At 40.0% G+C, this 72,089-nt stretch overlaps 1 protein-coding gene across 1 annotated transcript; it reads right to left on the bottom strand.

Annotated features, from left to right (window-relative positions):
• Nucleotides 1–36,874: 36,874 nt before the first annotated feature.
• On the bottom strand, nucleotides 36,875–62,844 carry LOC149470468 (very long chain fatty acid elongase 6-like). Its single transcript, XM_089663644.1, has 4 exons — nucleotides 62,686–62,844; nucleotides 52,391–52,522; nucleotides 42,957–43,108; nucleotides 36,875–40,194 (listed from the first exon to the last, which is right to left on the bottom strand). Exons 1-4 carry the CDS (start codon nucleotides 62,781–62,783, stop codon nucleotides 39,773–39,775), a joined length of 804 nt encoding a protein of 267 aa, XP_089519770.1. The 5' UTR covers nucleotides 62,784–62,844; the 3' UTR covers nucleotides 36,875–39,772.
• Between the last annotated feature and the right edge of the window lie 9,245 nt (nucleotides 62,845–72,089).

Genomic DNA, 72,089 nt, shown 5'->3' with positions numbered 1-72,089 from the left:
GTTTTCATGTTAGCATTAGACAGCCAGAACAACACTGTACTTTTCCGCTTGGTGCCTACAATGGGGAATTTAAATAATTAGCTTCTTTCAACACCAGCTATACACGTCAAATCTGTAAGGTAATAATATCTACATATGGGACAGCTACTCTTGTGTTCTATCTATCTTTTGGATGAATATTGATGATGAACACTTTCCATTGTCACAAACACACAGCAGTAACTGTTGGACCAGTAAAATAATAGTTTAGACCCCAGTAGCTATCTCCATATGTGATGTAAAACCTTTCTACAGATAGTGGTCTAAAAAAGGTTTGTCAATGGAGGTTTAGTATATCAATGCAAATTTTCATTACTTAGCTTTTGACTGTGGATTCCACCATCACAGCTGTTAAATAGCTTTTCAAAGCTATATTTTGTTGACTTGTTGGCCATCTCATTGCAAAACCATTCTATGGGAATTAATATGGAGCCCCTATTGTGATTATAATACCCCCCCCCCCCACAAACACACACACACTCTTCTGAGAACAATCCAATACCAATGTTGGCTCACAATCAGCTTTTCATTTAGTTCCAAAAGTGTTTATTAGGCTGAAGCTCCAGGCTTTGTGCAGAATACCTGAGTTCCTCCACACCAAACTCATCAAACCACGTCTTCATGTACCTGGCTTTGTACATAGTGGTAAAGTGATGCTGAAATGGATAGGGACTCTTTACAAACTGTTGCTACAAGGTTGGAAACCTACAATTGTCTAGAATGTCCTTGTACTATATTGTATGATATTAGCAGTATCATTCACTGGAAGCACCTGAATTCAAATTATTGTAAGGGGTTCCACATAGCATTGGCCTTATACTGTGGATGCAATGGCAAGGTGTCAACAAACATTTGCCCATAGAATGTAGATGACATTGACTTATCTACCTATGTCTACATTTTATTTTTTGAATTTAGAACTTATAATAAAATCAATCTTCCAAACATTTTGGGTCAGTGACATGACCTGTTTCAGCAAATGTACCCTGTCTATGCTAAAACAGCAATTCTACATATTGTGGTGCAGAAAAACGCAAAATGCTTTCATTCAGAATGTATGCATGCAGAATGCACATAAATACAATATAAGAGAAAGTAAACTAATGTGATGACATAAGAAATGGGTAAAATATTACATTTGTGAAGGTACATAAAAACACACTGGGGGGAATTCAATAAAGGTGCTGCACCAGCATTAATCCTTCTTGTTAAATCCTTCCCGCTGCCACCTCCCGGCCCTTTAAGAGGATCAAAGTCAGGAGGCCTAGGCCATTCTAATCATGTGACTGCTGTGATTGGCTGTAACAGTGGTCACATGCTCGACCATGAATAGGGAGCTTTCAGTGACAGTTTAGTTACTATGCTGAGAGCAAGCAGTGAGTGAGCGCTCAGTACAGTAGACTGTTTACCTATAGCATCATATGTGGGGCAGCTCTGTGTTAAAGCCCAGCCACCAAGAGGCTGCATATATGTGTGTGGCTTGAGGGAAGTGATTAATGTATTGCACCAAGGAAGCATGTGACACTTTTGATTCTGACAGTGACTTGTGCGCCAAATTCACAATTTTAAAATGCTCCACTTTTTCATTGTGGAGCGTTGCCTGCGCCGAATTCAAAATAAAATACCAATAGTTCATATCTCATGAAAGTGCAGCTAATTAACACTAAATCATTTTTGGCAAACAGAGAGACCCTGGCAGAGACAGATATTGCAAAATTGTCTTGTGTGCATTCTAAAAATTCAAGTGCAAATTCTAGGCAGGTACATGAATTTGGCACACACTGAAACACTAGAATGCATACAAAACACTGCAAAATCTGTCTGCGCCAGTCTTTATGAATTCCAAGAACTGAAACATGCATAAAAAGGCATTGAAACAATGCATCTTCTCATTAATTTTTATAGAAGTTATGGTGTAAATTAACCCAAAATGGTAAAATAGGTAGACTTTTGTATAATTTTTATTCACAATATTTGTGTACATTTCAACCTTATCTAATATCGAGTTCCATTCCTGTTAGTTAACACTGATCTTTCAGATATTAGAACTCTGCTTTATTGCTCATATACATACTAGATAAATATTATATACCATCTTAGATTAGGTACTCCAAACTTTCCGCCTAAAGATATCAGACTCACTTGGGTAACCTGTTGTATCTGCTATATTTTTGTTAGAGGTCTTTAAGTGTATCACATTGTTGGCTTAATTAAGAATGTTGTTGTACATCCAGCCACCTTTGTATGTCAGAGGTTGCATGTCGGTATTGAATACTGTTTTAATGTGTTCATTAAACAATTTTCTCCTGGCATTTTGTTCTCTCAAGAGGATCCTCTAATGAAAGAAGTGAAAATTTCTGCAAAACAGTAAAATCCTCCGCCTGACATGCTAATGGAACTGCAAACCTGATCCTACCTTCCAAGTAATTGTGTTTAGTGTAACTGAAGTTTATTTGTACAGATTAAGCAGGCAGACCAAAAAGCAAAATTGCCTTGAATGAATTTGTCACTATGGGTGGTCCTCTTAAACCTCCCTCCTCCCCATCCTGTCAGTAAGGGTGAGGCAAGGATTAGGGTGCAATTACTTGCAACGCACACACTCTGCCTCAGGGAGAAGTCAGAGCATCACGAACCTACATCAAACACATTTCCAGGAAGCAAACAGAAAGAGTTCCGTTCTATCATTGGCGAGATGTGCCATATAACTAAACTGTGGATTTCTGTTCCTTTCAATGGTACCCAAGGCTAGCTCAGCCACAGACAGACCTGGCATACATTTAATTAAAAGGGATAACATTTGTCTGTCCTGATGTGTATTGTTGCGCACCTGAACTCAACTATCTACATTCCCTGACTTATACCATTTTTATTAAGTTCTTTGGGCAGTGAAAGACATGTTCTTGTGGGAAAATAACAACAGAGCACATTTGGTTAATGGGATCTCTTTGACAGCGATCATAGCTAATTCCTTGCTGTCCCTGTTTAGTTAGAACTATTACATGCCATTGACTCTCTTATTTCATTACCTATCTGGATTAAAAAAAAAAAAAAATCCATTGTGAGTTTAAATTGGCAATTACAGTACACACTGAGATCCTGTTTGTCACGTAATAGTCCTCAGTAGGCTATGGCGGGGAAAAAAAGCTTTCCATCATACACTGATAAGAAGAGCAAAAGATGAGAGACTGGACATTCTTTATGGTGTAGTAAATAAGAAATATTGTTGGATATATGATGGTTTGATAGAGATAGAAAAACACTTACATTGGGTAAGGTTGGGAGTTCAAGGTAGATGCAAACTTTCAGTTGAGTTTGTGAAGAATACCCCTGTCTCCACACAGGAAGTGGATGGTTACCCTTGCTGCCTCGGGGAGCCCAGCCCTAGGTCCTCCAGGGGAATGTTAAGTTAGTAGAACTTTTTATTAGAAAGAGAAAAACCCATCAAAAGGCTTGTGTGGCAGAGGCACCCTTTATGGTTTAGAGTACATATTATGGGGAGGTCAAAGTCATCATTAATAAAAAGCAAGTGTAGCACCTACCCGCGAAGGAGCTGTTGTAGGTATTGTCCAGGTCTCCCCTAACTTTGCCCTGCAGCTAGGCACAAGGTAGTTTCACAGCCAGGTACACACACTGTCACTCATTGTCTCCAATCAGAGTTTGAGATCTGGACAACATGGAGGAAATCAAAGATCTCTGTGGGGGAAGGTGCGTTGTTGCCCTTTAAAAAAAAAATCCCCCAATAGAAACACATAGTAGGTCACAGCAGAGTCTTCTGCCCCGCTTCAAACCACTCCCCCCAACAGCAGTGTCATCTGCCCCCCTCCACTGTAGTGCCCTCTGCCCCCCAATAGTATTGTCCTCTGCAACCCCCATCGCCACATTAGTGTCCTCTTCAACACAATGCATTGCACTGTCCTCTGCATCCCCCCTCCCCCACAGTAGTGTCCTCTGCTCCCCACGCATAGCAGTGTCCTCTCCATCCCTCTCCCCCCACAGTAGTGTCCTCTACTCCCCCTCTGTAGTGCCCTCTGCTCCCCCCATTGCAGTGTCCTCTGCCACCCCCAGTAGTGTCCTCTGCCCCCCATAGCAGTGTGCTCCACATTCCCCCGATAGCAGTGTCCTCTGCTACCCCCTCCCCCACAGTAGTGTCCTCTACCTCCCCTTTCATAGCACTGTCCTCTGCCCGCCTGGATAGCACTGTCCTCTGCATCCCCCTCCCCTCACAGTAGTGTTCTCTGCCCCCCTGCATAACACTGTCCTCTGCATTCCCCCCTCCCCCACAGTAGTGTCCTCTGCCCCCCTGAATAGCACTGTCCTCTACGTCCCCTCCTGTGTAGTGCCATCTCCCCCCCCCCACACAGCAGTGTCCTCAGGCCCTCATTGCAGTATCCTTTGCCAACCCCCCCCCCCCCACAGTAGTGTCCTCTGCCACCCCCCCCTTACAGTAGGTTCCTCTGCCCCCCCATAGCAGTGTCCTCTGCCCCTCTATAGCTGTTTCCTCTGCCCCTCCAAAAGAAGAGAGGTGTACACAATGCACAGCAGTGTGAAGGTACCTCTCTCCTACAGTGGCTGTACATCAGAGTGGAGTGAGAGGGAGCACAGTGCTGGATGAAGGGTGGGGGCTGCCAGAGTTAACTTTTCATGTTAACAAGCTGTTCCAATCACCTGCTGTTTGACATGCAAAGTTAACTAAAACAGCTGCCATGCTCCCGCCCTCCATCCTGCATGTTTTGTCTCTCACTCTGCTCGAAAAGGACAGCGGCAGAAGCTGGGAGGGAAGCATCGGCACTGCCTTGATCGTGCTCTACCTGTTGGCTTCCCACAGGTAGATCACGATCAATGGGTTGCCCACCCTGGGTTGTTGTTTTTGTTGCTTTATTATTGGAGAACTTGGATAAGGATAGGGAATTTAGTAGGATACTCCAGGAATAGAAAGTCCCAACGTCATGAAGGGATTAAATGGACATTGCTCTTCAGGACACCAGCCAGCATCCCCTTTCAGATCCACGCTAACTATCAAAGCACCAGAGAGGTAGCAAAGCATGCAGAGGCCCCAATATCCTACAGTGTCTGTACTCACAAGGCCCAAGGACAGAATGGTAGACTCCTTCCAATCTTCCAAGCGATGCCCTCCAGTGATACCAGAGAGATCTGTGGCAGACAGCTCCCCTTAATAAGCTTACTGAAGAACTAGGGTCACTCGTTCTCATACTTAAGGCCCTCAGGACGCTCACCTGAGTCCACATGGAAGCAGGTGCCTGGGGAGGCAGTGTGCCTTCCCCCCAGGCAGGTGCAATCCTCTCCAGGAAAGACCCAGGGCTCAGTATGCACAAAGAATAAATATCTTCTCCCAGCGTTCCTCAGGGCTGCATTCCCTGGGATTGGCATTATTATTCATACTGTGTTCTGCATGAGTTCCACCTATACATCCACAACTTTCCTAGGCTACATGGATACAGAGGAAGACAGGGGCTAAACTAGCAGCACTTGAACACACTGAGCAAGCACTATTATTAATTGCAGCTCTCTGTTAAGTAGAAAGCCTAATTAGATTTTTCTAGCAGTTCTCTTGTTAGGCAGAGGAACCAACTATAATCTACTTATCCTAACACATCTTTGGTGTATGATATAAATAATAAATGTTTTTTTTTTTTCTTATGATGACATTGACCCCCCCTATGATTGTAACTCCAAACCATCCAGGGCGCCTCTACCAAACAAACTATTTGAAGTGTTTTTCTCTCTCCAGCAATGAGATCCTGGTTCACCTTCTTCTGGATCAATACCAACAGAATGTCCATTTTTTTTAGGCCAAGCTAGATGAGCATTCGTATGTAAATATGTACTACAGGCAAGTAGTTAGAATACATATACTGTATGTACATATCTCACAGTGTCTTTGTCCCCACATAGACTACGTTATTAATATACAACGCAGACAGACAGTTTCTAAATTTATAACCCTTTTATAGGACAGTCAGTGTTCAAATCTAGTTCACAGATGACGGAGATGAAGAACTGTGAACACAGTACAGACAGGGTTAATTATGTTAAACATGGCTCCACAGCCCCTTCCTAAACATCACAAAGCAGGCGGAACATGTAAGGATTTTAAAGCAAGTCAAAAGCATTTCAAACTCTAACCAGAAAGTTTTAAATAATACTTATGCCATGTTATGTTAATGAGAACATGTACCAAATATAAAGAAGGTGTTTGTAGTCCTGTCTTAGGGTGACAACACTGCCTCTCCATAGGTACAGTTTGGTGAGTGAGAATTGTCACACTAGGTCAGGGTTACTGGAGGGATCATCACATGCAAGAATAGAAAAAAAGCTAAAAAAAAGGAAAGTAATACAGCCACTCTGTATGAGGACTGATAAGTTTCAATATATTACATTTTGGGTTTAGATATGCTTTAAGAACACCTATACTTCTTGGATTACATTGCTTAATTCAGGCACATGGCTGGTGTAAAACAAATGATGTACATAAATGATCATATTGTACTGTATATCATAAGTCTAGATTGTTAGATCTGCAATGAAATTCAAATGTGATTTTCTTCAGTAGATGAAGATCTTGTTGTAAATGTATTGTCCAGTTGGGTCAGTAAACCCTTATTACTCTACATTGTTGTCACCGATGAATGTTGACCCTCAACAAATGCTGGAGTTGAGTTTATGCTCTCAACCATTTTTATCCTGCCCATGACATTATAATGATTTTTAGTATGCAATCAAATGCCATAAAATAAATGAAGTACAAAACTGTGTGCCCACTATTTGCATATATAAATATATACAGGGTACAAAGTTACACCTAAAATGGCACAGAAAAACAGAACAAATTATGAAGAAATTACAATAAAAAGAAGCTATTTATCCATTGAAAGCTAGGACACAACATTTTTATCAATTGAGCAGTTAATCATGTAGGTACCCTCTTGTATAAAAGGAATGGGGAATTTACAATCCCAAGATTAGCTTCAGTATTTACAATGTAGTGTATTAGCGCCTCCTAGTGAAACATTTCAATTATGACAATGTACTACTTGCAGGATTTTTGAGCACTGCTTGGACCAGAAGAAGGTGGCAGATCTCCAAATCGTGTCCTGAAAAATGAACTGTAAATGCATTACAAAAATTATCACTTACAGTGCTCATCTGTGTTGGTAAAAGTACAGTTCAATCAAATGCTAATTATTACTCATGAGCTAATATGGTGAATTTCTATAAATAGGTGAAACACAAAAAAGTATATATAAATAAAAAACAAAAAATGAATACATGTGTCTTGAATCAAAAATAATAAAAATTAAATCACCTTATTATAAATGCACAAATAGGTTCACAAACACATCACACCAACTCATAAATAGTGTCAGAATCTATATAAAAACAAATAACTGTGCTGCGCTCCTATATTGATGTAAATAAACTATAAAAACAGTGTAAATCCTTACAATATATTATCCAAACAGTACACAAAATTACTTGAATGATCCCTTTAGGATATAGAGAAATATTAGTGTAATAACATTATTATGTGTCCAATATCAATAATAAAGTGAAATCCTCCTTTTCTGAGAGATGGGTACAAATAGGTGAATTCACTCCAACATATAGATGATTGCGGTATATATGAAGCTCAATTATGCGCTCACCTCCATTTTTAGCCCAAAAATACAGGCTAAACAAGCTGTTTATCCTAAAAGGATAAAATGTGCACTGATGTTCACCACCTTCTTTGAATGTGTTCACAGCGTGATTTCCTGATTATCCACCTGGTGTCTCTCCTCTCATTACTATCCTATGCAGATCTGTGGATGTATGGATGGATGGATATTTCCTCCTTCTCACCTACAAGGGGAATAATTGATTCAATTCCCCCTGATGAAGCCACGTGACCGGTGGAGTAACGCATAGGGGAGGGGCTCTGATGTCACCACGCCCAGTCGGCTTCTATACGGCGAGTACAGCTAGTGTGCGGTGCACGCAAGGAGATATGCATTAAGGCTTGTTTTAATTATTAAAATGTGAGTGCAATACAATGGCTATGCAATAAAGTGTTTTATAAGGGTAAAGCACTATCTTTTGTTCTTTTTTTGGCATTATATGTGTGGCAGGCACAGCACCCTTTGGTGCCTAGTGCACTGTGGCATTAGAAAAATTATGCAGTTGCTGTTTCTTTGCTTGATTAGACTGACTTTACTCTGTAATTCCTCCAATGCCGCTCTATGGATGCAGTAGGTTTAAAGAGCACACCGAATACTTTAGTTAACTTCTTTAATAACTTCAATCTTCTTCATATAACACTGCTTACAATGGCTTGTTTCATTTATCATACAGTAGCTTATTTCTTTCATATTACAGTGGTTTGATTCGATAGCTTATCTCGATAGGTTCAATAGATTCAATAAATTCGTTCTGTATATTTCGATAGATTGATAAATTCACTTGGATTTATAAATTCGTTAGATTACTCTACAGTGACTTGATTCATAAGTTCGATAAGTTCGGTGGAACTACAAGTAAACACATACAACAGATTTAACATACAGATCTACCTGCACTGGAAACAACAGAGGCACACACAAGTGCATTAAATACCTATTTAGCCTTCTCTGTTTCCATAAAGCTTCTCTGACTGGAACTGTCTGTTTCCTCTTCTGTCTGGTGAGCATGTGTCTCTAGAAAATCCTAGCAGGGAGTTTTACACAGGCATAAATGTGAAACTGGCTGGGATTGGTTAAGGCTCTGTACAGTGTGAGGCTGTCTGTGATTGGCTCACCTTATACTAACTCTTAAAGGCATATTTTCATTTTCTGCTTCTGCTAACACAATGAATATATAAATGTCATATAACATTCAAAGACATAAATTACAGCAATGATTCTGCTTTTGGCTTTAACATATGCACATATATACTGTACTGAGGTTATTGGCAGGTTTGGTATACACATATATGTGAACCATATTAACAACCTAGGACTGGTCTTAGCTGGCCAGCTACACTCCCACCAAAATTACCTATAATTCTATGCTCTCTATAATAGGATTTGAACATGAATTTGAGGAATTTTCCATCAGTTTCTCAACTCTCAAGTGTCTTTGTTACTCTCAAGCAGAACAACCAACTTTTGTATTGGACGTTCCAACTTGAGTGGAGTTGTGAGACGTTTTCCCTTTTTGTCCAGTTTTGAGTCTCCCATTTGTAACAAAACTCTTCTTACTAGTCCTTCTTCATCCTTTCGAGCTTCTAGGACTTTGGTCAATTTCCATTGACTTCTAGGTAAGTCGTCTTCCTTTACTAACACTATGTCATCAACATGAACATTTCTTCTAGGCGTTTGCCATTTACTTCTTAGTATGAGATGAGCTAAGTACTCCTTACTCCATCTATTCCAAAACTGCTCTGATAGATATTGAACTCTTCGCCATCTTTTCCTTGCGTATAAATCCTCTTTGGTGAAGTTGCCAGGTGGTGGCTGTATGTAATCAGACTTAAGGTGAAGTAGATGGTTGGGAGTTAGAGGTTCCAAACTTGTTGGGTCGTTGATGTTGTTGACTGTAAGTGGACGACTGTTAACAATAGACATTACTTCATAGAATAGTGTCCTAAGTGAAGCATCATCTAATCTTCCAGCGTTCTTTTTCAACACTGAACTTAGTACGTTTCTTACAGTTCTGATTTGCCTCTCCCAGGCTCCACCTGTATGGCTTGCATGTGGAGCATTCATGTGAAAATCACACTGTTTCTCTAACAAGTACTCAGTTACTTTTTCTTTATCAATCTCTTTTAGAGCCTTGTTCAATTCGTTCTTTGCTCCAACAAAATTAGATCCTTGGTCAGATCTAAGTTCTCTGACAGTACCTCTAATGGCTATGAAACATCTTAAGGCGTTGATAAAGGCGTCGGTTGACATATCTTCCAACATTTCCAGGTGAATTGCTCTGGAGCATAGACACGTAAATATCAGTCCATATCTCTTGTACTCCTTGCGGTTTTGTTTGGTGATAAATGGGCCGAAGCAATCCATTCCGCTATAAAGAAATGGTGGTGATGGGTTTACACGATCAGCTGGTAGATCGGCCATTCTTTGTTCTTCTGTAGGTCTACGTGTCTTTCTACAGATTACACATTTACTTATGTACTTCGCTATAACTTTGCTTCCTTTCACTATCCAGTAACCACCTTCTCTCAAACAGCTTTGAGTAAAGCTTCTTCCTTGATGCAAGGATTTGTTGTGGTAGTGATTGATAATCAATCTTGTGAAGGTAGAATTTTTGGGTAGAATTGCTGGATGCTTAACTCTGTTAGGTAGCGACGCATTTTCCAGCCTCCCTCCCACCTTCAGTATACCATCCTGCAGAATAAGATTAAACTTGTACAATGGGTGGTTTTTTGGAAGTCTCTTAGGTTCTTGACTAAGTCTCTTCAATTCTTCACTGTAGAATCTTTGATGAATGAGTCTTACAACCGTTTCTTCAGCTTTCACTCTTTCCTCTACATTCAACGATTCTTTCTCTCTGATTCCTTTTGCTAAGCGTTGAATTCGAGCTACTATGTTTATGACTGTATTCCACTTTGAACATCTGGCTAGTCGTTCAAGTATGTCATCTTGACACTTGGCGGCAGTGCTCAATGTTTGAACTACCTTTACTTCTGGATCACCCATAGACAGTTCTGTATAACCTTCACTGGGTATGATCTCCTTTTCCCAAAGGAACTCTGGACCAGTGAACCAGTTTGAATTCTTCAATTCTGTTACATTTAGGCCTCTTGAAGCATGATCTGCTTTTTATATTGAAACCTCCTGCGCTTCAGATGAAAAAACACACACACTAAGCTGCCAACACCCTCCTTTTAACCAAAAAGTGCATATATAGAAATAAGAAAAATTGGTGTAGCGCTAAGACAAATGTCACTAAACATACATATACATATATAATCATGCATATATAAACCTATTGCATATCCCCTAATGGGGGAACGTGACTATATGCTTGTGATGGTTGCACACAACACCATGCAAAGGAATAATATATTTCAACAAGTGACAAAGGTGAATATATTACAGTCCACTTCACACAAAAACTGTGATCCTTTTAACAAGCGTGAGAGTGCCACTGGTGCCACTGGTGCCACAATCCAAAAATGGTTTGAGTGCCTCCTCACCTCCCCGCACTGACCACAAGGGCCAATACGCCTTTGCACCTTATAAGGTATATTCCTCGAATATCAGCCGGTACAGGTCCACACTGGATGCTACCTCAGGCGCTGTTATCCAAAAAGCCACCTCCAGCTGATGTCCACAAACAGTATACAGCCTTATGTAAATCCTCCTGTATCCTAGTGCTGTGGGTGTACCCGGAGTCCCAATATGGCGCGTACGTCGGAAGTGACGTCACCGCGTACCGGAAGTGTCGTCAGGGCGTACCTTACGACACTTCCGGTACGTGGTGATGTCACTTCCGACGTACGCGCCATATTGGGACTCCGGGTACACCCACAGCACTAGGATACAGGAGGATTTACATAAGGCTGTATACTGTTTGTGGACATCAGCTGGAGGTGGCTTTTTGGATAACAGCGCCTGAGGTAGCATCCAGTGTGGACCTGTACCGGCTGATATTCGAGGAATATACCTTATAAGGTGCAAAGGCGTATTGGCCCTTGTGGTCAGTGCGGGGAGGTGAGGAGGCACTCAAACCATTTTTGGATTGTGGCACCAGTGGCACCAGTGGCACTCTCACGCTTGTTAAAAGGATCACAGTTTTTGTGTGAAGTGGACTGTAATATATCCACCTTTGTCACTTGTTGAAATATATTATTCCTTTGCATGGTGTTGTGTGCAACCATCACAAGCATATAGTCACGTTCCCCCATTAGGGGATATGCAATAGGTTTATATATGCATGATTATATATGTATATGTATGTTTAGTGACATTTGTCTTAGCGTTACACCAATTTTTCTTATGATCTGCTTTTTGCTTTGTGTCAACATAGTGCCAATGTTCTGGATTCGTTGTTTTCTGAATTTTTTGAACTCTGTTAGCGACAAAAGTGTGGAATCTTCGAGCTTCATTGTTTATATAACCTAGGACAACTTGTGAGTCTGTCCAAAAATGCTCTTCATCTATTTTGAATTCCAATTCTTCTTTCAGAAACTGACTTACTGATGCTGAAACGACGGCTGCCGTTAGTTCGAGTCTTGGTATTGTCTGAATATTGTTGGGTGCTACTCTGGCCTTTTCCATAACTAGGGCACAGTGTATCTTTCCTTTTCCTATTGCTCTGATGTAGGAGCACTGACCATAACCATGACTACTGGCATCTGAAAAGTGATGAAGTTCTATTTTCTTGTACTTTCCGAAATCAGGAGGTACAAAACATCTGGGTATCCAAATTTCTTTCAAATTTTGCAAGTCTCTTATCCAACTCTCCCACCTTGGCCTCAAGCCTGCAGGTATGGGTTCATCCCATCCCAACTTCTGTCTGCATAATTCTTGCAGTATTTCTTTTCCTCTGAGGATTACTGGTGCCAAGAATCCCAACGGATCATATATTGAGGCTACTGTGGAAAGAATGATACGTCTAGTTGGAACTTTCTCTTCCATGGATATTTCAAAGAAAAAATTGTCGTTTTCTACATTCCATCCCAATCCAAGCACATTCTGAACTGGAAGAGGATCATAGTTAAGATCCACATTCTTCATTGTTGATGCACGTTCGGAGTCACTGATGGATTCTAGTACCTCTCTGTTGTTTGAGATGAATTTGTGAAGACGCAGGTTTCCCTTTGCGCATAACTCTTGGCTCTCTCTCACCAATTGAATTGCCGATTCTGAGGATTCTAGGCTTATAAGACCATCATCTACATAAAAGTTTTTCTTCAAAAAATTTGCTGCTGATGGACAATCCTTTTCATTCTGATTGGCCAGATACTTCATACCATAATTAGCACAACCTGGGGATGATGCTGCTCCAAACAAGTGTACTTTCATCCTGTATTCTGCTGGCTCTGTATCTGTATCTCCGTCTTCCCACCATAGGAACCTCAGGAAGTCTCTATCTTCTTCCTTCACATGAAATTGGTGGAACATCTTTTCAATGTCACACATGACTGCTATGGGATACTTTCTGAATCTACAGAGTACTCCAGGTACAGTGTTTGTAAGATCTGGTCCCTTAAGTAGATGATTGTTCAATGCAACATCATTGTACCTTGCTGAGCAATCAAAAACTACTCTGATCTTATTCGGTTTCTTTGGGTGATAGACACCTTGATGTGGGATGTACCACACTTCTCCATTTTTAGGCTGACCATCAACTTTCTCTGCATGCCCTTCTTTGAGGATTTCTTTCATGAATTTCAAATAATTGTCTTTCAGTTTGGGATGTCTTCCCATCCTTTTCTTTAAGCTTTTCAATCTTGCCAGGGCAAGATCTCTGTTATTTGGCAGATGAGGTCGTTCTCTAAAAGGTAGGGGCATTTCAAGATAACCGTGTTGATTTTGCTGAATATTATCTTCTAGAACTTGTACAAACTTTATGTCCTCTTGGGATACGCTCTTTTCATTAGAACTTACGTCTGCAAAGTCGGATTCTAGGATTTTGAGTACTTTCGCTGGACTTACAGTTGGTAACTCTTGGACAGATATTCTATGACACAATCCTGTCACCTGTCCTGAATCTGCAATCTGTCATTTTCCTCCAACAACACCCCATCCTAGATCAGTCTGGACTGCGTAGGGTTCACCCTTTCCTCCTGCGATTATCTTTCGTGGCACCAACGCCTCGGGACAGTCGTAGCCTATCAACAGTCCAACACCAAATTCCTTCAGCGGGGACATTTCGTGAGATATGATAGATAGGTGTTCCCATTTGTTGGCTGTTTCACAGGTAGGTATGCGATCTCGATCTAGAGGTATGTCGTCTTTTGTATAAGCTGGAGGTAGATCTAATATGCAGTTTGAGTGGAGTCCTCTAACTCTCAGTCCTTTGACTCTTTGACTGTTCACCAATGTGTCTCTTCCTGTCATTGTGGTGAGTTTGAGTTTCACTGGTTCTATGGCCACTTGTAATTTCTTGCAGATTTCTTGATCAATAAAGGTGACATCACTCTGGGCATCCAGTGGCGCATAGGCGTATACCTTCTTGTTCTTCCTTTTAGGATTTGAAATACACACTGGTACAACCATTGACGTGCCATTGATTTCTCTTTCTCTCACTCTGCAAGAGAATACTGTTGCTTTATTTTCTTCCTCAGTGTCCTTGGGCATTAAGGATTTCTCTTTCTTTGGACGTTCTTCATGTAGTGGGGTAGGATGACGTCCTTTACAAACGCTGCAAGTGGCCTTTTTCTTGCATTCTTTAGTAATATGGCCTTTTCTTAAACATCCAAAACACAGCTGATTATCAAACACAAACCTTTTCTTTTCATCTGGAGACCTTTCCTTCAATTGTTGGCACTTATGTATGGAGTGATTCTCTTCACAGAACATACACTTGAAGGTAGTCTGAAGACTTGTCGGTTCTGACTCTTTACTGATCCCAGTAGTGATGTTTAACTTGCTCTCCTGGGCATCTGGACCTTTAGTAGCTGTGTTGGTTGCAAAGCTAGTTGCTTTTGCACGTCTTATCTCTCTTGTAGGCCTTTCTTCTAAGGGTTTTAAGACATAAGATGCTGTTACTGGATTACACGCTATTCGTGCTTCCTCATTGACAAATTCAGAGAACTCTTTGAAACTTGGGAAGTTTTTGCCTTGATCTAACTGTTTAGTCACATAGCGATTCCATCCAGAAGCTACTTGTTCTGGTAGCTTGGCTAGCATCCTGTGGTTTTCTAGATAGTCGTTCAATACTTCTAGTCCTTGAACATGTGGGATAGCATTGCTGCATGCTTGCAGGAAGTCGCCATACTCTTGGAGCTTGAAGTGTTCTTTAGGACCTATTTTAGGCCAGTTTATCAACTTCTCTCTGAAAGCTCTTTGTACTAAGAAGGGATGACCATATCTTGCATTTAATTTTTCCCAAGCTTGCTTGTAGGCTTCTTCATCTTTCCTATAGAAGTTACCTTCAAGAACCTTTTTTGCTTCTCCGCCAGTATACCGCTGGAGGTAGAATAACTTGTCCACTGGACGGGAGCAATTATGTTCAATGATCATTTCAAAACTTGCCTTCCATTCTATAAACCTCAGTACGTCTCCGGAGAATATAGTAGGTTCCGGAACAGGAAGTCTAGTGAGAAATCTCTGAGGTTTCGCCGGGTCAACAGTTGTAACATCCTCGTGACCACTGCCATGACATATGAGAGTTGAATTATCTGGTTCTATTTTTCCACTTTGTTCTGAATCAGGTGAGTCTCTCTGAGCAGGGATGGAAGGACTATGACTTATTTCTTTACTACATGCTGGAGATTTCCTTCCATTTTCCTGGGCGTAAGGAAGAACGTAGGAGTCAGCTTCTCCACTTAGGACTGATTTGGATCTATGACTACCCTGATTCGTATCCTCTTCGTGCACTCTGAGTCTGGCTACTATAATCTTAACTTCCTTCTGCCTTTCCAGACTTTCCATTTTATGGCGCTGAGCTTCCATTTTATGGCGCTGAGCTTCCATTTCGGCTTCCATTTTATGGCGCTGAGCATCCATTTCCTGGCGCTGAGCTTCCATTTCCTGACGCTGAGCCTCAATGGCAGATTCCATCTCAACTTCTGCTCTTTTGGCAGCGAGTTGTTCAGCTAATTCCTTTCTTTTGGCTGACGTACTTGAGAACTCTGCTATGTGGCTGGCGCTTCTGCTAGTGATGGAAGTCAGACTTGAGATTGTGGTTCCTCCTAAGGACCTAGCATAGTCTTTCATGAAGAGCTCATTCATTCTCTTTCGTGCCTTGACTTCATCATAATTTGCTGCAGATGATAGTTCTCTCATAAGCATCACTAAATCCCTAGTGACTGCGGTACATGTATCCATGTTTCTTACAATATCCTGGGAGGGTGTCAAGGACGACCGCAAGTTGACATATGCTGTCATAAGCTCTGACTCAGAATCTTGTACCGTCTCTATTATTTCACTCAAATTCTCCTTTATGCTTTCTTGTTTTAGCTTACTGCGAATGCCTATAATATATACTTTCCACCTCTCATACATTCGGGCGAACTTTTTTCCTTTCAGTGCTGCCTCTTGCTCCAAATTTTCTAGCACCTTTTGGGTCGGTTTTCTGTCCCGTGATGAACGTCTTAGTTCACCTGTTTCAGCTATATTTGTTTGGGGCGAGACTACCGTTACATTGCACCTTCAGATTCAGACAGGTTATCTTGCTCTTCACCTTCTACCATATCTATCATTGCATCCGCTAACAGTGGGGTGGCAATGCTAGGCTCAGCCATTTCTGAATGCTACAGGTTCTCTTGCTCTTCACCTTCTACCATATCTATCATTGTATCCGCTAACAGTGGGGTGGCAATGCTAGGCTCAGCCATTTCTGAATGCTATAACAATTAATATGAATAATAAGGACCTGTCACTTTAAATGCAATACTAACAAATCCAAGAATAAATGACTTTCACTTTACATGCAATAGCACCACAACACAGGCAATAAATGACTTTCACTTTAAATACATCAGAATTATATACTATAACTGTCTCTTTTTATTAAAAGTCTGTATTCTCTTGAGCACAAAAATGTCTCTTGCAGAAACCTATGTGCATAAGTCAGTAATAAAGGAAAGCTCTGACCTTAATTGAAGAGCAGGATACTGTGATCTGAAGGTTGCAGAAACAAATGTCAGTCTTAAAGGAGACTTTTCTTGATGCGGTGACTTTGCGATGCTCTGCGGTGACTTGCGATGCTCTGCGGTGACTTTGCAATGCTCTGCGGTAACTTGCGATGCTCTGCGGTGACTTTGCGATGCTCTGCGGTGACTTTGCGATGCTCTGCGTGAACTCTCTAGATGCAACACGTGGTCTCTTGATGGATAGCGGTGCGGGCACTCTAGCTCTAGACTCTGGCCCTCCCCCCATGCATCTCTTTCTCTCTCTAGGGGTGCAGGAGGTTTGGCGCTCTTTCTCTGACTGTCTTGCCTTTGCCGTTATGCCACTTTAAGAGTCGGCTGCAGTCTGACTAATGCTCACGTGCTATGGCCTGTACTGTTGTTCCGCTGAGGTGTCTCCGCGTGGCGGTATATGCTGGCGCTCTGTTTCTCTAGTGTACTCTTTACTGTGCAAGTTGAGGAGCGCTGTTGCTTGACCTCTGAGGGTAATAGTTCCACTGTGGCAGGCGCAGCACCCTTTGGTGCCTAGTGCGCTGTGGCATTAGAAAAATTATGCAGTTGCTGTTTCTTTGTTTGATTAGACTGACTTTACTCTGTAATTCCTCCAATGTCGCTCTATGGATGCAGTAGGTTTAAAGAGCACACTGAATACTTTAGTTAACTTCTTTAATAACTTCAATCTTCTTCATATAACACTGCTTACAATGGCTTGTTTCATTTATCATACAGTAGCTTATTTCTTTCATATTACAGTGGTTTGATTCGATAGCTTATCTCGATAGGTTCAATAGATTCGATAAATTCGTTCTGTATATTTCGATAGATTGATAAATTCACTTGGATTTATAAATTCGTTAGATTACTCTACAGTGACTTGATTCGTAAGTTCGATAAGTTCGGTGGAACTACAAGTAAACACATACAACAGATTTAACATACAGATCTACCTGCACTGTAAACAACAGAGGAACACACAAGTGCATTAAATACCTTTTTGGCCTTCTCTGTTTCCATAAAGCTTCTCTGACTGGAACTGTGTCAGGGCAGGGCTGTGGAACGGACAGGTAGGCCTAGTGGCAGGGTAAGGCACTGGCTGACGACAACCACCACCAACAGACCGAAGTCCCTCAGCGCGGAGTCTAAGTCCCAGGCTGCCCTTCACCAGGGCCCCTGATGGTGGGGATGGACTTGACGCAGCCAGGAACCAGGTCACAGGGAGACACCCCGGCTGCGGTAATGGCCGCCGCCAATGGCGTGTAGCTGGTGAGAATGACAATAGCGTAGTCAGGCAAGCCGAGTCGACAACAACAGGACAAAACAGTACAGAACAGTAGACAGAGAATCACAGGTCACGGGCCGGGTTCAGCAACGGAAGGTCAGATCGAAGGAAAACACAGAGAATGGTCTTAGTCACAAGCCGAGTCAGAATACCAGAAGAGTCACGAGCATATACACAGAGCTGTAGCAAGAAAAAGACACAAGACACAAGTGCAAAGAGCATGTGCGGATCACAGGCTTATATGTACTCAGCCACACCCCTCTGGGGGATAGACCTCAGAGACCTGAAGGCATAAAAGCTTCCCACCATGCTCAGCAGAAATCCAAGATGGATGCCAGCACATGGAGTAACATAACCTCTGGGAAAAGGTAGGACCTTGACAAACTGTCTGTTTCCTCTTCTGTCTGGTGAGCATGTGTCTCTAGAAAATCCTAGCAGGGAGTTTTACACAGGCATAAATGTGAAAGTGGCTGGGATTGGTTAAGGCTCTGTACAGTGTGAGGCTGTCTGTGATTGGTTCACCTTATACTAACTCTTAAAGGCATATTTTCATTTTCTGCTTCTGCTAACACAATGAATATATAAATGTCATATAACAATCAAAGACATAAATTACAGCAATGATTCTGCTTTTGGCTTTAACATATGCACATATATACTGTACTGAGGTTATTGGCAGGTTTGGTATACACATATATGTGAACCATATTAGCAACCTAGGACTGGTCTTAGCTGGCCAGCTACAATATGTGTGGAGACTTCTGAAGTGGATCTAGGAGGATTATTCCCCTTGGAGGTGAGAAGGAGGAAATATCCATCCATCCATACATCCACAGATCTGCATAGGATAGTAATGAGAGGAGAGACACCAGGTGGATAATCAGGAAATCACGCTGTGAACACATTCAAAGAAGGTGGTGAACATCAGTGCACATTTTATCCTTTTAGGATAAACAGCTTGTTTAGCCTGTATTTTTGGGCTAAAAATGGAGGTGAGCGCATAATTGAGCTTCATATATACCGCAATCATCTATATGTTGGAGTGAATTCACCTATTTGTACCCATCTCTCAGAAAAGGAGGATTTCACTTTATTATTGATATTGGACACATAATAATGTTATTACACTAATATTTCTCTATATCCTAAAGGGATCATTCAAGTAATTTTGTGTACTGTTTGGATAATATATTGTAAGGACTTACACTGTTTTTATAGTTTATTTACATCAATATAGGAGCGCAGCACAGTTATTTGTTTTTATAAAAGTACAGTTACAACCACCTTATGCAGGATTAATTCAATTTTAATTTAATGTTCGCATGCATGCTCTTGCATGCCTCAATTAAGAAATCATTTGAGTTTTTACACATATTATTAAAACATAAACTTTTCATATACTGAAACCAGAGGCGTAACTAAAATCTTCAGGGCCCTAGAGCAAGAAACCTTGGAGGACCCTCCGACACCCCCCCTTCCCACTGATCCCATGGCCTTTTACTCTCATCGAAGAGCCCTTTATTACAGTCCCCAGAGGGATTCTTTCACATGTCCTGTAGCAGGTCCCCTTCCTGTTGTCTTGGCTAGCGATGCCACTTTTTCTTCAAGCCAAACCCGAACACTTTAGCGGCGCACAGCAATTTTATTTTTTTTGTAGTACACTATACATATATTTGTGATTAAATAACATTTCCAATCATATGGTTTAAAGCACAAGAGTTCTCACTTACATTAGAGTCCACAGAGTTCTTCTTTACATCTGAATCCGCAGAGTTCCCTTTACATCTAAATCCACAGAGTTTCCCATTACATCTGAACCTGCAAAGTACTCATTTACATCTGAATCCGCAGAATTCTCCTTTAAATCTGAATTCAGAGAGTTTCCATTTACACCTGCTTTGCGGAGTTCCCCTTACGTGTGAACTCGCAGAGTTTCCTTACACTGTAAGGGGGAGTCTGCAGACTCTGATGTATGGTAAAATTGAGAACTCTGATGTACAGAGGGAGTGAACTCTGTACATTCCCTGTAATATAAAGGGGAACGCTGCAGACTCTGGTGTCAAGGGGAACCCTGATATAATGGGGTGTCTGGTAACCAGAGCCCCCACTTATATCATAGTTCACAGCATTCACCTTTAATAAGGGTTCTCAGAGTCCACCTTACATCAAAGTCTGCAGGGTTTCCCCTTACATCTGAGTTCACAGAATTTCCACCTACACTGTAAGGGAGAGCTCTGTGGACTCAAATGTAAAGGGGAACTCTGATGTAGGGGGTGCTCTAGGAACCCTGATTTAAGGGGGCTCTGATTTAAGAGGAAATGCTGTGGAGTCTGGTGTAAAGGGGAACTCTGATGTAAAGGGGGTCACTGCTCATCAAAGCCCCCCTTACATCAGAGTTCACAGAGCACCCCTTACATCTGAGTCCCCACCTACATAAGCGTACTCACTGGGAGGCAAGAGAGAGAAGGCAGGGGGTAGACTTCACTCACAGACAATGGATTGATGGTGAGCTCCCTCACCCAGTATGGGGCATCGGCAGTCCGCACCTTTCATCTCCACCAAGCATATGCTGGCTGCTGAGCTTCAAACTTCCCACCCACACACCCCCTTTTCTGAGGCACAGCACTGCCAGGGATTGGAGTGTGGGCAGGGCAGACAGAGGAGGAAAGGGGAGGAGGAGAAGCAGATCAGTTCTCTCTCTCATCTCTCCTCCCCTGTCCATGAGGGGGGAGGGGAGGAAATGTAAGTGCTAGTTCTGGGAAGTGTGAGAAAGACACTATCAATTCAGACCACTGCACCTAGCACCTCCTCTCTGCCCCCACATTGCAGAACACCAGGGACCGGTTGCAATTGCAACCTTTGTGACAACAGTAGTTCTGCCACTTACTGAAACATACATCTGCTAAAGCTCTTTCAAGAAAATCAAGGTACTGTAGAGAGAATGTAAACCTTAAAAATCCCACAGATGTATGCACCATTTAAAGATGAACTCCAGGATAGGTAAATATTGTCTAAACACAAGAGCCATGTATATTCTGACTTGAATCTTGGTGTGCTTTGTGAATTTCTTCCAGATCTGAGCAGTAATCCAGTCTGAAACTTTACCTCTAGGCAGGAGATTCCTGTAAGACTGGTCACTGCTGCTCTCTGGTCCTGTCTCCACCCCCTCCTGTAGTTTTCTGCAGGCAGCCTGTAGTGGATGGAGCCTGATGTGCCCCTCCCACAGGCCTGCTCTCTGCCTGGGCTATGTATAGCCGAGTGATGACATCCCTGCTACTTTACAAGGTAATATCTGGGTTTACACTGGCATTTTGTGCACATAAAATAAATTTATATTCTTTGTTGCTATTGAGGAATATATTTGGATTAAAGTATTTGTGTCTGGAATTCAGCTTTAATGTGCTTGTGAAAACTGCTGTTTACTACACTGCAGCAAGTGATAAATACTATAGCACATCACTTATTTTTGAATCCAACTGTAGTCAAATTAAAATATAACTAAAGGCAATAGAGTTGAATAGAGTGGTTAGAACTATTGTCAGGTTTTTCTGTTTGTTGCTGTTTGTGTTAACATTAGGGAGATTTGAGTTGGCCATAGATGGATCGAAATTCAGCCAGTTCAGCAGGAACCAACTGAATTTCTATGCATCTATGGGCAGACTGGTTGATTACCGATTGACTTTATAGCAACCAGCCTAGTGAGTTTTTTTTCGTACAATCACTGTCGCTGGCTAGAGCCGACAGCAGTGATCATTGTATTCGGATGGTGGGGAATCCTCCCTCTGTCAGAATACAATAGAACAGTGGATTCCCAAATCACTGGCTGTGTTGATGGCAGACTCAAGCGATTTTCTTTCCTTCAACCCATGGTATTAGCTATATTATGCTAATACAGGAGAAATACATCTCAAATATTATTCATCGAAAGTAATCTCCCTTTTTGTTATTGGCCTTTTAATGTTATGCATTAATAATTCCCACAGCAAGCTGTACATATTTTCTAATTAAAGGACCACTGTACATAAATTATTTTTTTTTTTGCACACTCATTTATGCGAAGGAGATTTTAATTTTTTTGTGAATGAAAGTAACAAGATATTTTCAGGCCAGAAAATATTGAATCATTTCCAGCACTGGGTGACTGTTCCTGCAATACATACATTGAATGGTGTACACAAGTGCACTATACTGCTCCTGATTTTAGAAGACAAGCAATGCTTCTCCCTTGTCTAATATTTGAACAGGATACTGAAGTCTAGAGCTAAGCGTTTACAAAAATGTAAAGATGTCTTCTGACTGGTCACGTGACGTGCCAGGTCCTCTACCTCCTGAGTCCCCCTCTGGTGGTGGGCAGTCCTGGATGATGCAGAATTGATGACATCAGTGCAGGGGTGGACTGACCATTTGGAAACTCGAGCACTGCCCGAGGGCCCGGGGTCAGTAGGGGGCCCCATGAGATGCCCCTGTTACCTTTTCATAGGCTTTTTTGAGTTTTGGCAAGGACACAGGGGCCCCATTCCCCTATTGCCCGGGGGCCCCATGAGTTGTCAGTCCGCCCCTGCATCAGTGCCACTTTCTGCATCATTACACTGTGAGGACCATTGCAATTCTGTCTCAAATCAGCATTTTGCATGCAAATATGTTAGCATTAATGTTTGGGGCTGTTTTACAACAGGCATTTTTAATTTTGTGTGATTATGCTGCTGAATAGTGACTGTCAGCTTCTATGGTCTGTTGTGGTTCCACTGTAGGCGCTCACTTAAGGGTAAAATCTAACACCTAGAACAGTCGCAGAACTCACAGAAATGAGAGAAATCACAGCAGAGATGTTTTTTTCCTTTTCTCCTCTCAACCAATAAGTAACAGCCCAGGGAGGGCAAGAGCAGAAGACTGTGTCCTGTGATTGGCTGTTGCTGCAGCTGAAGAAGACCTGTCCTTAGCTATGGGGCAGTGGGAGGAATCTGAATGGACTGAGATTGGCCACTACACCATTCCCCGACAGGGACAATGTTCCAAAGCACATGGACAGGGTGGGGGGTGCCCAAGCAAAAGTGTAAGGATTAGGGAAGTGTCCCCTGCTGCGGAGAAAGCAGGCTGCCTGGCCAATGTAGTGAATCAATAGAAGTGAGACAGGCGTGAAAGTGAGCAGTGTGCTATGAATACTACTGCAGCCTTGTAGCCAGGGTAAAGGGCTCAGGGACTGCTGATGGCAATTGAGACAATGTGGGACAATGTGCTGCTTCTGAGAAGTACTGCTATGCTATAAGCTCAACTGAGGGACATGTGCTGCTGTAGAGACAGAGGTGAAGCAACTGCTACTGCTGTACCGAAAGCTGCTGGACCAGGAGTTGCTGTGAGACTGAGCTACAATGGATTTTTCCACCTGGTTACTGTGCTGCGCTGGGGAGAGCACATGCCAATGAACCTCCACCCCCAAGGCTACAACTACTGAGCTGTGCTACTATAGCAGTGTGTTGTTTGCTACTGTGCCCACCTGTGTCAGGTGGCCCCAGTGTCCAGTTGTTTCGGTGCCTGGTTCCATTGTCCAGAGTGTTCCAGTGTTCCTGTCATTCCAGCATGTGAGTAAACCACTTGTTGCTGAGATTCAGAGAGAGGAACTTCATCCAATACAGGCTAAAGAGGTAGATCCAAGAACTGACTTCATTCAGGGGCTGCACTTAAGTTCTAGTCCACTACCACCCTGAGTAGGAGAGTGAGTAAAAGAACAGAGACCAGGAGGACTGCACTCTAGTTCCAGTTTGGTGAGAGGCCTGCTGGCCACTACAGTGTGTATTGGTTGCACTGTTTATGGATACGAAGAGGTCTACCAATAGAGGACAGTGTTAATTCTCTATGCACTGGATTACAAATTTCCCATTTGGTGAGAAAGTGTTCTGCTGCAAGAAAAGGCCCCAATCTTAGCAGGACTCAATCTAGTGTCACCCTGGCCAGTAGTTTAGGTAGGGTCTGGTATTTCTAGGTATTCCATTCTTCCACAAAGCCTGATGTTTAATGTGTTGCTGCCTGTAGCTTCCTTTAACAGAACTCTCTATATTGCATTAGATTGTTTGTACTAATGTCTAACCTTTTGCTTTTAAAGGCTTATTCCTTCAATAAAGCCCATTGTTAGGGTGTATTACTATCACTCCAATTCAGGTTAGGTTGGGTCATCACTGATGCAGGAGGGCAGGGGGGACCCAAACAGACCAGCAGCTCACAGGAGTAGTGGTACTGAAATATTAAGAAGTGCTTTGTGCAGATATGTTTACTTATATGTTCGTAGCAGCTAATTAACCAAGAAAAAAGTATATAAAAACTACATCTGTCTCTAAATTATGCCATGATTGTGGTTTCCACCTAATTGCATGAAGATAGCTTTATGCATGTGGAATGTGACACAACATTTAACTAAGAAACTAACTAATAAATACTATTTTATTTGATGTGTAAAGGGCACTGTGGGCTCTTCTGAATGTCTTGATATTGGCCTCTTGTAATCCCCTATAGAGAAGCACTGTACTAGGATAAGAAGGTGCAGCAGAGTAATGACCTCACAGGTTTGAACTGGTCCTAGACCAGGCTGCAATGCTCATCAGCCTACCTACCTACAGCAAAAAGAAGAAGGAATAAAGCCTCTTTCCTGTGAGAATGACACTACATCCTACACAATTTCAAGGCACTGACTTCGTAGCAGATTAGAAGCAGTTTAGACAGTCCAGTCCCTAATTTACTTGCATGAGACCAACACCTTGTGACAGAAAAGTATAGTCCTTTTATGCAGTATTGCAAATTTTTGTTGTAGCAGTGTATCCATAGAAATTAGTGGCTTTTCCATAAAATTAATTTCTGGGTAAGGAACACACTACATCTATCTACGCATAAATGGCGCAAAAAAAGGCTTAGTCCTTGGAAACATTATTTCCACTTAAACACACACAAAAGTGACTAAGAACCCTCTCTTGAACCAGTTCATCTAAAATTTTTTCCCTATTCAGAATATATCCCAACATTGCCAGCAGCAAAACAATACCCCATCTGGTAGTAATGTCCCAAGCATAAGGTACAAGCCTAACTCAAGGTGTACCTTGGGCACTCCCAAGTAGTTCTCTATCTCCTTCATGAACTATTGTAATAAATCCCATACTCCTGAGCTACCCTTTTAATGACAATCCTTTGTCAGCGGATCAGTTTGGGCAGCTCTTTGGGGTCTCCACAATCTTTATAAAACATCCCCTAGCATTTCTAGCTGCTTAGCTGAGAACCCCCCCCCCCCCCTATCCTCCTCCAGATGAAACACTCCTGGGATATACAGTATGAGATTTCTTTGGCGTAGACCAGAAACCAGGAAGCAACTGAAGAAATGTAAAAAAAAAAAGTTTACAGCTGATAATATACAGTAATCTATTTACTAATGCCAGCAGCATAATGATTAAAATAGTTAATCTTTTCCCCCCTTTTGTAGACAAAATAGGAGTGTAATAAACATCACCCCCACTTGACAAGTACTGCATAGAGTAACAGAAGAATTATCTCTTTTTTTGTGTGTCAGTTGCCCTGACTACATTACATGACAGGGAGTGCTGGTCATTCAAATGGTCCATCACCTGCACACCTTGAGCAGGATGTAAGTGTTGGTGAGAACAAACAGTTGAGATGAGAACTTCATCTCTATCACTCACTAGATGGGAGAAATATCCTAAGGGCCAAATATTCACAGCTTTTCATAATATCCAACATAAATCTAACCAGTCCTCAGCAACAGGAGTTTGTGCAATGTGTATTCTCATTCCTTTTGGTATTTCCTTCTGACAGGGGGCACAAGGACTTTCCTCAGGTTTGCTCCAGACAATATGCCAGAAGTTGAGAATGCCTGGGTGCGCACCCTCTGCTTTCCATTCAAAGATAAGACATATCAGTTTCTCTTGTCATGCTCATCAGTTGTTAGGATCTGAATACATAATGTAAAGGAGTTGCCTAATATTTACGTCTAATCTCTTGTAGCTGTAAAAAGATTAGATTGAAGCCTTAGCTTCCACAAACACTTGTAGAATTGATAATTTGATATGTATAATCTCTTTGCCATTGTTCTATTAATACAGATAAATAAAGAGAAAAAAAAAAAAAATATATATATATATATATATATATATATATATATATATATATATATATCTTTGGTAAATCAGCAATTGCCAAATATATAATATAGATGGCAAAAACAAATACTACCTTCATCTTCCTTTGGAAGAGGCTGTACAATCTAAAAAATGAATTTTGGCATCTTTAACTTGGGTGCCGTAGAACCTTGTCCTAGCACTGCCTTCAGATGCCTCACTGTAGTGAACTGTCTTTATGTCCTATAAATGGTAAAAATATGCAGCGCTAAAGATAAATGAGTAAATCCCCAATGCTAAAATGTCCGATAAATTATGAAGCTTCTAGGTTAACATAACGTATTAACGTGACTTCTGTGATATATCAGCGTCTGGAAGACTGGAATGTTCGTGACTCTTGTGGTGATAAACTGAGAGTAGATTGCACTAACCGGATACATATGCAAATGAAGCATGGAGTAATTAAGACCTACTCCTAGTACTCTGGAAGTAGATCACTGGATAGGTAGTTGTCATATCCAAACTTGCCACTAGGTGTCATATCTCCCAGGACAGGCAAAGGTAGGAAATCCACAGACAGCAGCAGCAGCCAAATGAGGTGTTAACCAGGGATATCAGCCAGCAGAAGAACAGGATATATATAGCCACCTTCAAAAAAGGGCCCGAGCTCCCTCAGTGAAAGAAAAGGAGCCACAGGCCAGAAGCTTTGATAGTGTAGCAGGGTTTTATTGGTAGAATAAAAAACATATGTAGAAACCACTTACAGAGTGAGCATAAGTCCACAGCCGTCCAGCAATGGCCATGCAATAGTTGAGGATATCTGGGGGGCACCTCTCTGACGCGTTTCGTGTGCTGTGCACGTTCTCAAAGGGGGGTGCATGAAGAGAAATCGATTCCTTATAAATGCCGAGGCGCGCATGCGCCGTGTGATCCGCTACGTCATTGCGACGGCGACGCGAATGCTCAGTAACATTTTCCTACAGTATATTGACTGCAGACAAAATACCCACGGCGCATGCGCATGAAGCGATGGTGGCGGCCATTTTGTCTATGATCAGTCCTGTTAAAACACAGGACTGTAAGAAGAGAGCACAGATAAGTCAGGGGTGAGGATATTTCACCAATCGTGACCTTGTCAAGGGGTTTATAGTGGCTAACTCGAGATACAAGGACTGGATGTGAAAACACTGTGAGGCTGAACAGCCTAGAAATTAACCCCATAATATAAGGACTAATAATCCCATGATATAAGGATTAATCAGGGAGGTATTGCACCAAAGATAGCCTTAACATTATAGTAGTGAACACATTTACTGTCAGTAAGTTAAACTCAGTCATTAAGAACATTTCTCATGTCAATAAAAATTATAAAAATGTAGAAATGTAAAAAAATGACAATATTGAACCAGAGAATAATAAATATACATGATAATACAATAGTAACACATAATAAATCAATATGGATAAATAGCCATAAAACACTCAATATAATATGATATGCTGGATAAAATATGCGTAAAATTATGCATTTAAAATGAATTAGATTAGCAACCAAACACCACACAAGTAAAAGGATGAATATACATGATCGCCATCTCAAATCGTAGGAAGAAATCGATAAAAAGGTGTTAAAAGAAAGGGATAAAGATGGGCTAACTAGTGTCGATAAAACAATTTAAATCAATATGTTAAGGCCTAGTGGTGATTGTGTCTGGAGCAGGTAAATCCATTTTGTCTCTAGCATCGCGACAGCCCTTCTTTTATGTACTCCTCTCCAATGTTTGTGGATTATATCGATACCGATAAATTTGAGGGAGTGAGGGTTCCAATTATGCTGTTGGCGAAAATGCATCGACAAGAGTGCTCCTTAAAGCCTTTTTTAATGTTCGCGAGATGCTCACGCAATCTGTCCCTTAGTCTCCTAGTGGTCCTGCCCACGTATTGTTTGCCGCAGGAGCATTCAAGGAGGTAGACCACATGGAGGCTATTACATGTGATGGTGGAATTAATTTCAAATTGCTTTCCTGTGGAACGGGAGCAGAAAGTAAAAACCGGAGCTTTGTGGATGACATTAAAAACGCACAACATACATCTGTTACACGGAAAGAATCCGTTTCGGTTAAAAAAGTATGTAAGTTGCCTTGGAGGATTAACCACATTGGGGGCAAGCTTGTTTCTTAATGAAGGGGCCTTCCTAAATGTAATTTCTGGTAGGCTTGGTAAAACATTTCCTAACACCGGGTCACTCTTTAAAATACCCCAATGTTTTTTAATAATTTTGGCTACGTCTCTATATTGAGCAGAAAAATTGGTAATAAACGGACAAACCCTAATATCTTTAATTTTATTTGTTGGGGAGAGTAATGTCTCTCTGTTGGTGTTTTTCACATAGTTAATTTCTGTCTCTAGTGTGTTACTGTCGTAGCCCTTCTCGATAAACCTGTTTTTGAGTATATTTGATTGTAAAATAAAATCCTCCTCCTTGTCACAGTTTCTTCTAATCCGCAAAAACTGACCTCTTGGTATATTATTTAACCATCTTGGATGGTGGCAACTATTCTTTGGAATGAAACTATTCCGATCGGTCTGCTTAAAAAAGGTTTTGGATGATAGCCCAGTACCATTATTAAAAATAGTCAGGTCCAAGAAATTTATTTCTTGATAGTCATATTGGAAAGTCAGCTTGACATTGATAGAATTGTAGTTTAGGGTTGTGAAAAAATGAATCAATGAAAATTCATCACCATCCCATAGTAATAAAATGTCATCAGTATAACGACGATAAAACAGGAGGTGTGGCCAATCCCTGGAGTAAATAGACGTTGATATATCACAGAATATATCACAGTTAATACGTTATGTTAACCTAGAAGCTTCATAATTTATCGGACTTTTTAGCATTGGGGATTTACTCATTTATCTTTAGCGCTGCATATTTTTACCATTTATAGGACATAAAGACAGTTCACTACAGTGAGGCATCTGAAGGCAGTGCTAGGACAAGGTTCTACGGCACCCAAGTTAAAGATGCCAAAATTCATTTTTTAGATTGTACAGCCTCTTCCAAAGGAAGATGAAGGTAGTATTTGTTTTTGCCATCTATATTATATATTTGGCAATTGCTGATTTACCAAAGATATATATATATATATATATATTTTTTTTTTTTTTCTCTTTATTTATCTGTATTAATAGAACAATGGCAAAGAGATTATACATATCAAATTATCAATTCTACAAGTGTTTGTGGAAGCTAAGGCTTCAATCTAATCTTTTTACAGCTACAAGAGATTAGACGTAAATATTGGGCAACTCCTTTACATTATGTATTCAGATCCTAACAACTGATGAGCATGACAAGAGAAACTGATATGTCTTATCTTTGAATGGAAAGCAGAGGGTGCGCACCCAGGCATTCTCAACTTCTGGCATATTGTCTGGAGCAAACCTGAGGAAAGTCCTTGTGCCCCCTGTCAGAAGGAAATACCAAAAGGAATGAGAATACACATTGCACAAACTCCTGTTGCTGAGGACTGGTTAGATTTATGTTGGATATTGGGGATTTACTCATTTATCTTTAGCGCTGCATATTTTTACCATTTATGTACCACTTGAAGTTTTAGAGGTTTACTTCCTATGTCAGCTGCTAGCCATCCCTTCCTTCACTGACACCTAGCGCTTGATTTATTTATCTTTTTATCTCTGTGTATACCTCAGTTTTACTAGCAGCAAGGTGGCGATTTATTGTTCCATTTAAAATGGATATTTTTGAATATAGGTCTAAAAGATCTATCATCACAGATGATGTCTTCACACACGATAAGGTATCTAATGATTTACACGGTCTCTTTATACATTTGTCTAATCATACCACTTCTGAAATCCGCACATTATGGGACATCTCTTTTTTGGAAAAATATCTAAAAGAAGGAATGGTCCCCAGATCACTAAGATGGGATATCCCACCAGAAGTTGGTGACGTTAATAGCGAATCAGAATGGTATATATTCTTTAACACCAAAGGCCTTGAATTATTAAAATTTCTGATATCAAGGAAGAAAAAGAAATTGGTACATTTAGATACAGAAATTAATAAGACGAAAGAGCTATTGGCTCCTTATATGGACAAAGAGGATTATAAAACTGAATCAGAAAAACTGAAAAGTTTACTTGATAAGACTGAAAGAGAACAAAAAATTAAGAAAAAGAAAAAATACACCAGAGACTATTATGACTACAAAGAAAAGTCAGTTTTTAAATGGGAAGCTGCGAACTATGATTTTGTAGCCTCGGATGACCCTAGGGTCACACATCCACCCACTATAAACCCCTTGACAAGGTCACGATTGGTGAAATATCCTCACCCCTGACTTATCTGTGCTCTCTTCTTACAGTCCTGTGTTTTAACAGGACTGATCATAGACAAAATGGCCGCCACCATCGCTTCATGCGCATGCGCCGTGGGTATTTTGTCTGCAGTCAATATACTGTAGGAAAATGGCCGCGGCGCGATGTTACTGCGCATTCGCGCCACCGCCGCAATGACGTAGCGGATCACACGGCGCATGCGCGCCTCGGCATTTATAAGGAATCAATTTCTCTTCATGCACCCCCCTTTGAGGACGTGCACAGCACACGAAACGCGTTAGAGAGGTGCCCCCCAGATATCCTCAACTATTGCATGGCCATTGCTGGACGGCTGTGGACTTATGCTCACTCTGTAAGTGGTTTCTACATATGTTTTTTATTCTACCAATAAAACCCTGCTACACTATCAAAGCTTCTGGCATGTGGCTCCTTTTCTTTCACTGAGGGAGCTCGGGCCCTTTTTTGAAGGTGGCTATATATATCCTGTTCTTCTGCTGGCTGATATCCCTGGTTAACACCTCATTTGGCTGCTGCTGCTGTCTGTGGATTTCCTACCTTTGCCTGTCCTGGGAGATATGACACCTAGTGGCAAGTTTGGAGATGACAACTACCTATCCAGTGACCTACTTCCAGAGTACTAGGAGTAGGTCTTAATTACTCCATGCTTCATTTGCATATGTATCCGGTTAGTGCAATCTACTCTCAGTTTATCACCACAAGAGTCACGAACATTCCAGTCTTCCAGACGCTGATATATCACAGAAGTTACGTTAATACGTTATGTTAACCTAGAAGCTTCATAATTTATCTGACTTTTTAGCATTGGGGATTTACTCATTTATCTTTAGCGCTGCATATTTTTACCATTTATGTACCACTTGAAGTTTTAGAGGTTTACTTCCTATGTCAGCTGCTAGCCACCCCTTCCTTCACTAACACCTAGCGCTTGGTTTATTTATCTTTTTGTCTTTATGTCCTAGCTTTCCCCCCTCCCATAAAAGGTACAGGTATTTATTCTGTAAAGGCCATACCAAGCCTATAACAACCTGAGTTGATGGCACCATGCATTGATAAGGAAATTATGTAGAGTCTTCATATGGAGTGACAGGTGCTTTTGACCTCTTAAGCCTAGTACACACGATCAGAAAATCGTACAAAAAATACCGCTGTCAAAGCGATCGTATGGTAATCTGATTGTTAGCACACAGCTTTCATCAAAAATTATTTGAAAGTATAAGCATGAACATTTTTCTCATATGATACCAGATCGTATGATTTTCATTTAAACAGTACAGTTTTAATCCGAAAATACAATACATAAATTCAAATTTTTATTCTGTCGTACAAGAATTTTCATAACTTTAGTAACCTCTTGATTTGCGATATTAGACTAGAATGCAAGAAAAAAAACAGATGATCATTCATCCAATATTCTCATTGTGTGTACGGGGCCTTAAAGTGTTTGTTATTGTACACAGACATTTTACAATTGGTTGGACTGGCTGGACCTAATCCTCCCCAAGAAAAGGAAGTAGTTATCTTTGTATGGGTTACTACTCTGGGTCACATGTACTATGTAGATAAATGCAACATGTCCAGCTAGTAGCCTCACTGATATTGTTGTCAGTGGTGCATTAACTTACCTCTGGTAATGTGTATGGTTGCCCTAAGGGCTCAGCTTTATTAGCCTCTGACAGCATAATGAATAGAGTGTGAACCCTGTAGACAACTGTTTGTGATGAGTGTTCATTGACACTTTGGTAGCTTCTGTCAAAAGACAGTTGTAAAATTAGTAATTTTTGGTTTGGACAAACTGTTATGTTTGACAGAACATAGACAGATGGATATTTGACCATAAAGGCTGGTAATGAGATAAATGCTTGTCCTCAGGCCTACTGGAATCCACCTACTATATACTATACAATTAATGCAGTATTAACAAAAATAAAACTGCAACCAATATATTACCTAAATGTGACTTCATATCAGCCTCTTATTGTTCCCTGAAAGGTAGAGTCAGCATCAATCAAGTGTACTTTATGCAAATATACAAACATGTTGATAGGAGAATAGAACAGCCTGTTGGGCTCATCAGTAGTCTGCTTCTTCTTCCCCGTCCAGTTACTAGCAGGAAGGTAACCAGGCTGTATTACATCACTGAAGCAGAGAAAAGTCTGGAAAGGCCATGTAAATCTCTGAACTGTATGGGAACAAATAAACTTTCTTTGGCAGGAAAAAGCTTTATCTGTATTTAGATGCTGCCTGGGATTTAGCTTTAGACACTTACTTCTCTATTTATCAGTGCAAAATGAGAAAACGTTGGAAAATCTCTTTGCATTAGAAGCCCTACATTATTATTATTATTATTATACAGTATTTATAAAGCGCCAATAGTTCACTCAGCGCTGTACATTACAGAGGGGGACAGTACATGTGACAGAACAATAACAATACAATGCAAAACATGAGGGGATTGAGGGCCCTGCTCTTTCGAGTTTACAATCTAGGAGGGAGGGGATGGTGGTACAGGAGGAACCTAATCCTAATGGCCTAATCCTTACCAAATTCTCATCTCGGATATCTGATTTAGTGCAAAATCATTTGTTCATATAGGACCAACCCATATCACTATGTATTTTTTTTTATAATCTAGATTAGAACATAAGATTAAACTCCCCTCTCCCCCAATTTGTTACGTAGCTTTTAATCCTAAAAGATATCCCTACATTTACAGGGAGCTTTTAAATCCCTCTCAAACAATATATGGGAGGGATAGTATATGGGAGTGACAGAAAGAAAATCCAGTAATAAATGCATCTAAATATTTGTCCATCTTTGTTCCATGGGGTTATGACTTGTTGCCAAGTCTGGGAAGAATTGAACAGCCTGAACCTGAGAACCAATGGTGTGTCCCAGTTGAAAACTGCATGTCCATACACTACCATTTCACTGTGTTTACCTTTACCTGTTCATGTATTTTGTACAACATACATTTTTGGCATTTGATATACTTGTTATGTTGAATGCTGGTTGTACATCTTATTCCAGCTCAGCTAATAGACTCTTTTGGAAAAGAAAAATGCGTAATGAGGGACAGTTTCATCAATTTCATTTGTAGAGCATGATGGGTTTTTAATAAGAAAGCCTGGCGGTGCCTTTGCACTTGGTGAATATCTCTTTTTATCAGGTAACAGAAAGTCAACGTGTACCTTTGCTTAAGTTATATTACTTATATGTCCTTCTGGATACTGGGCACCGTTAGATGTCAGATGATAGCTAATGGTGGGTAGACAAAGTGCTGTCTTTGCAGATTTCCAGTGGAACTAGTGAAATTCATATACACATGCCAGCCTCTTGAAAGTTGGTATTAACCTAGGCTTAGGCAAAGGCCCCCATGTGACTGTTCTAACTATCTTGTGTGGGATACAGGGGAAATTTATACTCACATCAAACCCCAAATTTAAAGTGTATTTCTATGTTTGCAGCCAAATTTGAGAAAATCCCATTATATGTTTTTTATGTGCTCCCATTCACATAGCATTCAAAAACTATTTAAAAAATCTCTTACCTTTTAGATGTTTCTTATGAGAAGGCCTCAGGCTGACTTCTCGGATTTTTGAACAACATCATAGTTTCCATTCACTGAAAACAGAATGCAAGATGCCAGGCTCCTAAACCTTTGATAGGACAGGCATTGTTCAAATCTAGTTTACAACTGATAATTAAGATCTGCCAGCACGATACAGACAGGAATAATTATGCAAACACAGTTGCCTACGTTCCTCACAAACAAAGAGAACTAGTAGGATTTTACAATGATGGAATTTCTAGAAAATTTGACAAAAAGTAAGCTGCAATTAAGTTATGCTTTATGAGTAAGAACAATTTTTCCCAAAGTGCAGGTTGGCTTTACGAAAGCGGAGAAAAATTGGCAGATATGCCTCTCCCAGACTATACATTTTAAAGTGATACTAAAGGTTCAGCTGTAAAATTTTTTTTATATATCTCAGTTGAGTACACCCCAACAGATTTGTCAGAAAACCATTACTTTCCTTTCAGAATCAACATGTTCTATGGGATACTATACTACAAAATACTCCCACAAATGTGGGCCATTGATTGCAAACAAGATTTGTTAATTTGCCCACACAAAAAAAGTATTTTTCCTAACAAATTTATTCAAGACCATGTAGCAAAAATGAATACACCCCAATGAAAGTTTTAGGAGCAAAGTCAAATTTTAGACAACAAAATCCTAATTAACAAGAATTTAACTACAGGTGAGTCTAATTATTCATTAAACAGGTGTCCAGCAGACAGTTGATTATAAAAGGGCGTTACTTAAAGAAAATCCCCTCCCATTTCATGATGTCAGAAATGGCACCACATGGAAGAGAAACGTCATTATGCCTGAGAAAGGAATTCATTTCTTTACACAAGAAAATTGAAGGCTACAAAAAGATCAGCAAAGCTTTACTTATCAGTCAAAATTCTGTAGCAAAAGTCATACAAAAATCTAACAAAGGAGATGCGACCATCTCACAGAGACGTCCAGGCCATCCACAACAGTTAACACCTTTCTTCTGATGAGAAGGGTTGAAGAAAATGTCCATGAAATTTAATTGCAGTTAGCTAAAGAAGTAGAAAGCAAAACTGGGGTGATTGTTTCCCGTGATACAATACAGCGTACACTGCAATGGAATGACATGCATGGGTGTTGTCCACAAAGAAAGCCTCTCCTAAAGCCCATGCCCAAAAAAGCCCACCTAGAATTTGCCAGGGCCCATGCTAAAAAAGAAGAAGACTACTGGGACTCTGTACTCTGGAGTGACAAGACCAAGATAAATGGTTTTTGAAACTGATGGCTTCAAAACTGTATGACGTTGCAAAGGTGAGAAGTGCAAAGAAAAATTCATGGTGCCTATGGTAGTGGCAGTGTCCTTCTGTGGGGCTGCATGAGTGCTGCTGGTGTTGGGGAGCTGCATTTCATTGATGATATCATGAATTCACAGATGTATTGCTCTATATTGAAAGAGAAGACTCTACCAACACTTCATGCCCTTGGTCGTCGTGCACTTTTCCAACATGACAATGATCCAAAACACACATCTAAGGCCACTGTTGCATTTCTGAAAAAAAACAGGGTGAAAGTGATTGATTGGCCAAGTATGTCTCCTGATCTGAACCCAACTGAACACCTATGGGGAATTCTGAAGAAACAAGTTGAGCATCACTCTCCATCCAGCATCCAGGCTCTAAAAGAGGTCGTTCTTGAAGAATGGAAAAAGATAGAAGTTGCAATATGTCGCCAACTTGTTCATTCCTTGCCTTGAAGACTTGGTGCTGTCCTTACAAATCATGGAGCTCATACAAAATACTAGATGTAGTAGTTTTTGTTGTGGGGTGTATTAATTCAACTAATTTGAGTAAAACTGAAGCATTTGTAATCTATGTTATATTATTAAACTTACTTTTATGTAATAAGCTAAAAAAATGTTCTATAAAACCTAGTTTTGTCCAAATTTTGGAAATTGTTCTTGTGTTCATTGAGATATTGATTAAAATCTTACTTTTCAAAAGGGGTGTACTCATTTATGCTGAGCAATATATATATATATATATATATATATATATATAAATATATCATACTTACCTGCTCTGTGCAATGATATTGTACAGAGCAGCCCTGATCCTCTTTTTTTCTCGGGTCTCTCGCAGGTGCTCATGGCTCCTCCCCCTGCTGAATGCCCCCAGAGCATGTGTTTATAAGACACACAGAGCATGGCTCAACCCACCCCCCCTCCCTTACTGCTGTGTGCCAATGAGCAGGGAGAGACCCAGGAGAGCTGCTGCTCTTGTGCACATCGCTGGATCGGGATTGGGTTCAGGTAAGTATAGGGGGGCTGGAGGACGTGGGGTTGCACACTGAAGGTTTTTTACCTTCATGCATAGAAAGCATGAAGGTAAAACACCTTTAGCCTTTTCAACCACTTTAAGCCAGTATGCTTGCAGATAGTACATATTATATTTATAGACTTTGTGAATACCACATACTGTACATTTTCGTGTTTGCATCCTTGTCACTCTTGGCACAACATTTCACAGAAAAGCAAGAAAAACCTGTTCCATAATCCATAATGAGGTGACAGGAGTTGAAGCAGGCGGAGAGGTGTGGCAGCTATTAGCTTAGGATGGATTTGTGTGCTGTGTAAATGAGGGGAGGTAGGCACTGGCAATCACAATGATATAAAACAAAAACAAATGACATAGTAGTTCACTCTGATGCACAGGTTTAAATTTAAAAAAAAACTTTAATTTAATGCCACAAATATAAACATCACCTTTCATAGTACAATGTACAAATATTTGAGCACTGATTTCTTTGAAAAATATATTTCTGTAAGTGTATATAATATACATGAAAGTACAATTTACAGTTTAAGGAATGAATTTCAGTTAAGGAACTAACTCAGTTACATGTTTTATATCTCCATTATCAGATCATGGGACATTTCACAGCATATAAGGAAACACGCTGATCATGAGAGTATCCCCTTACTTCATCTAGGAGTCACTATACACATAGACATCAAGCTCTTATATTGCAGCCATATATTACTATTTTAGACTATTTCCAGCCAGGGGCGGACTGACAACTCATGGGGCTCCAGGGCAATAGGGGATCATGGGGCCCCTGTGTCCTTGTCCACACCCAAAAAAGCCTATAAAAAAAGTACCAGGGGCATTTCATGGGGCCCCCTACTGACCCAGTGCTTGAATGGTCAGTCCGCCCCTGCTTCCAGCATCAGTCTTTGCAAAACAGCAGTATGACTAAGTGTAGCTAAATGTTCTACTTGAAGAATAATAGTTAATTCATAGCACCAGTTCACTTTTAAAAGCTAGAGATTATAAAATGTTATAACCTGAATAATTAAAGGACATATTCTGACTTCTTTAATAAGTGAAGAAGCAATGGCAAAAGTATAGTTACAACTGGCAACCAGTCATAAATGATCTTTATCTTGTCTGACTTCATGTAAATGACTTTTGATTGCAATGAAACTGCACTCCATACATCATTACTGCTCTTTGGGTCACGTATTAAAAACCCAATTATGTTACACAGGCAAAAATTTCATAAAAATATAAAACAGTCAAATATCCAGCAGCTTTGCTTTGTGACAGGTAAACAAAAAAGTAAAAAAAAATAAAAAAATACTAGCAGTATTTATTTCAGATTCAATTGTCCTTTTCCATAAAAGATTAAAAGTGAAAGTTATCCTGATGGAGGCCAATCAGAGTACAGGCTGATGTCTAATTTATTCCTATTTCCTTTAGGCCCAGCTTTTAGACTTGGTTAAAAGGCTAACCAGAAGGAGACTTTAGAAACAGATATACTGTACTCAATAAACAGATTATTTTAGTAATTGTGTGTGCTCAGACATCAAAAGGATGGGGAATTTTAATTTTCTAGTTTTCTGCACAGATGATTGTTGGAAGGTTCAATGAAAAGGTGATTCTCTTTGTAAATCACTATACATACAGAGGCCCATATAATTCCTAATGCATTGCTGTACTATTCTCACACATTCACAGACATATATATTGACTTAAAGCCTTGATAGTGGATTTTCACATCAAAGTGGACAAGGTCTAACACTGCAAAAAATACTTTTAATCGTAAATACAATTGGTATTCTAATGCAAACAGATTAGTAGCATCTAGTAACAGTAACTTGTGTTGAGGGAAGCTAAAGGAGGAGCCCTGATTAGGCCTTCAACTATCTCAACCAACTACCTGTCTGTTACTCTGCTGACCCTCTGGTTACAATACATTCCTATTCAATAACCCAGAACAAGTATGCAAATCTAGAAATCTAGAAAAACAAGTCACTGTTTGAAAACTGTTTTCCAGACCATTGACTCAATGTATTAAAGACAGAAAGACAACATGACAACCAGACAATTAACATTATAAGAAAGACAGGTCATCAATTGAAGTATCCATGTTTCTTCGCGGCAGGTTTACTTTGAAGTAAATATATTAAAAACACAAATGAATGCAGCTATGTATTCAATGAAAAAAAAAATCAATAAATGTATTTTCAATGTGTAAATATCTGATTATGACTTGATTTCAGCCTCTTGAAATCTGTAAACCTTGTACGGCATTCCAAGAAGGGGAATGGCAACATTCTGAGCCAGTCTGGATACATATCAGGCTGTTGCTGCTCCTCCTCCATTAAAGAAGAATGGATTGGGTATAAAAATAGTAAAGGACGTCTGCAGTATTGTAATAATAAATAAATAGCCATTTCTTTTCATATCTTTAGCAAAGTAAACACCACAGTTCATAAAGCCTTTTAGACATGTCATGATGTCATTCCACTAACTATACACATTTAAGTGCCAAATAAAATTGAAGATTCTTTGGTTTAGACTCAGTGAGGTATTTCCTAAAATGTTCATTTAAGCAGTAGACGTTGTGTTGCAAATGTGTCATCAAGCTTAAATATTTAAAGCAATGTTCATTAGTAAATCATGTGTAAAGCTTAAAGGCGCTGCTCCAAAGCCAGATAAGCAGAAAGGATCACCCCCACCAGCATGGGAATGAAAGGAGCAGTGTCCTTAGTCTGTTCCAGTGTCTGGGAAGAGATAAGGGGGAGTGGACACTGCTCAAGACCAGCCCTGGGTGTCCAGTGTGTTGTATGTGTGGAGTGGCCTCAGCACCGCGCTAGCCAAGCCCTCTGATGCATTTTGCCCCACCCATCGGGGCTTGGTCACAGCGGCGTGTTCATTAGTAATTAAAATTTGGAACTTTGAATAAATGGCCCATTATAAACAGCCTTTGCATATCTGGATCATCAATATTGGGCATAGATAACATATGTGTGAATAGTACATATCTAAATAGTAGTTTCTGGAGTTTTGAGCTCCAGAAAATTCAACTCAATCAGGACATTTAACTGGGAATTGTCAAAATGTATTTGTTGGTTTCTTATTATGGCAAAATAAGAATACATTTCAGTTCAGATTTTTGCAGCGTTTCAAAACTACTTCCAATATTGGCGATAGAACATTTTTAGATATAAAAATATTAATTTTTTTCAAAAATATTTATAAAATATTGTACCTGGTAACAGCTGGAAATGTATGATGGCAAGTTCACAGTCTATACTTAAATACAGGTTATTCTTTCTTACTCTTGGCTGGAATTTTCATATAAGCATTATAAAAGAAGCTGCAGAAAAGCACCAGATAACTTGAGTACATCATAGTTGACCAGAATATGTTCTCCATTGTGCTTGAACATGTCCCATCCTGCATCCACCGGTACACCAGAACATTGACCACAGTGCCCATTACCATTTGCAGGATCTGGGTCACTGTGATGAACATGGCACAGAATCGTGGCACATGGATCCCTGCTGCTCTCAGTGTGTAATAAGAGTACATGAAAGCATGGACAGTGTAATTCATTGTCATGAACCATCCTCCTCCAGCCACGGTGTCCTTATATGTGTACCAGGTGTAGAGCAGTACAGTAATGTGATGATACCAGTGTAGGAAGATCAGCTTTTGTTTGCGAAGGACAATGAACAAAGTGTCTCCTGTAGAGCAACAGAAGAAGAATTAGTGTAGGTCTTCAGCATTTCAAAAGATTCATATTTGTGACACCAAACACTCTCAATGCTGAACAAAAGAGGACACAAAGAAGATTAAAAAAAAGGCAGTTAATCAGTTATAAACTCATGTCTTTTGGCATTTACAAATACCACTGGTTGAGAGACTGCAGCAAAAAATGTGTCTGCTTTTGTTCCCTAATATAAGCTAAGGCTAAACAGGTCTACATGTGCCTATGCCTTCCCTGATCCATAGCGTAAACATGATTGCTCAGCTGTTCAGGGTTATTACTAAAATCTGAATTAAAAGATGTCTTTTGATGGTCAGATGACACACAAAATCACATCACCTCTAGAAGAAAGCTAGGCTTAAAAACATGACTTATCTATAGTCTAAACATTTATCTAGTCTTTCTCAACCAGGGTTCTGGGGGACCTGGGTTCTTCTAAGTGGTTGCTAGGGGTCCTTGTGGAGAGGGCATTGGCAGATTGTTCTCTTGCCTATACTAACCACCAAAGTAAGAGGTCTTTACAATTTGCACTTATTATTTGTTTAGTTTCATATTTACCACTAAAGATAATTGTGTTATATATAGAGAGGGGAGGGGCTTAAGTATATACCGTTCTTTATTCTTTTATTTAGAACTCTTTACAACCTACTGATTGCATGAATATGAATTGTTAATGGGGTATCCCTGAGACCTGAAAATGTTTTCAAGGGTTCCTTCATGGTAAAAGGTTAAGAAAGTTTTTATCTCAAATGACATAAATTATTTGCTTCAGTTATAACTGGTTTTGCTACTGAGTTTATGATTTTTCCCCAGAATAATATACGGTATCATTTAGTAGCCAGTCATCTGACTTACAACTCATTCCTTTACACAAAAATAGATTATCTTTATATGAACAAAAATGTAAATAAATATAGTCATCCTGCCAATGATGTAGGTATTTCATTCAAACAGTAGAGGATATGTATAGGGCACATCACTGAAGGAGGCTGTGGACTAAGAGATGTCTGCCAGGGATGGAGGAGATACTGGACAACAGGCACCGGGCAGCACTTCTGGAAGTTAAAGCAAACTCTGTATATGGAAGAGAATAGAACAAGAAGGCCCTTCTAAGTGCAGTATATCCAGAAGAATCTTTAATAATGACGGTTAGAAACACTTACAAACTCGTGATTAAAACAGGCTCAATAGAATCGTCAGAGTGCAGAGGCTCAATCCACCATGCAAGAACCAGCTGTGCCGGCCAGCAGCTGCAGGGGGAGTGGAGGATCAGATGTAAAAGATGGCCACTGCAAGTTCTGGGATTGCTGGAACGCATGCTGGAGCGCGCGCTGTCCAGAAGACTGCAACCGGAAGTTATGTGGGTTAGGAACGGGCGTGGAACGGTGACGTGTTTCGAAACTTGCGCAGAGCTCCTCCTTCAAGACCAAATCAGTCTTTCGGATTCTTCTGGATATACTGCACTTAGAAGCACTTTCTTGTTCTATCCTCTTTCATTCAAACAGTGCAGGCTTCATTGATGAGGCTTTATTAGCTACAAGACAATTGTTATAGGTCTATCATGCCGCCTAGGAGCATCCATACATACCTGCAGCAAAAACCTTTTTCTCATGGCTGAATGCTGGCTGGGGTCTGATACGCACAGCTTTAACACTTCTGGATAGTATCAATGCTCGCTGTTAATCCCTGCTCCACACACATTCCTATTGGCCTATTACTATTATCAGCAGTCTTATGGCCAATATTTGTTGAAAAGTGTGCAAGGAAAGTAAGAGGTCGGAAGCTGTTACAGAGATATGGAGGCACATGCAGCAGCTTTTTAGATGATAGCATGCGCAAAGTCTAAAGCTAGCCATAAACAACCCATTTTTGGCTGATTCAGCAGGAGTCAGCACCACTTGATCTGAAAAAGTCTGATTTAAGAAGTTGCAGTCACTGCTCAGTAATTCAGACAGCCATGGGTGCCATGGATGTCTAAATACAATAGCTGGTGGTGCAGAATCCTCCATCAATGCTGTTCAGTATTGATGGGGGAACCTACTGATTTTCTCTTGTTCGGCCCATGGGTTTACCAAAGCAAAGAAAGTGTATAAATACTTAAAGAGTTTCCCAAATGTAAACCTGTTAAGTTGACTTAAAAAAAGTGAAAAAAATAATGCAATGCTTGGAGATGAAGATAACCTAAGAGGAAAATTCTTTTGGTTTCACAAAGCTGCAAAAATTGAAGTTTTGATAGTAAAGATATATAATGGCCAGTTTGTCTGCATTCCACACAAGCTGGTTCTTTCTAAGAGTCTAACAAACAAAAAGAACATGTGTGGGAATACCTAAGAATTCATTGTAACAGAACACACCCATGGGGAATAATAGGCTATAAAAAATATCTATAATTTTATTTCTGTGTGCTAAATAGCACACACCATAATATTGTACTTGAAAGACATTTACAAAAGGGGCCAGCTGCATCATGGTAATACCTTCATATCAGATTAACTCAATTTTGTGTCATCCCTGTAACTGTGGAGAGATTGTATCATCACCAGCATAAATAGCTTCCCTCTAGGGTTGTAGGTTGAAAGAGTTCAAAGTGACAGGGCTCTAGAAGTCATCCTCTTTTACCTTAGACATACTTCAGATAATTTCTTTGTGACTGTGTTTATCTTTGAAATGAAAAAAATATGGATTTAGAGATTCAAAAGCAGAGATTTGAATAGCCAAAAGTAAAGGTATTTTACTTACCAAGCTCAGGGACCTTGCTCAAGACAAAGGCATATGCCCAGAACTTGGTAACAGGCCCATTATAAAATCCACGGTCACATATTGATTGATTGAAGCCGCTAGACAGGAGCAAGGTAATCATATAATAGCCAGTGCGGACTGCTCCGATGATACTGCAAGCCATAAAGAATAGCAGGAGTCAACATATTAGACTTGTTAAATAACATTGTTATAGATTGTAATGCTTCTGCTGTATCTAGCTCCCCTGATAATATTAGACCAAATGTAAAGATAGTCAATTTATAAGACACTGATTTGTGTACTGTTGTGGAAATAATCAATAACTTTACACCATGAAAACAGTATAACGTATTTAAATCTGAATACCAGGCAATCAGTTGAATACACAGATAAAATACATGTAAGTGAGAGGTTTTACCTGTCAAAGGATTTGTATCTCTGTCCCTCAAGTTCAAGTGGCAAATGGGTGATTAAAATAGGCAGTTGATCTACATTTTTACTGCGCTTGACTGCCTACCTACAAGCAGATATGGTAGATTCTCAGGTCTGATCACATTGTTGTAGACACGATCCTTCAGTTCATGTTGTGGCATTTTAAACTCACTATGTCACATTTGGCAGTAACTCTGCTTTCCAAACATGTAGCTGGCCACCTCTGAAGAGTGATCCACTGCTGTTTGCTTTTCAGAAAGGCACCCATGAGAAAGTAGCCCTAGATATCTCCTCCCCACCCTACCGTGACTGGACAGTGAAAGGAGAAGCAGCAAACTGATGATCTCATCTCTCTTTGTCACTTTGCTCTCTTCTCCTGTGTGCATCTTCTGTGCTCAGTAGGACAACCAAATGGCATCATGGTTTGCTTCTGCCTCCCCAGCCTGAGCTCTGCTTTACAGGGATTTCAAAAGACTGTAGGTAGGCAGCCAGCTTGACAGGTACCGCCCCTCCCCCTGGCCCTGTGCAAAACTTAACAGGTCCCAGAGGACTGCGGCCCATTCACAAAGTACAGCGCGCTTTGCGAATGCGCAGTAGGAAACTGACTGTGAAACTGCAAGGCTTCACTGCCGCTTTCTCTTAGTTAAGATGGCGGCACCAGCACCAGATAGCTGATTGAAGAATCGGCTGGGGGTGAGCACATTGCTGGATCCATGGACAGGTAAGTGCCCTAATATTAAAAGTCAGCAGCTGCAGTATTTGTAGATGCTGACTTTTAATTTTGTTTTTTGAGGGGGGCCGCTTTAAAAACATACATTTAAGGGTGTATTAAGGAATACAGAGCTGCATTAATTTGTGTCTTTAAATTGGACCTTTCTTCCCCTTCAACTAGAAATCACATCAGAATGCAGCTTTCCATGTTCATATAAAATCATCTTACATTCATTATTTAAACATGTTTTGCTTTTACTGGCAATTACTGTTTTATCACTTTCTAGCTGAGTGAAGCACTGGTGATGTAACTAGGGCTTCACAGATGCATCCTGGGAAGGCTACATCACCAGTACCTTTCCCCTCAGATAATATCCACTGTCACATGTTTCAGGAGGCAGACTCAGAGTTCCAGAAAATAAAGGGAAATGGATTGAGGAGAAAGGGGAGGAAAATTTAAAAAGGTATGCAAAGCATAAGGCTCAGTTCACAATACTGCAATGTGAGTTTGATGAGATTTACAGTGCGATTATGTAGTGTGACATTGTTGTGACTTTGCATATTCTATGGGGCTAGGAACCTTTTCCACAATTACACTGTTCTAAGTCACACTACTGTGAACCAGGCCTAAAAAGTCTTCAATTATCTATAAATATCTGTTGTAGACAGCCATTACTAAACATTTTTTAAGGTGCGTTTGCTGTATTTTTTTTTTATGATAAGAGTGAAGTTCTGCTTTAAGTAAACCAGAGACAAAGCTACAACGCAAATAAGATGGTATTAGAAATGAAACCCAAGTATAATCTGCAGCCATGGGAACTAACAAAAACCCAACGGTCAAAGTTGGGCTCAACTGATCGGATGGCCATACATATGCTAAGGATCAGCTTGGCAATGCCATATTGGTAGCCATAGCTCTAATAAATCCACATTATGTGCTTCAAGAAGTTCCCACATCATTATTTATGTATAATCTATAGTATATATTCATATACATTTGTATTTATAGGGCAGAGCAGTGTTCTTTTACTAGGATACAGACAACTACCTTTGTCATTGTAAATAACATTTGAAGCACTCGAGGGTAGACCAGTCCATTGAATTATTTACTAGCAACCTTTATCTGAGCAACAGCATGGTAAAACAAAGAGTAGCGGTAACAGAAATATCTGGGCTTCCCTCGACAACAGCAAACAGAACACATTACATATAATGAATACGAGGATCTCAGATAACATGGGAAACTCGTTGTGACTTGTTAAGTAATAGCATGAAACACAACGTCTACATACAAGCTTGTATATTAAACACGTACGTTTAAGCAAGCAACAACATGTTCCATGCGTTACAGTAAAAGATACTCAGGAGGTGGAATGATGGATATAAAATCTAAGGGGATTACTGCAAACGGCCATACGCCACATCATTGCAGCCAATGAGCAACGAGGATTGCTTTTGCCCAAGTTTTCATAATCTTCCTCAATTTTGTGTAATTACTTGAATATATTTTTTAGCAGAACTCACACTTGAACCCACTGAATGGGTCTGCATTTCTTTTATTAATATAAATTTAAAGGCACACTAAACAATATCCTTATTCTTCAAAAAATCCACAAACACCCACTTCTTAATGGCCCTGTAACCTATTTTTCATTAAATTGTTTCTTATTAATTTTTCCCCTTTTAATATCCTCTTCTCTATGCACACTACACATCCCATAGTCCATAGTCTCCTGTCCATCTCAAGAGATGGAGGCTACAAGAGAGGGGGAAAAGGAGATTGAGACATGCCAAACCACTCTACTGGGTTCATCCATTGCTTTGTCTGTTTGAAAGTAAAGGAAAGTTTCAGTCCTTGTTTCAGGATTTGCATCATCATCCTGAGAGATTCTTCTACTATACAAGCATGATCAATGAAAGGTGAAACCATCTGGCACACAAGAATTCGGCACACAAGAATTCCACCATAATTACTTTATAGGGGTTAGTGACCCTTTTGTCAATACTGAGTGTAATCGTTAGAGATGAGCGAATCGAACCAGGCGAAGTGGAATTCGTTTCGAATATCGGGAAAAATTCGATTTGCATCGAATCCGAATTTTAGCCAACTTCGGGTGCACGAATCGAATTTTTCCCGATCAGCCGGCAAAAGTGTCACTGCAGAGAGCTCCGCTATTTCTGACAGTTCTGACAGTTCATTTACAGCGGTTGAAACATTGTATCTATTTGTTTCCATTTAGGATACAGATGTTTTTATTCGGAAATAAATAGATACAATGTTTCAACCGCTGTAAATGTGAAGGAACTGTCAGAGAACTGTCAGAAATAGCGGAGCGCTCTGCAGATACACTTTTTGCTGTACTGGAATACTTCTTCTTTTCATTCTTCTTCTTCTTTTCATTCTTCTTCTTCTTCTTCTTCTTTTCATTCTTCTTCTTCTTCTTTTAATTCTTCTTCTTCTTCTTTTCATTCTTCTTTTCATTCTTCTTCTTCTTCTTCTTTTCATTCTTCTTCTTCTTCTTTTCATTCTTCTTTTCATTCTTCTTCTTCTTCTTTTCATTCTTCTTCTTCTTTTCATTCTTCTTCTTCTTTTCATTCTTCTTCTTCTTCTTTTCATTCTTCTTTTCATTCTTCTTCTTCTTATTTTCATTCTTCTTCTTCTTATTTTCATTCTTCTTTTCATTCTTCTTCTTCTTCTTTTCATTCTTCTTCTTCTTCTTCTTTTCATTCTTCTTTTCATTCTTCTTCTTCTTCTTTTCATTCTTCTTCTTCTTTTCATTCTTCTTCTTCTTTTCATTCTTCTTCTTATTATTTTCATTCTTCTTCTTATTATTTTCATTCTTCTTTTCATTCTTCTTCTTCTTCTTTTCATTCTTCTTTTCATTCTTCTTCTTCTTCTTTTCATTCTTCTTTTCATTCTTCTTATTCTTCTTTTCATTCTTCCTCTTCTTCTTTTCATTCTTCTTCTTCTTCTTTTCATTCTTCTTCTTCTTCTTTTCATTCTTCTTTTCATTCTTCTTCTTCTTCTTTTCATTCTTCTTCTTCTTCTTTTCATTCTTCTTTTCATTCTTCTTCTTCTTCTTTTCATTCTTCTTCTTCTTCTTTTCATTCTTCTTTTCATTCTTCTTCTCATTCTTCTTTTCATTCTTCTTCTTCTTCTTTTCATTCTTCTTTTCATTCTTCTTTTCATTCTTCTCATTCTTCTTTTCATTCTTCTTTTCATTCTTCTCATTCTTCTTTTCATTCTTCTTTTCATTCTTCTTCTCATTCTTCTTTTCATTCTTCTTCTTCTTCTTTTCATTCTTCTTCTTCTTCTTTTCATTCTTCTTTTCATTCTTCTTCTTCTTCTTCTTCTTCGTCGTGCCCCGTGACTGCCCAAATGAATGAAGTGTGCGGTGATTCTAAGATCGACGGCACTCATCTGCATGTCATACTGACTGACAGTATTATTTCTCTTCCCCAGCAGACTCCAAGGGCATTTAAATTAAAGGTACAGTGTTCTGCACTAATATAAAGGCTCTCTGAAGCCTAGAAACCCTTTAAATAAGTTAAATTCGCGGCGAATAAATTCGCATCGAATTTCTCTCGCAAATTTGGCGAATCAGCCGAATCGAATTTTTGAATAATTCGCTCATCTCTAGTAATCGTCTTCATATTAAAAAAATATTTCATGTTCGTTGCATTTTATGGGATGTGCGCTGTATAACGATAAAATTCAGATGTGTTGCGTTTTATTAGCACAGCACTGCAGCATTGTAGTGTGAACATGGCATATAAAAAACATTTTTTTTCTATGGAGGAGATTTAGTAAAACTGGAGCACACAGAATCTGGTGCAGCTGTGCATGGTAACCATTCTGTTTCAGAAAATATCCCCCATCATGTATCTTTGTAGTGACTGGTGTTCATTAGGTCCTTTCATGCGGGACGGACAGGATTTAGCAGATCCGCTTACTCAGCGGGAGACCTCTCCGCTGATCCCCACTGAGCAAGCGGATGACAGCTCTGTGTCCCCTCCGCTTCTGCAGAGCTGATACAGAGCGGTTGGGTGAAAACAGACCGCCTGTCTGTTTTTATTTGACCCGATTTGATGGATGGAAGGGGAATTGGAACCCCATCTGTCCCTTTTTAGCAGATCAGATCGTATGTTAACGGGTGTAAATGGACACCCACTGCTCCATAGAGGAGAATGGAGGTTCCGATTGGGTCTGCCTGAAAAACAGGCAGATGGACCCGACCAGAATGTCCGTGTGAAAGAGCCCATTCAGTGTGCAAAAGCACCGGTCACTGGACAAAGTGTGAACAGGCTTTAAATAGATGACATTTACTTTCCTGTAAAAAAAAAAAGTGTATAATAAGTGTTTTGGCAGTGTTCTTCATAAAATATAATTTTTGCTTCATTTTTATACTTTCGTGTATTTCAGTGCTGATGATTTTAGCCACTTCTTGTCTATATGAATTCACTCTATCATCGGCTGCATGTCATTGCTCTGCACCGTCTCCCTGGCAGTGATAGTGGCAGATTTCCTGTGCAATTTGTGCTGGCATGGCCAAATGTTATCTAAACTACATAAGACAGATTGACAATGCAGGAGCAAAGATGGGAGGCAGATTTCACCCATAACAGGACGTGCCTGAGTGAGAACTTTCATGGCAGGATCGCTGGCTACTATATTAATAAAATATTCATGTATACATAAACATAATAAAGCTTAGTGCTTGGGCTTAGATCTACTTTTAATGCACAACCTTCTGCATAGTCCTGTCTTAAAATCAACACAAAAGAATTGTGTGGAGGCAAAACCACAGTTAAAGGCAATGCCAATAGAAATTTTTACAAACAAACTTAAGAGATATCTACACCCAACAACAAAAATGTAATATATTGCAGCCTATCAGTTCTTAGATGTGGTGGCTGTATTAGTTTTAACTTTTTATGCTTATTTTTAAAGTGATAGAAAACTGTTTTTAAAAAATGCTATTCTTAACTCAAAAAAGTACCTTCTATTGCTCTCGGCCTCCTCCACATTTCCAAATTCCTTTTTTTTCTGCCGTGATCCAACATCCAGTTAGAGAGCGGCTACATTCATTGTCCATGGTCCCACTCTATGTAGGAACGCAGCCACCCTCTCTACCCACTTCTGAGATGGACTAGGGGAAGTGGACTATGGGATTTCTAGTGTCCACAGAGCAGTGCACAAAAACACAACTAATCTGCATTGCTCATTCCACACCAATGAAAGTGAGGAGCAAAATGAGAGGGCCAGAAGCTCATGGAGAACGTGACAGAGAGGCAGAAAAACACAGTAAGAAACACTTTTATGAAAAATGGATTAAGTAGTGGATGTGTATGGATTAGGTTTGCAGAATAAATATATCATTTAATGTCCCCGTGCCCCCCCCCCCGACTTTTCCATCAAGACCAACAACACTTCCATCAGTCCAACGCCTCACGCCAGGGTCCTAGGTGTACTCTTAGACTTCAATCTGTCCTTTCAGCCCCAGGTCCAATCGCTGACAAACTCATGTAGACTTCACCTCTGCAACATCTCCAAAATACGTCCGTTCCTAACCCCGGAAACCACTAAACAACTCATTCACTCCCTTATTATATCACGCCTTGACTACCTCACCGCAGGCTATCCCCACTACAGTCCATCATGAATGCTGCTGCCAGACTCATTCACCTTACTAACCGCTCTATATCTGCCACCTCTCTCTGCCAATCCCTCCACTGGCTTCCAATTGCCCAACGGATAAAATTCAAAACACTAACACTGACGTATAAAGCTGTTCATAACACTGCCCCCAATTACATCACCGTCCTTGTCTCTAAATACCACCCAAACCGTCCTCTCCGCTCCTCACAAGACCTCCTATTCTCTAGCTCCCTTGTCTCCTCCTCCCATGCTCGTCTCCAGGATTTCTCAAGGGCTTCACCCATCCTCTGGAACTCCCTACCCCAAGCTATCAGGCTATCGCCTACTCTGCTCACCTTTAGGCGCACTCTGAAAACCCATCTCTTCAGGGAAGCCTACCCTGCCCCCAGCTAATACTGGAATCCACTACTCCTCCTACAACTCCATCCCCCACAGCTAATTACCTCTTGTACCACTATCCCCTCCCTCCTAGATTGTAAGCTCCAAGGAGCAGGGCCCTCTAATCCCTCTTGTATTGAACTTTACATTATGGAGGGAGACTGTACTGTCTTCCTCCATAATGTAAAGCGCTCAGCAAACTGTTGGTGCTATATAAGTCCTGTATAATAATAATAATAATAATAATAATAATGTCACTTTAAGTTTTCACCTAGTGTTCTGACTAGTAACACACTTCTTCTCTTTGGGTGGCTATGCTCACTCCTCCACTATATCTATGGGGGAGCCACCCCTGGACAGCAACATTGTCATCTTATGATAAGGATAGTGTTAACCTAGACATCAACAAGATTTCTCTGATCACTTGATTCCCACATCCATGCTAAATAGCGTGAATAATGGACAAATCTATCCTGCTGGTATTCTAACAGCCAGCACCTGCGGCTGTCAGAACTCCTGCACAGTGGCTGCATCTGATAGGATGCAGCTGCTATCTGGCCAACAATTTTCTGCTTCTCTCCTTCAATTTTCAGATTGAAGGAATGTACTGAACTTGATGACAGGTTCTCCTTAGATCTATTAGACCCCTTAAGTCAACTCTGCAAGTTGAATGATTGCTTGCTGATCTTCTGATGGTCTCCTGACCCCAGCCATGGAGGTCCTGAGCACTTCAGGAGAGAGCCTGGCACACATGGCAGGAGAAGGAGTGTCAGGCACGGGATGCCTGTACGTCTGGAGGAAAAGAAATGTAATCTCCAAACACAGAAGGTTTCTTCACAGTGAGAGCTGTGAAAATGTGGAATAGACTCCCTCAAGAGTTGGTTCTGGCCAGCTCAGTGGATTGCTTTAAAAAAGGCCTGGATTGTTTCTTAGATACACAGAATATAACTGGATACTAACATTTATAGGTAAAGTTGATCCAGGGAATATCCGATTGCCTCTCGGGGGATCAGGAAGGAATTTTTTTCCCTGCAGGAGCAAATTGGATCATGCATTGCTGGTTTTTTTTTTGCCTTCCTCTGGATCAACTGTGGGTATAGAATTAAAACTTTTTTTTTTTTTTTTTAATGGTTGAACTGGATGAACTATTGTCTGTTTTCAATCAGACTAACTATGTAACTTCGGACAGGAAGCTGGCAGTTGGGACAAGGCTGCTATAGTGGCCTTTTGAATTTCTTTTGAATTCCTTCACAGCATAACTATTATGAGGGTGGCAGCAAAAAGGTTAGCGGAAGTTGAAAAATACCAGACCTCCCAGCAGGACTGGAAATACAACATGTTACAGAAGGAAAGCAAAGACTGCTGTGTTAATGCTAGTGACAGACTGCATCATATACTGTATGTTCTTTTTGGCTTTGCCCATAGATCATAGATCCACTTTAAAAGATAAGTTCACCTTTTGAACAAAAATAATAAATGCACATTTATTTGCAGGTAAAAAAATGTGCATTTATTATTTTTGTCCAAAGAAGCCTGGAAAGCATTGCACCAGCAATCATTAGATCATTGATGCCATGCAGATCTCCTGCAGACCTGTCAGAATATCTGCTTGCTGTACAGGATGTACGGTCAAGCAGATATTCTGACAGGAAGCTTCAATGAACGATCACGGCGCTCCACAGTGTCATGGTAGCTCATTGAAAACTACAAGCCAACAGCCACTATGGCTGCTAGGACTTGCAGCTCATACATTCATGGAAGTCCATGAATGAATGATGTGGCCGTGTGGGTGGAGCCCCGCACAGCCGCGCTGTTTTCAAATCTGACTGATAGTACCGGGAAACTTCTCCCTGTGCTATCTGTCAGAGGGAGGGGAGGCAGCGACTGCGGCTATGGGAACATGTTACATATTCCACCCTAAAAACAGGTGGAGCATGTAACATGTTCCAAAGGTGAACTTATCCTGTAGACTCTGTCACTATAATTGCATTCATAATAATCGGGTGGAGGTCATTGAAAAGCTAACTCATTCAAATGATCCAAAATGCTTTCACAGGAGCAGTTTCTGCATGTATGAGTCATGATGAAGCCAAACAATAGTGAAAGCTGCTGGTAGTAGTACCCTGTAGTAGTAGTCTGCTCTGCTACTGCTGCAGTTACTCAAAGTGTTTGAATTCTGCAGAGCCTAGTGATTTAAAACATTCTATATCACATTTACCGTAGAGGTTCTACATACACAAGGTCACCTACTCACCTGAAGATAGCGAGGGCCAATGACCACAGGACTAGAGGTCTTCGCAGTTCAAATCTTTTCCTTTCTTTCATTACACGCTGGCCTGCAAATATTATGGCGGCATAGAGAACAGAGAAAAAGAAGGACTTGCTCCTGTGCAAGAGAAAAATAATATATTACTGAGATGAACCAAACTCAGACAAAAGCATCTTTTTAGTGGTAAATTCAAACTATAGACTGGGGTACACAGAAGTAGATTGAAAGAGACAAAACAGCCACGCCAGAAACATAATGATTTAAAAGAACAACCTACTGTATTCAAATATGTATTCTTAAAGCGCTATTAAAGTGTTACTAAACCCAGGACCCTGCATTCACTATATCTTGTCTCCCACAGTACACACAACATGGAAGTGCAATTACTTTAGTAAACATAAACTGCTAAATACCTTTTCTCATCAGCAGTTAGAGCAGTCTTGTGACTTCTATCAGTGTCTAGCAGAGCACTGGTTAATGCTTGTAGGAGGAGTTTTCTTTCTGCTCTAGGAGGATGCAAAACCCCTGACCTCTGTCTGGACAGTGCTGATTGGCCCTGTGCTGATCACATGCACTCTCCCAAGAAAAAAAAAAAACCTCTCTAGCAATACACACTAAACTGAACATGTGCATGTGGTTACAGGTTCATTCTGTCTTCTCAGGTGGACATTTGAACAAGAGGAGGGACAGAGAAAACAGGATCAAACAGCCTTTTTACACAATACAGAAGATTAACCCCTTAGGTTCCACAGTGAGTGGAAATGTAATATATTGCAGCTTACCAATCATGATGTAGTGTCTGTATAAGTTTTCTTTTTTTAGGCTTTTTTCTCTCTGTTTTCACCTGATGATCCAGCCAGTAACATACCTCCTCTATTAGAGTGTCCCCACTCTGGATGAAGGAGCACAGGGGCACCTTTGGACAGCAGCATCGGGGGAGGGGGTGTTAGATCTACTACCTGATTTAAATACACCAACAAATTGAAGCCAAAGTCCAGCTCTTACTTTATAAGCAGTTACAGCAAACAGTTTTTTTTACCTTTTGGGATAAAGGTTTTAAACAAATAAATAAAAGATGATCATTGCATGTATCCCTGTCAGTGGTCAATGGTTTGTCTCTTCCCTGAACCTGATACTTTTGCAAGAAAGCTTGTTCTTTTGAAAAGCAGTAGACTTACTGCCTGGTTGACGAGATGAAAATAGAATTAAGAAAGCCTAAAAAAAAGACAACTAATACAGCCATCACAACTAAGAATTGGAAAGCTGCAGTATAATAAATGTTTGCTTTTGGGTTCAATACTGCTTTAACTCCACAATACCTTTTATTTCTCTCAGCCTCCTCCAAATTCCTTTTTTTGCTGCTGTAATCTGACTTCCTGTTAGAGGATGGCTACATAGATACTCCACTATCTCACTGTATGTAGGAACGTAGCCACCCTCTCTTGCTCACTCCCGAGAACTAGACCGTAGACTAGACCCTATGAACTATGGGATTTGTAGAGCATTGCACATGAATGCAGCTAATGTGCACTGCCCATTCCAAACAAACTGCAGCAAGAGGGAAAAGTACAGGTTTTGGAGCCTATGAAAGATATTACAAGGAGCAGAAAAACACAGAATAATTGAAGAATAAGGGTACAGGGCCATTAGGTAGGATATCATTTAGTGTCATTCTAAGGCCTCATGCACATGGACATATAAGGCCATGTACAGCAGGTACTTGGGCATCTTTCCCCACCCAGGAAACCCATTGACATTAATGGCTGCGTGTAGCTGTATGCAGGTATACATCGGTACTCATGTATGCTCGAATATCGCATAGTGCATAGATGTATTCCCCCAACACTTTTGATAATACTGTGTGTAGCTTCTGAAGTTTAAGGAGGTCTATTTCCCCACTGAAGGACATTTTTGTAGGATGGACTCTGCAGTGCTAATCACACATGAACTCAAATGGTCCCTGGAAGAGGCAGAAGAGCATGTAAGTTGAGGTATTTACTTAAGGTGGCCATCGATGGATCAAAATTCCACCAATTCAGAAGGGCCAAGCCAAACTTCGATCAATGTGTGGCCACTAGAGTTGAACAGAAGTCGGTCTACTGATCTACAATCTGTTCAAATGCCCTGCCAGGTAAAAGCTACTCGATCAGTGGCTGCAGCCAATAGCAGCAGCAGAAATCTGTGTAATCTGACAGCAGGGGAGTCCCTTCCCTGTTTTGTTCAAAAATTAGAAAAAAAAGGTATGAAAACTGGTAGGCACCATAAGATTATGCCTTACTTGTTACAATAAGCCTGCTGACAGTGCTCCTGGAGTCTGTGATACATATACCTCTAGGCTGGGGTATCCTGCAGTGCAGCATTTAGTGCTTGAACCTATAGGTAGGGGGGTGGGAGATGCATATGTAAGTCTATGCAAATACGGACTTGCAGACAGTCTTAGCTGTATAGGACCTTCATGGAACTCAAGCTTTTTGTGTTTGGATATCAGCACTATTAGTTAAATAGTAGAGAGCATTGGCTCCCACACTAGTCCTCCCTGTAACCCTACAACACCCCTCACTTAAAGTGTTACTGAACCCAAACAGTAAAATCAGTCTGTATATCCAGTAAAACATGCTTGATAAACTCACTGTGGAACCTAAAGGGTTAATCTACTGCATTGTGTAAAAATGCTGTTTTATTCTGACTTCTTTGATCCTCCCCTTCTTCCAGTACCCCCCTCTTATGTCCTGATAAGACATAGTGTGGAGACACTCTGTACATGCTCAGTTTGGTGTGTATTGCTTGGGAGGTTTTTTTTTTTTTTCCTAGGGAGAGTGCATGTGATCAGCACAGGGCCAATCAACACTGTCCAGACCAAGTTCAGGGGTTCTGCATCCTCCTAGAGCAGAAAGAACTCCCCATACAAGCTTAGCTGAACACTGATAGAAGTCACAAGACTGCTCTAACTGCTGATGAGAAAAGGTATTTAGCAGTTTATATTTACTAAAACATTTGCACTTCCATGTCCTGTGTACTGTGGGAGACCGGATATAGTGAATGCAGGGTCCTGGGTTTAGTAACACTGTAAAATGTAAGACTGGTGAGAATGAAGGGAGATTGCAGGATGCATGTAGTGCCCAGCGAGCCCCCACATTTGCCCCCATAGAAAGCACTTGCTATGGGGGCAGACACCAACAGGAGGAGTGAACAGCGCTGACCCGGAACCCCAAAAGAGGAGATTCAGGGCCACTGTGTGCAATACCATTGTACAGAGCAGGTAAGTACAGTGGGGATCGAAAGTTTGGGCACCCCAGCTAAAAATTTGTATTAATGTGCATAAAGAAGCCAAGGAAAGATGGAAAAATCTCCAAAAGGCATCAAATTACATATTAGACATTCTTATAATATGTCAACAAAAGTTAGATTTTATTTCCATCATTTACACTTTCAAATTAACAGAAAACAAAAAAATGGCGTCTGCAAAAGTTTGGGCACCCTGCAGAATTTATAGCATGCACTGCCCCCTTTGCAAAGCTGAGACCTGCCAGTGTCATGGATTGTTCTCAATCATCGTCTGGGAAGACCAGGTTATGTCAATCTCAAAGGTTTTAAATGCCCAGACTCATCTGACCTTGCCCCAACAATCAGCACCATGGGTTCTTCTAAGCAGTTGTCTAGAAAACTGAAACTGAAAATAGTTGACGCTCACAAAGCTGGAGAAGGCTATAAGAAGATAGCAAAGCGTTTTCAGATGTCAATATCCTCTGTTCGGAATGTAATTAAGAAATGGCAGTCATCAGGAACAGTGGAAGTTAAAGCAAGATCTGGAAGACCAAGAAAAATATCAGACAGAACAGCTTGCAGGATTGTGAGAAAAACAATTCAAAACCCACGTTTGACTGCACGATCCCTCCAGAAAGATCTGGCAGACATGGAGTTGTGGTACACTATTCCACTATAAAGAGATACTTGTACAAATATGGTCTTCACGGAAGAGTCATCAGAAGAAAACCTCTTATACGTCCTCACCACAAAAATCATCGTTTGAACTTTGCAAATGAACATATAGACAAGCCTGATGCATTTTGGAAACAAGTTCTGTGGACCGATGAGGTTACAATTGAACTTTTTGGCCGGAATGAGCAAAGGTACGTTTGGAGAAGAAGGGGCACAGAATTTAATGAAAAGAACCTCTGTCCAACTGTTAAGCATGGGGTTGGATCAATCATGCTTTGGGGTTGTGTTGCAGCCAGTGGCACAGGGAACATCTCACGAGTAGAAGAAAAAATGGATTCAATAAAATGTCAGCAAATTTTGGATGGTAACTTGATGCCATCTGTGAAAAGCTGAAGTTAAAGAGAGGATGGCTTCTACAAATGGATAATGATCCTAAACACACCTCGAAATCCACGGGGGATTACATCAAGAGGCGTAAACTGAAGGTTTTGCCATGGCCTTCACAATCTCCTGACCTCAACATAATTGAAAATCTATGGATAGACCTTAAAAGAGCAGTGCGTGACAGACAGCCCAGAGATCTCAAAGAACTGGAAGACTTTTGTAAGGAAGAATGAGCAAAGATACCTCAAACAAGAATTGAAAGACTCTTGGCTGGCTACAAAAAACATTTACAAGCTGTGATACTTGCCAAAGGGGGCAGTACAAGATATTAACTCTGCAGGGTGCCCAAACTTTTGCAGACGCCATTTTTTTGTTTTCTGTTATTTTGAAAGTGTAAATGATGGAAATAAAATCTAACTTTTGTTGACATATTATAAGAATGTCTAATCTGTAATTTGATGCCTTTTGGAGATTTTTCCATCTTTCCTTGGCTTCTTTATGCACATTAATACAATTTTTTAGCTGGGGTGCCCAAACTTTCGATCCCCACTGTATAACATGTTTGTTACTTTAATAAAAAAAATTACACAAAGATAAGGATAATTTTTTTCAGATATGTGACTGTGATGTTTTAAATGTTATCTAGCTGAAAATAGGAATCCTTATCTTTTTGTCTTCTTTGTCGACTGAGCCTTCTGGTCTTGGAGAATGTATTAGGACTTTGGTCAGACCTAGGGGTCTATTTGTCATTGTTTAGAGACAAGGATCACACAACTTTCACAAAAAGTCCCGAGATTCACACATTTTCCACATAATATTTACTTAAAAATGTGTGAAATTTAGGTAAATTCAGATATTCTTTTCCTCCTTCTTCCATCCCTAATTTTCTTATAGTTAATAAACACATAAAAAGAAAGAACTCCCCACTAGTCTGATTCTGTTCTGATAAGGTGCGTCTTGCAGCCACAACCTGAGCTCTTAAATCTGCTGTAAATGTGGCTATGTTTTTCAAAAAGATAGATATGTTTATATAGACAGTTTTGATACAAGTCTATGAAATGCATCCAAATATTATGGGATTATTGATTTCATACCTTGGATCTTTGTCATAATATTGTTATTGGAGTATACAACTCAAACCAGATTCTGTACAAAAAATGTATGGCAAAGCACAGGTTTAAATCTTGGTTCATTATCTTGGAATGTTCTCTATTTGGATTATGTTTGGGTGGAATTGCCCAATTATAGGACCATGGCACAGATTCTAAGAATACGATTTGCAGACATTAACCTGTTTCCTTGGGTAGATGAAACAAGAGCAGCCGGCAGCAGGTGTTTTATATCGATGTAAATGAATTTGACGTCTGTTTGTGCCAATATGAAAACTGTGCCAGGGCTCTTCCTCACAATGTTGATACATTCACCTGTGATGCAAAGTAGGTATTTGTTTTCTGCAAGTCTATTTTGTACCTGCCAACCTGATCCCTCTAACAATGAGATAACACTGTCTTTCTACTACTCTTCAAACAGACTTTCCAATTACAATCAGCCAGACAGCAATTAGTAGTAATTAGAAAAGTATAGTATACTCTCCTGCTCTCCTGTAATGAAAACCAGCATGAAAATGAGGAGCTCTCTCTTTCATCACATACCTTAAAATCGACCAATTTTCAAAAACATTGCATGTAATGTTCTTTTTAAAGTACTATATATCTAAAGCCAAAACTTTTTTCTTGGATTGAGCAGGGGCGTACTGACAACTCATGGGGCCCCCGGGCAACAGGGGATCATGGGGCCCCTGTGTCCTTGCCCAAACTAAAAAAAGCCTATGAAAAAAAGTACCAGGGGCCCCCTACTGACCCCGGGCCCTCGGGCACTGCCCGAGTTTCCAAACGGTCAGTCCGCCCCTGGGATTGAGTGAGGATGGGTTGGAACCTATCTGTCAGATTTGTATTGCTGTCTGTCTCCAGATTAAGGAGATGTACTCTATCATTTGTTCTGGTGATCTCTGTTACTGGGACTGCAAGTGATGGGAAATCCTAAATCCAAGTCGTCACCAGAACAAAAATTGAAGCTATTTCCTGTGTACAGGACAGGAAAAGAAGAAACATTTCCCCAGTGGGACACCAATGGTAAAAATAAATAAATAAAAACTGTCAGGGGTTTTAATCACTTCCTACGCTATCCAAGATTGACAAAAGAGAACTGCTATCTAGCAAGTCCCCACCCCTATCCTCAAGAAAATATACTGAGCTATTGCTACATTGGTATATCTACCCACAGCAGCCAATGAGATCTAAGCTTGTTGTTATGAGTAATGTTCCCATTTTCCTTTGCTGTAAAATAGTTTATACTTTTGTTCACAATACCCGATTATCTGTTAAAGTGGAACTTTAGTCAGAAAATTAAGTCCTGCTAGATCACTTCAGGTTGGTCCCTTTTGCGGGTATAGCTATGTAAAACATTAAACAAATAAGTGCCTATACTGTTTATTGCAATATGCAATATGATGTCTCACCCTGCTCTGCACATCCTCAGTTGCTCCCTATTTTTTGGCGTTGTGCCTAAAATGTAGAGGCCGATCTTCTGACAGCCTAAAGATTTGCTACTGTTCAGGGCCTCTGGGCTTCAGCAAAATGGCCGCCTCCAGCAAGAAGAAACAGGAGCAATGCTGGAGGCAATTCACAGCACACACTAATTTTGGTAGCATAATTATTAATATAGAATGTATGTTTCTTGCTAAAGAACATTACTTTTTTATCAGCTTGTTATAGTTGGTAAAGTTCCACTTAAGCTCAAACACGTTACAATCTAATTGTAAAATATCCTTTACATCTACCAACAACTATGTAGTGCATGGGCCTGCCTGATTGGAAAAATATTAATTGGCATTTATTAGGAAGGTCCTCATATTACATATCATTGCTAAAAGCAAAGATTGAATGGTCAGATTACAACATGTTTTATGATCCTTAATTTTCATCCTTAATTAGCTAAAATCTGGTCAGCAATACAGGATTTGACTACTCCTACCTTAAATGTACATTACAGCAACCTTTCATATTCCTGATGTGCCTGTTGTACCATGTACTGGTGTTAAAAAGTATCCTGTTCTCTTTGTATTTCTTCCTTTGTGTTGAAATGCCTGGTGATCCTGCCAGTTACCCGATTCCTATTTCAAACTGACCATGCTAGGCATAAAAACACATCCTTCCCATCAGTTTTCTGTCTGTGCTGGAAGCCCTACCTTCCTGTCCCCCAATGGCTAAACACTTGTGCTGACATGCCGTCCTGCGCAGCCATTCACTGGGAAGATCAGTGTATTGTTCTTTCTCTGTCTCCTGCCAACACACAACCCCCCTCTTCCATGTAGTCTCTACCCCACGTCCCTGAGATCCTTATGCAGCTGAGAACAGAAGCTATGTGATCACTTATATAGAAAGAAAAAAAAAGGTGTTTATAATTATTTTTTTTTAATTCATACATATACTCTAATCAAGCAGCTGTATTTTCTTCAGGAGTTGTCTGTTCCTCCCCTGAGAGGTTTTCTTAGTCACTTCTAATAAAAGTATCTGCAAACATAGCCAATTAAATATACACCTCATTTTCAAACTGCTGAAATCAGACGTATCATTGTGTAACGTAAGAAAGAATTCTGACCTTTGTTCCAGGAAGCAGCCTCATACATTCTCTGTGGCATACTCTAAAACTTTCTCTTTTCTATGGGTGTGTATGGAATGTATGATCGTGAAACCATTTTATGTTATATTTCGATGCAGGAAAGAAATGTCAACTGCTTGTTAATTTACAGGATCAAAATCAAGATGCAGTAGTTATAATGGTACCATAGACTTAGGAGGGCAATCAATGATAAGGGGGTTTAAAAGCTATTAAGGCAGGCTGAAAAACATCTAAATCAGAGGGTTGTCATCCCTATGGTTACACATTGGAAGGGTATTCTTGTAAGTCGCTATAGTGGGTAAGCACTCTGAAGACATCCCTAGACCTGGGCTGTCTTAGGGGAAAGCCAATCTGTCTGATATACTCTTCCATCGTCATAGGTCAGCCACAAGATATAGATTTATGAAAATAAGATTGTTTGATCTGACCAAACAAACATTCTCTTCTACTGTAGATCTCGTCTCAGAAAATGGCTTTTTATTATGTCAGCAATCAGATCCAATTCCAACCGTTGAAATACAGAATTTGAAAAATAATTGCTTATGTAAATTGTATGTACGTTTGGTTAGTTTGCAGTCGAAAATTAATATATTCATCTATTTACAATGCTTTCACACCCTACTCCCAACACCCACTGTGTATTTAATTGATGTAAATATGCAATTATTTCAATAAAGCTGGATTCTTATTTAGTAAGTTGGATGAATGACTTTTGCTTCATGTGTTGTGTGGTTTCCTTCTGCATCATTGATGGGTACTTTGGAATGTTCTAGGAAGCAAATCCATAATTCAGCCTTTTTACCTCAGAGGAACCCCTGAAATAATTTTCATGTCTTTGGGAACCCTAGTTAAAACCAATTCATTGTGGGTCAGTGGGATGAATGCCCCTTTTCAGTGGTGCTCAGAATGTCACCCTTACAGACAGCAAATAGATTAATGGTGGAATGATGCTGACTCTGCCAAGAGGCATTGGACCCAGAATTATGCAGGTACCATCAAGTAGAAGGTCAATTCACCACAGCTCAAGGAACCCCCTAGAAACCTCTGGAGACCTAGTATAATTTATGCATTATGAGGGGTTGTTCATTTTCACTAGAAAGCAGGCGATCCCTCAACTGGTTCCTTTATGATAAATACCAGAGTGTACACTATTGGTATCCTCACTACATAGCTGCTGCAAGTCTCAGTGTGGTTTTTTTTTTCAGATGCACCAGACTGGAAACGTTTTCAGCTTTAAGTGACCTTTATAGCCAGAATCTGTCTGAAAATAAATGAAATGCATGATTGGTTGCCAAGTGCACACCATCTTATCTTTCCAACACAATGAGCATGAGTTAAACTGCTGAACTAGATGCAGGTGTCACTGGACCCGTTGATGCTTGTGGTTGTCCATATGGCAGTGAGCACATGACAGCAATATGATAAGATGGTGTGCCCTTGGCAACCAATCAGGTATTTCATTTACTCTTTATGGATGTTTAACAATGTGGCCATATCAGGATAACACACCTTCAATGTCACTGTAGTTTGATGTAATAGAGAATCTAGTATTTCTCAGGCAGATCAGAAGCTGTACAACCACCACAAGCATGCGATAGAAGCATGCATGTAGTATTAACAGGGGTACAAATTCTCCTAGAACACTTCCAGACATTGCAGTGTGGGCATACCATCGTACTAGATACATACTTCTACTGATATTCCTAGCAATACTGGAAAACGTGCACAGCATAAGGGTATGATAACTATGTGTAAAATCATAGGATCATTTTTGTACAAACCTGTAAATGTTCAAGGAGAATTTGTACCTCTGTTGATCCTAATACTCAAAGGATTCCTTGTCTTAACTCAGTTACAGTTAACACTTTAACACAATCAATTGATTTGGGAGGCAACAGTCTATTAGAGCTGCAAAAAATAAATAAAATAGTATATCATTTTAAAAGTATTCTTGATTTGATAACAAACAGGCAAATTTTGCTCCAGGTTGGCCTACACATCATCCAGACAGACCATAGGTTCAGGTCTAACCCATCTATGTATAGCCAATTCAGTAAAGTATACAAATAGAGATAACTGCTTACTATGATACTACAAAGTCTTTTCTATTCAAAAATTGCACAGGATAAAAGCTCTTATTTATTTAATGCTGCTCTAATGCTGCGTTATCAAAGCCTACACAATTATATTAAAGACTTGATGATATAAAAAGTTTTGCACCAATGCGTTTTAATTTCATTAAAAATAAATTTCCTACCCTGGTCTTTAAAACTCACCAGTTCTCCTGCATCCATTGGATGGCTTCTTGGTCATTAAATCGCTTCTCGAAATCATATTCCTTTAGCAGAATCACTGATAGGTTGCGCTCCTCCATTTTCCTGTGTGCATCTGAGCCTGATCTTCTGCTGTGCTGTCTGTTGAATGAGACAGGACCAGTAAAAGAAAAGCCAGATAAACCGGTATCACAGTACTGACACCCCGCCCTTATACACTACAGCCTACACCTGCCTATGACATGTGTTAAGTGTCCAGCCCTTAAAGAGATAAACTGTGTTAGCGATCTGCAACACAGATTAAAATCCTATCTGAGAATTATGTATTTATATAAAAGGATAAAACTGTTACATTATGGAATTGGATGCAAATATTTTAACACTCCACAAAAATTGGATACATTGATCATTTTATTACGCAGAAGAGAACTATTATAGACAGTTAATAGATAAGGCATACAGTATAAAGTGATGGAGGTACATTGAGGGAGATGATAGTCTGTAATTCAAAACACAAAATATCTAATTGTTATTGTCTTAATAAAAACCCACTGGTGCCAACTCAAGTCATAGTCATATTCTACTTAAGATGGACACATTGTTCATTTGCAGAACAGGACTACTATATACAGTACATTATAATGAGTATAATGTGTGTATGTGTATAAAATGGTATCAAAATTAAAAAAAAGACATAAATTATATAGTGCATCCAATGTGACAACTCAAAACGTGCAAAAAGTCTACATCAGCAAAAAATATGAAGAAGTGACAAATCTTTTGATAGATGAACAGCAAGTACCAGCAATCCTTATGGTGGCTCCTGTGTTCCTGTACCAACATCAATTGCTTACTGGAACTTTACACCCCCAAAAATGGAAAAGTCTAAAGAGCTTAAAGGTGGAACTCAACCTGATGGGTCACTTGGTTACATCACTACTCAGGACAGCCAGCTCTTTACTCCTCTGTCTGCAGGAATGCAATAGTTAACCACTGTGAATCTTGGAATGGTCCTAAGCTCGGTTATATCCTCAAAGTAAGCCCCATAAACAGGCCACTATGACTCTCAGTCCATCAGTTATCACCTAATGATCTGGCTAGTAACACATCTCCTCTATTAGAATGCCCTCACTCTGGATGAAAGAGCACAATGGAACCTTTGGATTGCAGCATTGTCAGTCTGGGTTGGGGGTGGGGGGCGTTAGCTAGCGGATTTAGATACATAAACAAATTGAAGCCAAACTCCAGCTCAAACTGCAGTGAAAATGTTGAATAATGGTTTTACATGAATAAAAGCTGATCATTGTAAGCACCCCTGCCAGTGGTAAATGGTTTGTCTCAACACTCTAAACTGCTACATTTGCAGGAGAGCTTGTTCTGCTGAAAAGCAACAGATTTACTGGTCAGATCACCAGGTGATAGGTGGCGCTGATGAGAAAGCACTGATGGGCACTGATAGGTGGCAATGATGAGGAGGTACTGATGGGCACTGATAGGTAGCACTGATGGACACTGAGAGGCAACACTGATTGGCACTGATAGGCTGCACTGATGGGCATTGATTAGCACTGATGGGACTGCACTGATAATGGGCACTGATGATCAGTGCCCTGATTATCAGTGTAAATGTCCCCTGTCAGAATTGCCAGTTGCTGGCTCTTCTCTCCTCATGCTGTGACAGTGTGTGAGGAAAGGACTGCTGATAACTGGCAAATCTGTCTACCATCTGATCAGCTGTGACTGGACACGTGATCACATGGTAAAGGGCTGCTGTGATTGGCCCTTTACCGCAATATGTGATCAGCTGTGTCCAAAAGACACAGTGGTCACAGAGTGTGCCATACGCGCACCCCAGGGGGTGTGATTCTGGGGAGAAGTCTATAGACACCCTTCCAGAACTGAGCAACTGTGCTGTAGCTGTCTTTTGGCTATAGCGTGGTTGTGAAGAGGTTAAAACCACAGCCGCAGGGAAACTGCATAGTGGAAAATGCGCTGTGGTTTCCAGGATTTAATTGCAACCCCGCATGCCTGCTAACAGCAGCACATTTGTGCTGCGGGTGTGGGAAAGTGTGCAATTTACACACAATCCCGCACCTACAGAAGTTTGGAACTAGCCGTAAGTAAAAACTGCTGTGTTAATACTATTAAAAACTGCAACATACATGTCACTTTTGATTTTGTTCATAGTTCCACTTTAAAGATTCCAGCAAATGTAAGTAGAACAAGTGCGTACCATGTGAGTGCCTTAAACAACAGTCTTGATATATGCTAGTTAAATCAACAATCATAAAGAGTGTCAAGCATCTATACACACAAATGTGCTCGCCAATGAATAGGTTTTTATTAGTTCTTTTGTTGTTTAAACTGAACTGCAGCCCTGTAATTCATGACTCTTTGCATGTAAAGTGATTTGTTTAAACCTTTTATTCAACACCACTGATGATGTAGTGATCAAGGTGCTGCTTTTTTGTCCTGAGGGGATCCCAAATAAACTTTCTGAATATACATTTGTCCCCCTGTCTCAACAAATGTTTCACCTTTTTTTAGTTACTATAGAGACATATCCTAAAAAACAGTCCAGAGTTGAAGAATCTTTACAGCGGCTACTTGCAACTGTTTAGCTTTTCACTTAGATTAATGCCTACTGTACATGTCACATTGTCCTTCTTACCATATCCGAGCAGCCTGGACATTTCATTTACATGCAGTCACCCAACCTAGGAATAAACTTTGAGCTGAAGAGGAAGTGTGCAGGTTGTTCAATACATTGAAACACCTCCCACACCAGGGGAAATAATAACGCTCAACAAAATCCACTTTTTATATATCCTGTGGACAGCACCTGTTTTAATACCTAGTTATTTCAGGGACAATAAAATCAATCTATAGTTGTATGACCTTCTTATATTTGTAATAGAAATTAAACGTGTGTCACTATTAGAGATGAGCGAATCGAACTTGGCGAAGTGGAATTCGTTTCGAATATTAGAAAAAATTCGATTCGCACCGAATCCGAAAATTAGCAAACTTCGGATGCACGAATCGAATTTTTCCCGATCGGCCGATTTTCATCCCTTCTACAGCCGGCAAAAAGTGTCCCTGCAGAGAGCTCCGCTATTTCTGACAGTTCTCTGACAGTTCCTTCACATTTACAGCGGTTGAAACATTGTATCTATTTGTTTCCATTTAGGATACAGATGTTTTTATTCGGAAACAAATAGATACAATGTTTCAACCGCTGTAAATGTGAAGGAACTGTCAGAGAACTGTCAGAAATAGCGGAGCTCTCTGCAGATACACTTTTTGCTGTACTGGAATTCTTCTTATTTTCATCCTACTTCTTCTTCTTCTTCTTCTTCATCCTCATCCTCTTCTTCTTCTTCTTCACCCTCATCCTCTTCTTCTTCTTCTTCATCCTCATCCTCTTCTTCTTCTTCATCCTCATCCTCTTCTTCATCCTCATTCTCTTCTTCTTCTTCTTCTTCTTCTTCATCCTCATCTTCTTCTTCTTCTTCTTCTTCTTCATCCTCATCTTCTTCTTCTTCTTCTTCTTCTTCATCCTCATCTTCTTCTTCTTCATCCTCATCTTCTTCTTCTTCTTCTTCTTCATCCTCATCTTCTTCTTCTTCTTCTTCTTCTTCATCCTCATCCTCTTCTTCTTCTTCTTCTTCTTCATCCTCATCTTCTTCTTCTTCTTCTTCTTCTTCTTCTTCTTCATCATCTTCTTCTTCTTCTTCATCCTCATCCTCTTCTTCTTCTTCTTCTTCATCCTCATCTTCTTCTTCTTCATCCTCATCTTCTTCTTCTTCTTCATCCTCATCCTCTTCTTCTTCTTCCTCATCCTCATCCTCTTCTTCTTCTTCCTCATCCTCATCTTCTTCTTCTTCTTCTTCTTCATCTTCATCTTCTTCTTCATCATCTTCTTCTTCATCATCTTCATCATCATCTTCTTCATCATCTTCTTCTTCATCTTCTTCTTCATCCTCATCTTCTTCTTCTTCTTCTTCTTCATCCTCATCCTCTTCTTCTTCTTCCTCATCCTCTTCTTCTTCTTCTTCTTCTTCTTCTTCTTCATCTTCTTCATCTTCTTCATCTTCTTCTTCATCTTCTTCTTCTTCATCTTCTTTTTCTTCATCATCCTCATCTTCTTCTTCATCCTCATCTTCTTCTTCTTCTTCATCCTCATCTTCTTCTTCATCCTCATCCTCTTCTTCTTCTTCCTCATCTTCTTCTTCTTCTTCTTCTTCATCTTCTTCTTCATCTTCTTCATCTTCATCTTCATCTTCTTCTTCATCTTCTTCTTCTTCTTCTTCTTCATCTTCTTCATCATCTTCTTCTTCATCATCTTCTTCATCATCATCTTCTTCATCATCTTCTTCTTCATCTTCTTCTTCTTCTTCATCTTCTTCTTTATCTTCTTCTTCTTCTTCATCTTCTTCTTCATCTTCTTCGTCGTGCCCCGTGACTGCCCAAATGAGTGAAGTGTGCGGTGATTCTAAGATCGACGGCACTCATCTGCATGTCATACTGACTGACAGTATTATTTCTCTTCCCCAGCAGACTCCAAGGGCATTTAAATTAAAGGTACAGTGTTCTGCACTAATATAAAGGCTCTCTGAAGCCTAGAAACCCTTTTAATAAGTTAAATTCGCAGCGAATAAATTCGCATCGAATCGAATTTATTCCGCAAATTCGGCGAATCAGCCGAATCGAATTTTTGAATAATTCGCTCATCTCTAGTCACTATATATACAGGTGTACCTTGGTTTATGAATTTAATTTGTTCCCATAGGAATGCTTTGAAAACCAAATAATCTGTTCCGGAGGTCAGAAAAAGTAAAAAAAAAAATATTTTATCTGTTCAAAACTCTTTATAAAGTGCACTTTAAAGGTATAAATACTATATAGGGACATAATTAAAAATTAATTCATAAATGCATTGAAAACCAATTAATCTGTTCTGGAGGTCAGAAAAAAGTCAAAAAAAGTTTTATCTGTTCAAAACTCTTTATAAAGTACACTTTAAAGGCTTAAAGGGACATGATTTAAAAAAAAATCATAAATGCATTGAAAACCAATTAATCTGTTCTGGAGGTCAGAAAAAAGTAAAAAAAAAGTCTTATCTGTTCAAAACTCTTTATAAAATACACTTTAAAGGCATAGTACTGTACAGGGACATGATTTTAAAAAAATTGGTAAATGCATTGAAAACCAATTAATCCGTTCGTATTGCGAAAAAAATTTGTAAACCGAGCCATTATTTTCAATGGATTTTCATTCGTAAACCGAATATTACGTTAACCGAGGCGTATATATATGTGTATATATATATATATATATATATATATATATATATATATATATACAGTAAGTATAGTATGTACAGTACAGTATGTATATATAACAGAGGATGCCAGGGATGGGTCCTGGATGGGTGGTATGGTCCCCATTGCTTGAGTTGTGGTTCCTTTAAGGGGGATGAAATCCTCTTCTACATACCCCAGTAAACATCGTGAAGGATTTCAAATATTAGGGATTTGAAGGGTCACACTAGTAAAGTCAATAAGCTAGAATAGAAGGACACTTGCAAACCATATGGTAAAATAAGCCTACATTCCCAGTACATTTAGGTGTCCGTTTATGACACAGAGAATAGCTGCGATTCAACGGATCTCAGCTATTCTCTGGTCATTCACAGTTTATGACACTCAGGAGATCATGTCAGCCCTTCACTGGAGATCTGTGTTCTCCCTCCAGATTCTCCAACCCAGAGCTGGAGAATCGGAGGGACCGCAAACTAAGCAGAGATAATTTACCTCTGCTTAGTAAACTGATCTTTTACTGTAATCTCGCGAGATTATAGTACAATCAGACGTTTTCCAGAGTTTGTAGACCGTTCTCCAGCGTTTGGAGACCGTTCTCCCTTCGTTCAGAGAATTGCTTCATAAACTGCATTCACAGGAGAACTGTGTTCTCCGAGAATGCCGGAGAACTGAGCAGAGATCTATTACGGCTGGTTCATAAACGGACACCATTGTGCAATCGAGAGATGGAAGCCTGCCCATCTGACAGAGAATACAGGGGTATACTAGGAGCGATGGAGAAACTTTGTTTGCAGTACCCTATCACAAGCAGAGATAATCAGAAGGGATTCTCCTTATCTTTTCTATTGCTTTGACTGAGTATGTACAACAGAGGTGTACATCTATCAGTATTGATATTGTTACTTTATGCCCATTTCAATACTAATATAAACTGTTTTGGATTAGGAAAAAATGCTTAAACAAAACAAAGGTTTCATGAAGCTCTCTTGAAAGGTTTGCAAGAATTTTGAGCTAGATGTTTGGAAAATTAGACATTTGATAACGGTAGATAATATAGAAACGTGTGGGACTGTGTGTGGGATTGCCGCATATTTACGTGAAACATGTACATAGCTCTCTACAGCCCTGGGTCTATTCATTATTTACATAATGTGTGAATGTTTAACATAATCAAATTTCTTTGGTTAAAGGCTCCAGGCAGATATACTGTAAAAAAAAATGCAAATTCGCTAAGTCATGTGTTTATTAAAGAATTATAGATTCCATTATTTGCATACAATTGTTACAGTTAAAACACCAGCACTCAATACTTATATTCTGGCTTTATCCTGCCAATTTGAACAAAGCACTCTTCTTTCAGTATCTCCATTGTAAGGAATGGGTCATAAAAATAGGGGCCACTGTATTCAGCAATCATATGTGCAAATATTCACCTGTGTATCAGGGCTCTAAGACACTTTATCTTTAGATTAGCTGCAAAATTACACAGATAAACTTCCATCTCATATCTAATCATAGAGGTACTGAAGTAACAGCAGTAGAAAGTGCTTAGTAAGCAGTTAAATAACACTGTAACTTCCACATGTATTGCTGTCTCTTCCCATATGGATAAGGTGAAATATTTTATGCTGATTACACTAACTCGGGATGGGGGTAAAAATTTCTCATAAGCACTTTGAAAATGACCCTAATGTGAAATTATACATTCATTGCTATGATTATTTTAGAACACAATGGTCCCCAGGGATACGTATAACAGGTAATGAATCCATAGAAGAAATGTATTATTACAGGCTAAAATCCATAAATACTTTCTTCCATGGATCCATGACCTTGAGCCAATTCTACTTATGGATGGACTTCCACTGGGGGCTGAGAAGAGACTTCCCTTGGATAGCATTTAGCAAAAGAGACTGAGTGCCTTTAAGCTTTGCCATACATATGTCCCCTGCAATTAGACCTGTTAGCTAACCAGAGCTATTTAAACCTGTTTCTTGTTATTTCAATAAAACGTAAGTCTTAGTTTAATCCCAACCTGGAACACTCTCTGCATGGAGCTTGTATGTTCTCCCTAAGTCTGCATTTGGACATCAGTTTTCTTCCCACAGTATAAAAACACACTGGTAGATTTAAAGCATTTTTATTGTGGTCCAAGTCTTTATTTTAGTGGTTTTACCCACTCCCTTTCACTGAGACATTTCTGCAATGGGGAAACAACAATAAAAACCTAATAGAAATTTTAACTAATCTACTCTAACTGAACCTAAAAAAATATTTGGCTGTAAAAAGAATGTAGGTGTTTATCATATGTTTTATAGGAAGGGATAAAAAAAAAACAGTTTCTTTTTTTTCTTTTTTTTATACATATATATAAAAAATTGCATGTGAATATTTTTTATTTTGATTTGTAGCCAGCAGGTGGAACCTCAGACTCCTTTTCACATGTTTGTCTGACTAATCCTCCCTTCCTTCTCCCTTTATTCTCTAGAGTCTAGATAGTTCTGTCCTGTTCTGTTTTGTTTCAGAGACTGTAAAACTGGCAATATGTGCTTCAAGTTTCTCTAGTTCAGTAGTTGGGGGAATCAATCAAGTCCCCAATCCATGCTAAACATCATGATAGAGGAATGTCAGCTGCCTGCTTTAATGTTCAGCAGAAGCTTCTTCAATGAATATTGAAGCAGTGTTTGCATCTGATTGGGTGCAAGTGCTGTTCAAATAAGAATTTTTGGACTGGCTCCTTTGACAAAAGGGCGATACCAACAGAGCCACCCATAGCTTGAATTTCAAACTATATTCGAGTAGTTAATGGACCACCTTTTTATAAAAACAGCACAACATAGTTATAAAACACAAGTTCAAAATACAATAAAATGTAAAATAAAATTCACCTAAAATATAGTTTGTCTATAAGAAATTCAATGTACATGTACTCCAAACATTATACTCATGGCTTACGTTAAGTAGCAACATATAAAGCTGTCATTAAAATAAAATAACAACTGTTGATATGTAAAAAAGGGAAGACACATGGATGTGCCTGCACATAATTGCAGCAGCCTCCAAGTTCCCACTGTTGTACTTGGACACCAGGCACTTTATGTTGAAGCTTTCATGCTTCTTCCCTTCTCCTCAGCACAATGGCTAAATGGTTAGCACTTCCACCTGGCAGCACTAGGATTGTTGATTTGAATCCCAACCACGGCACCACCTGCCTGGAGTTTCCATGTTCTCCCTGTGCCTGTGTGGGTTTCCTCTAGGGACTCTGGTTTTCTCCTACACTCCAAAGACATGCTGGTAGGTTAATTGGATCCTGTCTGAATTGGCCCTATTATGTGTATGTATGAATGTGAGTTAGGGACCTTAGATTGTACGCCTCTTGAGGGTTAGGGACTGATGTGAATGTACAATATATATGTGTAAGGCGCTGTGTAAATTGGATGGCGCTATATAAGTACCTGAAATAATAATAATAATCCCTATTGGTCAGTGACACAATTATTCTGATGGACCAATAGAGACTTGTGGGAGGGGGGAATGAGCTGAGAAGACATGCTTTGACACTAACAGGAAGTTCCAGAACCTTGTCCATCAGAACATCCCAGACGTTGGGCAAATGTGCAGGAATCTCTAAGGCTGCATTCACACTTGAGCGTTTTGTAGCTTGAAGCTCAAAGCTCCAAAAAATCTCAAACTTATAAAATCAATTGTTCTCTATGGGGCCTGTTCACACCTGATTGCACGAACTGGCACCATAGAGAATAATTGATTTTTTAGGCTTGAGCGTTTTTGGAGCTTCGAGCTTCAAGCTACAAAACACTCAAGTGTGAATGCAGCCTAAGTGCCTTCAGTGTATTCCTGATAGCAGATTATTTTCTCACTCAGTGACAGAGTTGTCCATTGAAACATATCCATTCTTAAAGATTGTATTAACACATACGAGTTATTGCGTATTGTGTCACACATCAACGTGTTTATTGCCTTGGTGGCAATGCAACATGCTAATGGATATAAAACACTGCCTCGCAAACATCCTAAATCTTGGTTAGTTCATATATGGTTCTCCAATGTGCATGCTATTCTATG

This window comes from Staurois parvus, unplaced genomic scaffold, assembly GCF_062004578.1.
Source record: "Staurois parvus isolate SC_StPar_1 unplaced genomic scaffold, SC_StPar_1.0 ptg000043l, whole genome shotgun sequence".
In the NCBI taxonomy this organism is placed as follows: Eukaryota; Metazoa; Chordata; class Amphibia; order Anura; family Ranidae; genus Staurois; species Staurois parvus.
Note: the sequence above shows the minus strand (reverse complement) of the source record. Positions and strands in the feature narration are given on the sequence as shown.

Bases quoted from the DNA above. Each gene is read 5' to 3' on its own strand.
- LOC149470468 (XM_089663644.1), bottom strand. From the start codon at position 62,783: ATGGAGGAGCGCAACCTATCAGTGATTCTGCTAAAGGAATATGATTTC. The intron at 52,523-62,685 runs GTGAGTTTTAAA...TCTCTTGCACAG, and splicing joins CAATGGATGCAGGAGAACTG to GAGCAAGTCCTTCTTTTTCT. The intron at 40,195-42,956 runs GTAAGTAAAATA...GTTGCTCTACAG, and splicing joins GAGCAAGGTCCCTGAGCTTG to GAGACACTTTGTTCATTGTC.